This window comes from Coffea arabica, chromosome 2e (assembly GCF_036785885.1).
Source record: "Coffea arabica cultivar ET-39 chromosome 2e, Coffea Arabica ET-39 HiFi, whole genome shotgun sequence".
Lineage (NCBI taxonomy): Eukaryota > Viridiplantae > Streptophyta > Magnoliopsida > Gentianales > Rubiaceae > Coffea > Coffea arabica.
The window spans coordinates 71,619,728-71,690,554 of record NC_092313.1 but is presented as its reverse complement, the minus strand read 5'-3'; the positions used below and the strand labels follow the sequence as shown (position 1 = coordinate 71,690,554).

The following is a 70,827-nucleotide window of genomic DNA, read 5'->3' as shown; positions in this document are numbered from 1 at the left end:
GTCCTAAGGCACATGTTTATACTGGTGTAGAGAACCTCCGGTGCAAGCAAGTTCAAACAGCTTAATGAAAAGCAAAATAAGCGGAGATTAAAAACTCAGGAAATGCTCTAATGCTTAGTCTGACCAAGGTTGACAACCATTAGCCAATCTCTTCCCCCAAATTCCAATAACCATACCTATCAAAGAGTGATAAGAAAACAGCTGCTTCCCAAAGCCGTTCAAAAATTTGAAGGAAAAAAAAAAGAAAAGAAAAAACAAAAGAGCCAGCAACCAAATAAATGTCAGTAAGAACTGAGCGTGAAATGAATGACCGTGGGATATAATAGCAGCAAAAATGTACAGGAAAACATAGAATGGTATTGACAACAATACTTGCAACATGACAAGAAGACTAACATCTTGGCAAGAAACTCAGCTACTACAGGATGTAACAAGTGTAACACTGGCAAGAAATCCCAATGTCATAGACAATGATAAAAACATCTCCAGTGGCACATTAGCAACAAGCCCAAATATCAATTCTATCAGAGGACCACCACGGCAGCAGATAGAAAATAATATCATTATCATGCTATGGTGAAAAATAGTACTCTGTAAGCTACAAGATTGACATTTGCCTTCACCTTTTGCACCGTGCCAATTATGTTTATTTTACTCTAACTCCGCTGCAAATATCAAAACAAGGAAAGATAAGGCTACACAACATTCTCTCGTCTCTTTGCGCTAAAATATATGTTTACTCGTTCTTCATGTAAATGCCATATCAAAGCAGCGCAGCTATCTTAAATGGAAGAAGTTACAAAGCCACTCTTCAGATTCCTCTTGAATGCAGTCACTACAAGAATCCAACTTTTAGATTTTGCTTGATAGAGGAAAAGCATTGCATAATTTGAGGCAAATGAAATTGACATCATGGAATTGCAAAATGAGCTCCCTTTATAGGTTCTTTTGATTAAGGAAAGAAAACAGATTGATCTGCATAGTTACTAAAACTTGCTCCTAACAAACATTTTCCAACAAAACGCTGCAATTTTGTGTAATACAAGATGTAAGAAAAATTTCCAGAGAGTTAATCCACAACTTCTTCGCAAGCCAAAAATAACTAAATAAAAAAATGGCCATAATTGATCACCAAAAAAAAAGTTTGTTGTTACTGAAACTATTGATTGATCAATTACAAGAATCCTAGAAAGTTCCATGAGGAAAAAAGTGAAGCTTAGCTGAATTTACTTATGCTAGTAATATCTCGAAAGACAACCATCCAAAAACATGCAAAATATGTCTACAGTACTTCTGTAGCATTCGATAAACAGGTAAAGGAACATAATATGCATAAACAGCAGCATTACTAACATGGAGAAAAGCTTTCCAACCCTTTGACGAGTCATCATCATCACAAAGAAACTTATTACTTTTCAATAAAAACTAAACAGCCCAATGGAACAGTTAAAGAACTACATCAAAAACGAAAAATTTAACAAAACAGATGACTAAAAACTAACAAAAACATCACACAACTCCTAACTAACAGGCATACGAGATTATCAACATTTTGATGATATTAATAAACAACTATAACGATGTCAAACAAACAGCAAACCTTAAACAAAAGAAAAACTCACCAGTTGAAGAAGTACTTCACAATGCTTCTCCCCTTTCTCCTTCCTCTGCAGCAACAATGTGTTGTATGTGTATATATAATATGTATATATCTGTATATGTTTCAGAATATATTTTTCATGTCGGTTCTATCAATCAATGCTAGTAGTAAAATAATCCCAGTATGAATAAACAAATAAATATGATGTGATAGTTTAGAAAATTCTCAACATTAAAAAATACAACTTTTTTAAACCTTTTTCTTTAACCGCTGTTTTTTTTTTCCCCTTTGGAGCTGGCGTGTGTTTTCGAAGATAAACCGATATTTTTACTATTGCGTGAGTTTGTTAGTAATTAAAAATGGCTTAAAAAATGGAGTTTTTGGTTGTTGCAGTAAAAAAATCTGCAAAAACCCTAATACTGGTAAAGAGAAGAAGGCAAAGGTAAGGTGTTTGTATACTCAAAATAGCAAAAATTGTTGCAGTGTCCAGCTTCCATCTGTGTTTTTTTCTCATGTGATTTTTTTTGGAATTTTCTCTGCTTTTTGTTTTAGTCTCTTTCTCTCCCTCTCAACTCAAGAGTTCTGGCTCTCTGGGGATTTCTTGATGCGGTCAATGCTAGTTTGCGCTGGGCACGTAAGTCTACTGCTTTTGGGCACTAGGAGATATTTGGATTGATTTTTTGAGGCGGATAAGGAATGGAGTAGGAGGGAACGGGAGATATAAGATTTAGACCCTGTTTAGGATTTCGTTTTTTTTTTTTTGATAAAAAAATATTTTTGGGTGCTGAAAGTATTTTTGAAGCATTTGGTGAATATCATTTTATAAAATTAGGAGTAGAGGTTTGGTGTTAAAAGAACTTCTAGCAAAAGTCCAAATTTAATGCTTTGAAAATAGTTTTTATGTTTTAAAAAAATAAAATATTCTATTTAATCATTTTATCCTGTATTATGAACTAAATAAAGAGATAAATATATTTAAAAAAATTTAAATTATATATTATTCAATGCAATAAGTACTTATTGAACTACATTTACAAATAATATACATTAAAGCATTTAAACAATTAATAAGTACTTTTATTCAAAGTTAGTAATCCCAATAGTCATTCGTTATTTTTTGTCAACTTGTTTTCTATCCAAAAGTGAGCAGGAACGAAGGGGAAAAAATGCCAGTATTAATGAAAATTTTTTAATTTTCTAAAAAATCTATTATGTGTTTTTTAAATTATGAATAAAATGTAACTAATACATGATAATTTTCTTTCCTTTCCTTTCGTTTGTAATTGAAATATATAAGATGGATGGATTCGCGTTTTCTCTACTGTCCTTTCTTTTCTTTTTCACTAGAGTTTTCTCCTTTCCTTCCCTTCCCTTTCCTTCAATCCAAACGGTGCCTAACGGTTTGGATTTGTGTCCTCGGAGGAAATAATTGAATTTTATTGAGGGTTCTTTTGACTTTTGGTTTGAGTTTGTCTGCGTTCGATGTCGTTTGGGCTAGCTTTTGGTGACGTGGGATAGATGGAAGTCAACCGATTAAGCATTGTATAAAGGGGAAGGGGCCGGAATCTGAACTGCATAATTAATTCCTTATAAAATTGTATAAATAATTGATACTAATTTATAATTTATTTAAATAAATAGCTAAACATCACAGCTTTTATCGTGAAGTTTGTATAAACAGTTCATAATAAATTATAATTTATTTAAATAAATATTTCACCTTTCAAGATGTTTGACCAACTTCACTCACTCTGGCGATGGTGCTTAGATGGGCTATAATCACAAAATGCAACAAAATCCCATATTCTTTCATTGAAGCTTACCAAAAATATTTGTAGTTTTCTTGGTGTAAATGATTTTCCAATTGACTTGGGTCTTTTTTTGTTTTGTAATTTCACTAGAGTATAATTTCATGAGAGAAATTTTGCTTAATGCCTTTCGTATTCTGCTTAATTACATCATTGACTATAATCTACACCTCAACTTCGTTCATTTAGCACACACTCAAGTGAAATTGTCTATTCTACGTGCATTATTTGATAGGAAGTATACAATTGCTACAGCTACTCCTATTCTACACCAGGAAGAAAGAGATCCAAAAAGATCAAGGCGAATCCGATGAGCCATTACCAATCCAGATGAGTACATAGATCTAAAGAGGTTAAGAATAATTCGGTGAACCACCACCGGTTCAGAAAAGCATCTCTGCACCTGTTGAAGAAATGTTTTTAGAATGTAAGATAAGAAATTTGATTCTTCGATTTATAATAAAGTAAAATTTTAAAACTCTTTTGACAGCGAAGTTGATTATTTGATATGAAGCAAGAGCAATATAGACATATATATAGGAGCCAAAACACAAAAGATTCGTCTTCTTTTGGGTACAAAAAAAAGGCGGATTAGACAGTCGGCTGTCTTTCTCCTAAGCCTTTTTACCTTTTCAGGAGAAAGAAAGCACACGAGGGAACCTTTTATTTATGTGTTAGAATAACTAGATTGATATGACGTTTTTTTCAAGAAAGATAAGCCTCAGCTCTTAGTTTATCCGCATATGCCAAATTGGCAAAAATGGGGACAAATGACATGTTGCTCTCAAATGTTACAAAAAGGAACTTGTCATATTCGTCGACATTATAGCACAATCAAGATTGTGTTGGCATATTGCATGGCGATGGAAGACTTCTTCACCAGTCACTTCCTATAGGCCTATGGAAATGACATCCTAACAACAAGCACTTTGTCCTTCCTTCAATAGCATCTAATCAAAGTACACCAAGGCCAGATGCCCTTTTTCAGTTATCTTGGGACATTATCATTGGTATTATGGCTAAAATATTATCATTGCTACAGTACCCAGAATTGAGGGACAGCAGATGGGATATCATATCCCCCCAATTCAATAAAGTATGCACAAGAAAGGTCTTTAGACTCATTATGATGGTTTCTATCTTTGAGTAATTTGCATGTTGCATGAGGGATTTGGGATCATCTAAACATCATTAAGGATAACTGTTTGAAAGCGTGGCTGTCTTACTTACTTACTTTGATATTCAGAGGAGATAAAATGCATTATCATAGTGTTTGTACACTATAACTACACTTCATTGATGCCTAATTTGACAGCTCCTAGAGCCAACAAGATTGAAAACGCGATTGCAACAGAGAAGACAAAAGCGATGATCGATTGGCCTACCTCCAACGCAGTAATGGTGATAGAGTTATTTCATATACATTATATCAAAAAAATATTACAATATTTTTTCATAAAATTATCTCAAATAATTTACTATCTAAACACGCTGTAGAGCTCCTTCAAAACCTTACTGTTCTCCAGAACGAATTCGGAATTGGTCAAGAGGTAAAGGCAGGCACTTGAGTGCTAGACTGTATATTTTTTTATCTTCCCTATGAAAGCTCGATAATTCTCCAAAAGGGAATTTCGGTAACCACAACACAGACATTCTGAAAGTTACAATAGGATGCAGAACCCCCCAACCAAAAAAAAAAAAGAATCTTTTTTCTCTTACCAGCGTTTTGCATTAATTGGAATCTTGAACAAGGAATTTGAGGGATGGATGATACTCTAATTATCTGGGATAATGGAGATCGGGAGGCAGTTAAATTCCATAAGCTTCCCATAGAGATAAGAGTAATCTTGTTCCAAGGTCTCCAGTGATGTTCATTGTGTATTCAAAGCATCCAATTCGTGGAAAGTTTGTGGATCATGAAGGCTAGATGCAACCGAAGGAAATCGAACCCGCGAAATTTTACCTTCCACCAGCATTCTTCTTAGTTTGGAGCATTTTTTTCTAGAACTCTTGCCACACTAATAGCATATACTTCAGGACTAGGCGGAAGGAGGAAAACAAATGGAGGAACAAAGAATTCTTAAAAGGTAAATTACTCGCAGGAGAAAAATGTGCGCTGTTGGATTTGCTATTACACTAGAATATGAGAGCCAGCATTTACATATTTAAAGAGAATAAGAGAATCTGTTTTCTAGCCAAATTTAAGTTTCTGGTTACAAGACAAAGATGCTAACGGGATCTATGTAATCATTACAACAGATAACCTACAAATTACCAGTGTGATGTATCCCTTGTTTTGCAAGTATCTTCATTCTTCTGACCACAATCAAGTGCTGCAAGGAATCATGACTGACAATTGCTTTGCAAAAACCTTAAGGACAAAGCAAGATTTTATGAAAAGAATATAAGACAAAGACAGCGAACTTGCACAATCAAGAGACTATTTGCATTACCATTCTGAAGTTCTCCACCTCTTTGTCTATCTCTTCCTTGAGGTCCCCTGCTAATGGATGTAGAGTACAAGATGATTGAGGTTGGTTTCTTGCCTCACCAAGAACCTGCAATTCCAGAATGTCAAGAAAACATCAAAATATTGCCATTTCTAGTTACATTTCTCCTAAACTGCCCTGGCATAGCAGTCTACACAGAAAATTAACACAAATAGAATTAAATGCATACCCCTCCATCACTCGTGAAGAAATAGCAAGGCCCCTTAGAGCAATGACATGGGTCCTTGCTATTAGTACCCATGTCAATGAGTTAGCTTTCCTCTTAAGTGTGTAAAAGATTACATTAAGGCGCACATAGTCAACATTGGAGCATCATTGTGTCAAGTTACTATAGGTAGTATAACAAGGTGAAGCAAACAACTCAAAGAGAGACCAACTTTACAAGTAGTTTGTTCAATCAATGATATAGAGCCCGTTTATGGCTCCAAAGTACCCCCTTTTCTCACTTGCTGCTGCGTGAAAGAAAAAGTTGATCAACAAATCCTGCCCATTAAGAACCATCAACTAGAACATTTAGAAGCCTTAACACTGTAAATCTTAAACCAGGCAGAAAGATCAAGAGAGCTCCATAGCTCAAGACAACAATTTCAACATAAACTATGTGTTTATGTAGTTCACCTTTCTCTGGCCCTTTCCTCAATTTGTTTACTTTCATGACCATGATTAAAGACCTAGGTTTTCTATTTTCTTCTTCTGGTGAATTGATATACATATATAATATTAAGGTAAAAAAACAAAAAGAAACACCAATTTATCTCTTTGGTATAAATCAATCATCAAAATTCTCTATCGTCATGTCTTTTGAGAGAATAAATGCTTGAGACAGCACAAGTTGGAAAGAATGGATGTAATCAACTCCACTAAACAAAATCATGACAAGACAAACAACTGATCATCAAAAGACAAAATACATGCAGCCAGGGCTCTTCAAGAAGCCATAGAAGTATGAATGAGCTAGTTCTCCTCTCCATGGAAAAAGAATAAAAAATCTAAGCAGAATACTATGCAATAAAAAAGGGTGCCAGCCATCACATCCTGCAGTTTTTATCATTCACCCAAGAATGCTTGAATTTTAATCATCAATTAGCTGATCACCACTACTGTACTAATTCCTTCAAAGGAGCTTCACAGTCTGTGAAATGACTTTTGCTTGCATTTAGAGTAATCAGTTTGCAGCTCAAAATTTCCACCAAAGAAGCCTTATTGGATGGAAATATAAAAATCATTAGCATGCTGGGGGAATTTATGACAAAGAACCAGCATAAAACAATCAGAGCTAGGGTCTTATTCTTGAAGCTGTTTCTGAGGAGTTTTTGGCATAATTGCACTGTATATTTCTGTTAGAAGGAAAAAGTTTCCAGCACAATTTGTTGAAATGTAGTACGGACACCATTAGCAGTACCCAGCTCATCTATTACTGGAGAAGAAAATTACAGCAGTTTCATCTGAAGTCTTACGGTTTTTATTTTTAGCCCTTGGATGCATAACTGTCTGAAACCTGGGTTGATCACATTTGTTCTGAACACTCTCCGCATGACACAACATAGCAAATAGATACTATGCATTTGTCATAAGCACAATCAGTGATGAACAAAAGATGAGAATCAATTGATACTTCTATAGCTGGTAGATTTGGATAGCACACTTCCAAAACATGTAAAGCTATACCTGTACAACAACTCAAACAAAAGAAATAACAAAGTAGCGAGCAGATCTTACCAGCCTAAAACCTTCATCAGAACATGAAAATTTGAATGTTTGAATGCCTACAGACTGAAATTGCAATACAATGGCAGATAGCCGTAGTATAGCACAAAGCATTCTGAACTTAAGCTTCACCTAAGATTTAAAGTTAGAGGCTATAAGTATTAAATAGACACAATAACATCGTCATGACAGGAATTGGGATTAATTTTCCTCAGATACCTCTTCTTCAAACCCCTCCAGCAAATCAACATCAGACTTGGGAATTTTCTTTCGGTGATGCTTCACAAGTAGTCCTATTAACTGAAAGCAGATAAAAGTGCCATGAGCATGCCAAATTTAAAGAAAGGTCACAGTAGAGTTTCATTAAAGCAAAGAAAACTAACCTTAACCTCTTTGTCACTGTACCCCTGAAGATGATTACCATTCTGTATGTAAGTTCAAGCTTCTCAGAATAGGACTTAACACAGTTAAGAATAATTAAATAAAAAACGACTCCACCCAAAAGCTTGAGATTTCAACAGCTACAAGCATATTCCAAAGCATTGTCAGGATACTCAACGCTTGATAGAAGAAGGAAAGCTGAAGGTTTCAAAATGAACTTAGCCAGAGCCATTCTTCCTCTTATATCTTTTATATGGTAGCAGTGGCCATGACAATTCAATTCTATTTCCGTTAATCATGACTACATCTACATGCCTCCACCATGAATATTGAACATCATAAAGCTCTTCATAATACAACAGACTAATTTGATAAATTTTACCATCATATTTGATAGTTTTATGCATCTAATTCTTAACTATCGAGTTACTGTTCTATAGCAATCTAAAACTGCCAAGACGCTAGCAAATGAAAAGTCCAAAATAGAACTTCTAGAAGGATTACTCACAATTATGACTTGATAAGATTGCTTGTGATACCCTTTCTTGCCAGCATACAGACCAATATTGTGAAGCAAACAAGCAGCTTCAAGATATTCAAGGTCCTTGTCCTCAAAGCATACCACTAGCTGATTATCAACCTCATTCCACTTCTTTATCCCTTCAAATATGTCCTGTGACCATGATCAGCAAGCACACCACAACATACCAATTTTTTCTGTGTAACAAATGATGAATAGGATCCAGAAACAACTACTGCATTTTCTTTGTACCTTTGTTATCGCAGCACACATTACAGAAGCCTTCATCCTCTTCTTACTATTGAGCCTTGTCACCAGCCTCACCACAGATCGCCACCGCACATCTACCTCCCAATCACTAGATCTTTTACAAACCTTCCTCAACATTTCTGCAACAACACCCTCACCCAATGCAAACTCGGATACCTCCATTTCCTCAATGCCAAGCCCCTCAAATATTTCCTCCAATAAAACCGCCCCTGCTAATATAAACTCAGCCCTCTTCTTGAAAAATCCCTCCCTTCTTTTCTTCCCTTTTACTCCCAAACCCTCCACCAGCTCAATCAACTCCTCCTTATTAAATCTCCAATCCCTTTTATCAATTTCTTTAATTTCTCCTGCATTTTTCTTAGCATATCCTTTGTATACTGCCTCCTCAATTGCCTTAATTGTTCCTGATGAACCTAACACTTTATCAATCGTATACTCCTTAACTTTATCAACTAGGCCTGAATGATCTATCACACTTCTAATATGCTCCCGCATTTTCGTAATTTCTATGAACTGCTGTGTTAAAGTAACATGCCCTAATTTCAACGAAATTGCATGCAAAGTTTTCCCATTTTTACCTATGATAATTTCAGTCGACCCGCCGCCGATGTCGATAGTGAGAACTGTATCGTTAACGACCGGAATGAACTGGAGGACGCCGAAGTAAATGAGGCCAGCCTCTTCTTGACCGGAGAGCACGTCCACGTGGAGGTTAAGGTTCTGATGGAGCTTGAAGAGAAACTCGGACTGGTTGGAGGCTTCACGCACGGCGGAGGTGGCGACGAAGCGGGAATGGGAGGAGGGAATGTGGAGGAAGTGCATGATTTGCTGGAATTTGCTGAGGGCGGCGATGGCGCGGTCCACGGAGGAAGGAGAAATGACCGTGGCGGCGGTTGTAGTGGCATCGAGGCCTAAGAGGACCGGCTCCTTGTGGCGGTCGATTGGGAGAAAGCGGCCAGTGGAAGGGTCAGCTCGAACAATTAGGAGCTTGAAGGAGTTCGTGCCCATGTCCACGGCGGCGTAGAGGTCATCGGCATTGTCTTTGTTGGTGAAGGCGGCGGCGGCGGCAGAGGAGGAGGATTCTGACAGTGTTAGACCGGTCGACATTTGCTCCGGTTGCCGGCGGGAGATTCTTTTTTTTTTTTTTTTCTTTCTTATTCTTCCAAAAACAAAAATAGTTAGCCCAAGACTTTTACTAATTAAGTGCAAAGTCGTCTCACAAGTCAACTCATGCAGTTGATGACTTAAGATATTAGAGGAAAATTGTAGTTTTGGTCCTTATATTTCAATCACACCATCAAAGTAGTCCTTAACATTTCAACCTAAAAAAAAAAACAAAAAACTGACTCTCTAATTTTTTACCAAACAGGAGCTAGTTTTTTTTCTTCTTTTTTTTTTTTCTCACGAAAATAATAGAAGGTGCAGTTAACATTAGCATGAAACTAGATAAAGGGTTCTCTCATAAATGATTTTAGAAGGTTGCAAATCCTTATTATTATCAATTTGTAATAATATTATACTTCCAACGCTAACTTTTGTATTCAAATCTAATTGTGTTTTCGTCGTCGTTAATGTATTTTTAGACTATTATTGCAATATTTCTTTTGATGCGATTCATCTGAAATAAAACAGATGGTTAGAAATAAGGACAGATAATTGAGAAAACATGTTGATAATATAAACAAAAAAAAATTTTGAAAAAATTTTACAATCCAAACAGACTTAAATTTCTCAATGTATATTTATTCTCTATAATGTTTCCTCAGCCAATCTTAGGGAAGGCTTTATAGGTGGAACCGAGGAAATTAGTTAAAAGTATGTATAGACTATAGACCATTTAGTAATACTATTATGATTCGTGGATGATGAGAATAGTTTTCCAATGATTCAAAAAAAAAATTTGCATTTCTTATCAAAACAGGGTCGTTTAGATTGCTATTTTTAAGAGTTTTTATAATATATATATATAATAGTTTAATATATGTAAAATAAAAAATGATTAAAAATAAGGGAAAATCGTCCAAAACGTCCCTCATATTTTGTAAAATAACTTTTTTCGTCCATCACTTTTCAAAGTGTAATTTTATGTCCCTTACATATTCACATCGGTCAAATTTAGTCCCTAACTAGATTTCCGATCATTTTTTGGCCGGAATCCATCATGTGCAAGGCACGTGATCATTTTTGTAGGGTAAATTTGTCAAATTATATTTTACATAATCTGATCTATAGTCCTCCACATTTTATAAAATAATTTTTTTCATCCCTCACATTTCACAAAATGAATTTCTCCATCCCTCACATTTCAAAAAATGAATTTTTCATTTCTCACTAATTATGTGTGTGAATACATTTTTTTTAAACACATGTATATGTCTATTTGATTTTGCTTAATAATAATAGCATAAACATATGTATGTAATTGGGCCCAACTTGTGGGCTATCTTCTCTTTTTGTATGATTATGACTAATATTTACCAATAGAACCTTAATTTGCATATTCTTATTGTATTTTGACCGAAAATAGCTTTATTAGCCAACTTGACAATGAATGCTAGATTTTTTACTAGCTAATACTAGATGAAACCAAATGATCACGTATAATATATGATATTCGTATTGTTAATTGAAATCAAATAGACACATATATATATTTATGCTATTCGTATTATTAAGCAAAATCAAATAGACATATACATGTGTTTAAACAAAATGTATTCACACACATATTTTTTTTTTAGGGTTTCCCTCACACACATAATTAGTGAGGGATGAAAATATTCATTTTTTGAAATGTGAGGGATGGAAAAATTCATTTTGTGAAATGTGAGGGATGAAAAAATCATTTTATAAAATGTGAGTGAAGAAAATTTTGTTTTATAAAATGTGGAGGACTATAGATTAGATTATGTAAAATATAATTTGATAAATTTACCCTTTAAAAATGATCATGCGCCTTGCACGTGGTGGATTCCGGCCAAAAAATGATCGGAAACCTAGTTAGGGACTAAATTTGACCGATGTGAATATGTAAGGGATATAAAATTACACTTTTAAAAGTGAGGAACGAAAAAAGTCATTTTACAAAATGTGAGGGACGTTTTGGACGATTTTCCCTAAAAATAATATTCATCCAAAATCTAATTTTTTTTTTACGAAAAATCACCATCCAAATAAATGAAGCTCAAAGTTCAAAACAAGCCTACCAAACCATAGGTAGACAAACATTCTGACTATAGGCTTCAAGAAGAAGAAGAGAGCTTCCTCGAATTTACTACCATGTGCTAGTTAGAGACAGATTTTTCCTAGTAAACACCGTCCAAGAAAATCCCCCAAATACCGGACCGGAGTTTCCATGGTATTTCCCACTTTCCTTTTTCCTCAAGTTAATACCACACTACTAGTATTAGCAAATGACTAAAGCAAGCAGCTACTACAAAATCATGCATTCATGCCTCTTGTAATTGTCAACCAAAGCACAGCCTTGGTTAAAGAATATCCTTCTTGTGTTAACCTAAAACTTATTTGCATGTATGTGACTCCAAATTACTTCGTGCGATTGTGAATCCAAGATAACTAGCTTTTGCATAATTAAGATTAATAATATACCTTATTCTTTTATCCAAGTTTGGGAATTTTGGTGTTAACTGAAGATAATTAAATATGATGACAATTGACCAACAAAAAAAAGTTAGATGCATTGTAACTGCATTCGATGAAATTCCAGTTAAGTGTGTTTGGATAACAGATTATTAGAGATAAATTTTTCAAAAAAGATACTGCAGCACTTTTTTTATACGTTGTATGTGAGATTAAAAAAAAAAGTGATTGAAAAATATGTTTACGATGCAAATAACTAAAATTTGGCAAATAATACACCGTCCAAATTTGGTTCCTTTCTATTCCAAGTGGCTGTATACTCTCCAATACTCGTTTTTAGGCCCGAAGCTCTTAAGAAACCAAACGCAACTTGGTTAAAAACAAGGGTTGACTTGAGTAAATTGACTCGTTCCCAGAAAGTGCGCACGTGTTAGATCAAACTGATGGGCACAGGATGAGTACACCTATAAAAATGAAATAGGCTGGTAGGTAAATAAACCAATTCTAGCATTAAAGTGTGTTCGGACAGAAGATTATTTGAGATAATTTTTAAAAAAAAATATAATAGTACTTTTTTACGTGATGTGTGTGAAATAAAAAAAATTAAAAAATATATCGATAATGCAAGTAAATAAAATTTGCTAAATAATTGCTGTCCAAACTTATTATCCACAAAATTTAAACTTCTGCAAACAAAATAAATCAGACCCAATTCTTATTTTGTGCTCATAGAATAAAAGAATCCATTCTTTTCCCAGAAAAAAGGAGCTAGATTAATTTAACCTATCACTTCTAAAACTTTGAGCTTCTAGACTCTAACTAAAAGCTCGTGGGAGAGGGCAAAGGGGAGATGGGTTGGATTGTATAGAAAGAAGAAATGTAAGAGAGAGATTTTAATCCTCTTAATTCGCTATTTCTCACTTATACTTAAAAAAGAAAAAGAAAAAAAAGGGCCTCTGGAGCTCATGTGGTGCTGCTGGTGCATCCATTTGTGTGTCCCAACTAGGGGTGCAAACGAGCCGAGTCGAGTCGAATTTTGGCCTAATCGAGTCGAGCCTCCAGTTAATTTTGTGAAGCTCGAGCTCGAGTTTAAAAAATAAAATGATAATAATAATAAATTTATTTTTTTAAAAAAATTATTATTTATTTTTAAAAATAAATAAAAATAATAATTTTTTAATAAATAATAAAATATTAGAAATATATGTGTAATTTTACTATTAAAATATAAAATAAAAAATAAATATATAATTGAGCTCGCGAGTACGAGTTTAATATTTTTGAACTCGAGTTCGAGTTCGAGTTCGACTTAATTAACTCGAGATCGATATTGACCGAATACGAGCCGATTACGAGCGGCTCGATTCGTGAACACCCCTGCTCCGAGCCCTCTTATCCCACAAACAATTGTAGAACAAACGAACAAAGAAGTATAAATGTTTTTAGTTTCTCCAATGATGATGGTGACAAACTACAAACTGCCACCAAATAACTGATAATTCGAATCTTGGATTTGTCATTAAGAACTCCTCAAATCTCTCAAACGACCCAAATGGCATAGTAATAATTTATATTTGATTGTCACCAACGAAACTCGAAACTTGCCTCTGCGATCTTGCTGGGCACATATTTTATACAAAAAAAACAGACGACTTCGCAATTGACTTGAGCTAATGACTACCAAAAGTCTAAAAGGGCTTACCCCCCCTTCCCCCCATCTTCCTTCAAAGGTCGTTTTCTAGTTGAACAGTTGTTTTTACTCAACCAAAACGGGTCTTCATCTCAACTCCTAGTCTTTCTCGCCGAGTTGTATGTATTTATGAGTTTTCTCCTTTCGGTTTAGCTAAAGCTGCTGAGGAATCTTCCTGCAAGTTTCTCAGAAGATCACTCTCACAAGTCACATTATCAGAGTCTTATTCAGCAACCCGCGTTGTTTTTAATCCTTTCGTGTCTTCATTTCAATCCAAATAGATAGCGGTTTCATTCCCTTTTTGAAAATTAACCACAAACTGCAACGCGGAGGAGTGTTTTCGACTTGTACTTTGTAGTACATTTCCAAATTAACGCGGTCGGAATTTGTTGAATTTTTAAAATTTCAGATTTTCTGATGTGTTAGAAATTTTGATTATTCCACCTTTGGCAATGGGATGACCGAAAAAGAACTCGGTTATAGTACAAAGCATAGGTACAACACCACCACACACACACACTTGTGTGTGCCCGCGAGTGTGTGTAGAAATCAAAATTAGCCTATTTATGATGCAACAACATCACACATTCTAGTGTGTGCCCGCCAGTGTGTACAAATACACAACAGTCCCTGCATCAACTACACAGAAATTGTTGCTTTGTGATAGTAATGACTGCACCATGATTCATTAAAGGGTTCTTTTTGTGTTTGAGTAATATGATCAAATCTAAGCTTGACTTTTAGTATCATCGCCGCATTTTATTAATGGTAAATTGAAGCTTCTAGGCAGTTTCTTATCAATGACACACTAATTTCTGTATCTATAAATATACATTGACAGTTGGGTAGTTTCTGGTGGAAGCCAGCTTTTAGATTTCGAGGAAATAGTTGTTTAGATTGTGTTTCTTCTTAGGCTTTTGATGGTACAGAAACGATACTTCTGGGAGGGGGGTGAGGAAGGCTCTGATGTCCCTAATCGTGACTCTAAGCGCAGAAATGCCTCCATCAGGTTGGTTATTTTAGCTGTAAATGAATATTCTTTATCACCGAATTGTTCTTAACTAATTGTTCCTTTTCCAAATGCTTTGTTGTGTTTGCAGGGATATGAATAAGAGTTCTATGCAAGAACTTGTGATCAAGTTGGAACCTTTTCTTCGGAATTGTGTATGCTTTCGGCTCCTTTTGCTTATAATTCATTTATTTATTTACAGAAATCGAGTATTTTTCGATTTGTGAGTTGCTGCTATTCAATTGTAATTGGAGTATAATAGCAACAGTTCATTTTTAGTGTTTCTTCCTCTGTGAACATGAAGCTTAGCATGTCCTTAGGCTTTCAAGCTTTATTTATTTGTTAAACTGTTTGTAAAGCATATTTTTGTATTCATTGACTTTCCCTATCATACTTTTTCTGTTATATTTTTGTTTTTGAGCCTTGTAATTCCACTGACACCAATTCCCCAAAACCTTACTAATACAAATCAAAAGTGATAAAGAAAAAGGAAAAGCGTGGTCAAACATTATGTTTCACATTTGGAGATTTGCTGCTTTATAGTTGCAATTTCACCGTTCCTGAATGGATCCACTGACTTCAATCTTCAGGAATAGGTTATTAATGATGACAATTGAGGTCTTGAGTTAAAACTACATACTTGAGCTTGTGTTGATTTAGTTGTTTTATGTTCTGAGGTCCTTGTTGAGAATTTGATATAGCTTGCGGTTAAGAGTGTTAGTTACTAATCTAAAGATTTGACTGTCCCATCCAAATTCTGTGTGTGCAGTTCTTCCTTCCTGCTTCTCTTCTAGGTTAGAGTTGTTAAATAGTTGTGTGCTTTCTGATTTATTCTACCCGAGGTTTAACCAGCTATTTACCAATGTCTTATAATGTTCCCTTGTGCTTTGACAGGTAAGTCAGGAGGTACAACGTGCAATCAACTCTTATCTGAGGTTGGTTTTCGCATTCACTACTGCTTTGGCTATTTCTCTTTTCAAGACACTTTTTTTTTTTGGTGTGCTCATACATTTTTGATAGTAATAGTTTCAAATACAACTGATGTTTTTGTGGCATTAAGATGCCAGATACGGCTTTAGCTGAGCATATTCACTAACATTCATCTACTTTACGTTTACTTTTGAAGGTCTCCGCTCAATCAGATTGGTTCTTCTGAGGGATCAAGGAGCTTGCAGTTGCACTTTGATGATGAGTTACCTTCCACCCTGTTTACTGGTTGTAGGGTGGAGAAAGAGGACAGCACACTGGTTAAAGTAGTTTTGCGTGATTCTATGTCCAAGAGAGTTATAACCTCTGGACCACTTTCCTCTATAAAAGTCACTATTGTTGTGCTTGATGGTGATTTTAACAAAGATGATAAAGAAGATTGGACACAGCAGGAGTTTAACAACAGAATTATACAAGAACGAGCAGGCAAAAGGCCACTGGTGACTGGGGCTGTGGTATTATCATTGAGGGAAGGGATGGGTTATATTGAAGATGTCAGCTTTACAGACAACTCAAGCTGGATAAGGAGTGGGAAGTTTAGAGTGGGAGCAATTTCAAGTGAAGGAAGCATTAGGGAAGGAATGAGTAATGCCTTTAAAGTGAAGGATCATCGTGGCGAGTGTAAGTCTCTCTGTTCTCACAAATCTGAACTTAGAAAAAATTTGAAACATTTTTTGACTGGTTCATAACTGATAAATCTGTAATTATCCATCTACTGCCTCTGCTTGACGGTATTATCTATTGAACAATGAAATGCTTCTTAGCATTTGGCGACATAGGGATAAATCATCGTTACCTATCAGCTTGGCAAGTTATGGACAATTTTTTATGCTTCCTGCGACTCGTGGTCTTTGCTAATACTGAACTCTGAAACCACTTTTCTAAGTGGCAGCATATAGAATTTCATAGAGAATGACTAAGCCTATAAGAAAGAACATCGTCTTACCACCTATAAGAAAGAATGAAAAGGACACTGGCCTTTGGGATCGGTAAATAACATGCACTTGTTCAGCATCTATGGGTCTATTAAAAATTGGTCTACTTTCTGTTATATGTTTTAAAGTATTGTATTTTGTAAGAATTAGACTATGTGTATCTAGATCTCAGATCATGCATCAGCAGAATTTAGCGCATTTGTTAACCTTTAGTTGCCCTTATCAAGGATAAGAACACATCAACTTGGGTGGTATTCCTGCACATACATATTGTTAGGTTGCATTATGTCTCTATGTAAATCCAGTATCTGGGGATATATAATTAAACAACTTCTGCCTGTTCCCCAAAAGCGGGGCAATGTCTTTTAAATTATGGGAACAATAGAGGATTTTGTCTGAGTTTTGTTGCTTTATTTATTTATTTGGTTCAGCATACAAAAAACATCATCCACCATCATCAGACGATGAAGTTTGGCGATTGGAAAAGATTGCAAAAGATGGTGCATCTCATAAAAGGTTGACTTCCCACGGGATATGCAATGTGAAAGGCCTCTTGCAGTTGTACGTCACCAATCCTTGCTCACTGCGCAAAGTAAGTTAATTTCCTGCTTTTGCCTGTGTGTTTACTATTATATTAAAATAGTATCAGGTTTGTTTGATATTATTTTAGCTGAGTCCTATAATCCTATAAATGGCTAATGTAGATACTCGGTGGTAATAAGATCTCAAGCAAGGCATGGAACTCCATCATTGAGCATGCTAGCGCTTGTCTTTTAGACGACAATGAGCTTTATCTGTATAAGGCTGAGGATGGGACTGTTCTTGTGCTCAATTCCATTTATGACGTTGTAGGAGCAAATTTTGATGGTGGACATTACCTATCTGTAGATATGTTCAATAAATCTGAGCAGGTTTGTAATCAAATCCTAATTTATTGTCATTTCTTACTTTATTTCAATTGAGAACTGTGACGTTGCATGCAATTCTGGCACTTCTTGGTCCATATCAGTCACTTTATAATTGTTAATGATCTTTCAACCATGTGAAGTTACATATAATTGTTAATGATCTTTCAACGATGTGAAATTATGTCCAAGGAATGTAGACTGTCTTGGCAAATAATACTGTATTTCTTCATTCAGGGATTAGAAGATCCCACAGGAACTGGCAACAGCTGAAATAGCAGCACTGAGACCTAATTGCACTGTAGCTTTGAGTATTCTATGAATTGATTATTTTAACTGGGATGAAAAGAGAGAAAGAAAGAAACTCTTTTGATTTCTAGGTTTATTCAGCTCACTGGTGAACAGAATTTTTTGCTTCCTACCAAAAAAATTTTGATGATGAAAAAAATAAGAATCATACTTAAGTGTGGTAGAATGGTAATATATCTTCAAGATATACAATCCACTTCCCCACGTTCAAATCTTGCTGCAACCCTTCTACTTTCACAGCTTATTTGTTCTTTTTGCAGTGATGCTCTGATTTATCACATTTGTAGTTCATGTGCTTGTCCTGTTGAAACTGTCATCTTTGATGTTTAACCTTTTGCATTGCCCCATCTTATTGGCAGCTTTTGGTTGACAATTTGAAGCAGCATGTCTACAAAAATTTGAATTACTTGGTTCCCCTTGGTGACCAGTCATTTGTTGCACACCCATTGTTGCTGCCGAATTTGCAAACTGGCTCTTACTGCAACCCAAGCATACAGAACGTTAGTTTCCAAGTTGGACAAGGTAATAAACTGTATTACATTATTTTTCCTTCTCAAGGTAATTTGGGGAAGTATTTGATGCTTAATGTGGTACTGCAATATATTTCCTCACCACACAATAGCGTTCACTATCACTTTTAAAGTTCATTTAATTGTTCTGAAACCATTTTGTCTGAAAATTCTAAGAAATCACATGAAAATTGGCAAATTCCAACTCTGCATTTGAGTTTTGCAAATGGACACGTTTTATCTACCCTCCTGTGAATTATGAAATATCTTGATTAACCCCCTCTGGAAAGCGAAAATGAATGAAAAAGGCTGCAACCTGTGTTTTCAGTTGAATGAATAGCATACAAGCCATGCAAGTCCACGCAATTTTCATGATGGGCACGAACACTAGCATAACTGATTTCCAGAAGTGTACCTAGGTACAAAGCATTATCTTCTTTATGTTGCACTGGAACTTACTATAGGCTTTTTACAGATTACAGCCTGTAGAAACACTGGCTTCAGAAAGTTTCTGATCTCTCCTCTTAATTCATTATCATGTTATGGGCATTGTCTCTATTCGGAGGTTCATAAAATCATCTTTCCTGTAGATCAAGTGGGAATGCAGGTGAACCCTGGCCACATGGAAATTGCATCAGCACACACTTATGGGGTAGAAGACAGCAACCAGTTCAAGGTTTCTGGGGCTGGGACTTCTCATCAGATGGATGCTATCAATTCTGTTTTGAACAGTGGCTTTGGTCTTACTAATTCTTACAATGAAATTCATACTGGTGGTGGAGACAGTTGGGATTCCCCTGGTTCTTTGGGGCCATTTGGTTTGACTGATCAACTAGTCCTCAACGATAACTTTCCGGTTGAGACATCAGCATGGCAGGAGAATGGTTTTTTAATGGCACCAGGAAATCAAGCATTTGGTGTTGTTTCTTCTGGTTTTGGCATCGGTATCTCAAGTAATGGAAAGCCTAAAGCTTGTTGGTGCAAGATTAGGGCTGTCATTAAATGGAGGATGGTTAAAAGTAGCCGCCAGAAGAGTGGAAAAGCTTTCAAGCGTAGCATTCAACTCATAGCATCCAGCTCCTGAAAAGGAGCATGGTTCTCTTCAATAGGTATCTGTTCTTTATTTCTTTGTAACAAATTTAAGCAAGTCTCATGTGCATAAGACATAAATTTCTTTCTTAGTGCAAGGGTGCATCATAGGTAGGACTTTTCCTCGTCTCTTAAACTAGAGCATGAGATGACAAATCATAAACATACCTAGGCAAAGTTTGGTTAGCTGAAATGACAGCAAATTTCTTTATTAAGCTTCTTTCTTTTGTACACAGAGCTTGTATTTGGTTCCACCCCCTTAATGGAGAGGTGAATAATGTAAGGTGTGTTGTAATGTAAGTTATAAATTTCAAGTCTTGGCTTAGTCACTGGATAGCATGTTTATTGCGTCTGTATTAATTCACAGCATGGATTTTAGACCAACACTACATATTTCTCAGCAAAGAAACATGGCCAAATAGCAGAAATACCAAAACATAAATAATAATGCAGTATATTGAAGCTGTAAACCAGTTCAACAGCCTAAACAGTAGTATAATGCCCCAAATACACAAAATTTGCACATTGGCATGGACCCATTGAAATAAAAAGTCACAATATCACCTATCGGTTGCTATGTTCAGCCAGTATGGCTACTTTCTCTTCGTTCCAGTGCCTCATACTTGAGCAGCAGGAAAGAGCAAAGAAAAGTTTAAACAAGAAAGGGCAGATGGCTCAAGAATGATATCTTGCAGGCCTTAGCCTATGAAGATTTTTTTTTTCTTTCTTTATATATGTTCTAGAGGCTGGACTATTGACATATTTTTTTCGAGCATCCTCCAATCTTTCCATTGGAGGGGAGGTTCACGTCCATGGTAAGACATTCTTAATAGGCAAAAGGATTGTCCTAGGGGTGCAATTCAATCCAACAGCTTGACTCGAACTCGCAAATAACTCGGTCAACTGCTTGACTCGAACTCGGTCAATTACGAGTTTGAGTCGAGCTCGAACTACTCGATTGAGGTTTCGAGTTAAGTTCAAATATGTACATCATATATTCGAGAGTTCGTCAAGCTCTATCAAGTATTCGATGTAATATTTAATTAATGTATTATAAATAATAAAATTACCTTTTTAAGTTGATTATTTGCAATATTTACGACCCTAATCGTTTGTCGAGCTCGAGTTCGAGTAGTGCTGCTAGGTATCAAGTTCAAACTTGAGTACGACGATACTCGAACTCGACTGGACTCAATATCACCCTTAGATTGTCCTACCAAAAAACTAACTAGCATGGGTAAAATTTGTGCCACCGAAAAGTCAAAAACTTTTTGTCACAATAACAAACTTTTTGTCTTTCAAAAAGAAAAAAAGAATAGAATACAGTAAACTCCCCTACCAACATCTTTATTCCACTCCCCCCCCCCCCCCCCCCAAATTTTTTAATTTATTGATTGATTTAATCATAATCAATTAATTGAGAGGAACAAGTCTCAATAATGTGAATTTCCCTAAGAGCTTATCTTGTTTAGAACTTTAGATTAACCTCTCCTTTTGTCCGAAGACATAAAAGTACTTGCTTACACATCGGTTCAAATAAAAGTGGCTTGTTTAGAATACATTTCCATCGATTCAACCTCATCTAATCCTTAGTGGTAGCAGAAGTAGGCATTCTTTTATATTAATTAATTAAATAATTAATTTTTTTGTTTCCTTGGCTAGATCTTTTCTGAACTGAAGAAAGGGCAAGGAGGTTTAGGCAAATCTACCATCCACAAATTATGGTAGTTGAGGGAAGTTCCATCAAATTAATAAAATCAACAACTATTGGATTCAATTAGTATTTGAATGAGATTGAAAATTAAAGGGAATTAACCGTGGCATTGGACCAGAAAAAGGGCAAAATGGGATATGGAGTTGGTTAAGGGAGGATTTGCTGTATTTTATCCAAAGAAGTAAAAAAATTTTAAATATCCATCACCAATGAGTTTAGTTTTAGACTTTAGTCGGAAATAAAGCATTCCTATATCTGTTTCGTGAGACTTGTATTGACTTTTTTTTCATATGGAAAGATAAAAAGAAAAAATACATACCTTTCATTTTATAGCCACTTCATTTCCTCTTACACTGTAACTAGTGTGAATACCCGTGCTACGCACGGTGCTGATATTATTGAAAAAATAAAAATAAAATGGTGAAAAAAGGTTAAAAAATTGTACCAACACAATTAAAATGTAATATCTGTCTAACAATAGTTTAAAATATGATAGAATGTGTATATCATTCAAAAACTGCCTTTTTTCGGAAGATAGATCCTGAAAAAATAATAGAAATTTATATTAGAAAATGAATGATATATGAATAAAAATGAATGTAATTGAATGTTGTTAAAATGAAATACTTACAAATATTATGCATTCAATTTGATAATCTTGCATGAAGGTGCGAACACTCTTCACACCAATCAACTTGTAGTACGAAAGTCAAAATTAGTGATTTAATTAATTCTGTTGAATTTTGTGGAGTGCGCATTGCAAATAAAAATGCACGATCTTTGCATATATTGATTCGTTGGTTGAACAACATATCACCATTTTTCTGAGAATTAAGTACATACGAAATTCAAAATTAGTGTATTTTTTTACATAGTTTATAAATGGTATTATGAAAAATATATATATATCAAGAAATTTTACCTTCCTTTGTAATTCTCTGAGATAAGAAGCATGACAACCAAATACGAATTGTGCATATCTGTCTTGTAGATTAAGATGCATGTTACCACTGGAATCTCTGATTTATATGTTAACATTGTACCTATTTGACAAATAAAATGTTATATACAATACAGAAAAATATGTTGAAATTAAAAGTACATGAAATTAATTACCTAACAATAGTGTCGACCACGTCATTACAATGCAGACCAAAGTGACAAAGAATCAAATAATGACAATCTTTTTGTGATAAGAAACATTAATTCTTTTGGCCTAAAGTTACGAAAACTGTCATCATGATAATATCAAATATTATACGTAGTTATCGAACTCCAAGAATCTAAATTAAGTCGCAAACAATCTGAAGATGTAAATTTTCTATCGTAAGAAATTTCTCATATCAAATTCCATCATTTTTGTATTTGGAGGAAATTTGGTTCCATCAAAAGTCAAATACCAATACTTGTGCCATAGGAAAAAAGATGACATAAAAACAGTGATGGACATCTATTACTCTGAGTATAAAATAAATTTTTATACTTACTGTTGCGTAATATGTTGTTATTGAATCATAAGAAAATGAGTCTAAAACGATGATCTATTACCTAACATTTCACTTCTATTTAAAGATGAAAGACAATAACAGCAATAATCAATCGAAAATATTACATTATTGGAAATAATATTTAAAAAATAATGGAAATGCAAATGTTTAAAGAATAAACAGTACCGAAATTTCTAATTTGATGCGAACGACGTTTTAATCGGTGTAGTTGGGATTTTATCCTTTGAATTTGATGTGAGATTTCTCTTTCGTCAATGCAAAGTTGTTGAAACTTTTCGAACTGCTGTGTAGAATCATTGCGGTGTACGTTTCGTTTTCTAAACAAATGTTTCCTCCTTTACAATCCTGTGAGTTTGAAATTTAGTTGTCTTTGAAATGCTTGTAGGTGGACATGTTCCATATTAAAATTAGGTTAAGAGCTAAGATGGATACCATAAAAAAGTTGAAGGAGATAATAAGTTCTTGGGAAAAATGTAAAAAAGTTCTCTTAATTAGAGTGAGCACGCAAGAAAGTTGAATGAGGATGTTATGATTTGCAAGACTTTTAATTGGAGTGGAATTCTTAAATTGGAGGACTCTTAATTGGAGTGGGAAAGTAGGGGAAATGTAGGGAAAACATGAGCATGATTATAGGACTTTTAGGAGTGGTTATAGGATTAGTTAAGAGATAAATATTTCTTAAATTGGTGGACTATTAATTGGAGTGGAAAACGTGGGGGAAATGTGGGAAAAATGTGAGCATGATTATAGGATTTGTATTATGCTCAATAACTTGATAGTATACTCAAATCACCGGCGAGGTAAAGTTTGTCTCAATAAACTTTACACTGTCCTAATTCCTGGCAAAAAAAAAAAAATCGCTAAATAGTTCTAATTGGCATTGCAAGTTACGACAACGTGCCAGTGGCATTTAGTCCTAATTTTTTTGGGGGTCAAAATCTAGTCCTAATTGGTTCTGCTGTTTCTTGATCATGTTATATGCTTTTGAATTCTACTTAACGTGTAATAATTGATAATGGCTTATTCTATTTTTTCATGGTATTGGACAAGCGAAAATCACACCAGAAGTGTGGTAAATTTACTATAAACTCCTAATATTATCTCCCCTAATTTTTGTATACTTTTTAAAAAATTTAAACTTTTGTCAACAATAAGCTGGTCACGCAAATAAAAAAAAAAAGGGACTGGTCACACATCTCATTCTTTGCCCTAAAGAGCTCAATTTAGCAAATTTCTTAGAATAATGGTGAAAAAAATCATAACAATTGAGGAACTTGGGTTAGTTTTTTTTTTTTTTTTTGGGATCTGAAACAGCCCTATTCATTTTTAAAAACTAAATAAATTGGCTATCGTACGTTCATTAAGAAAGGAAAAACTTTTTGGTCACTGCACATGGATGTCCGGCCATCTTAAAGGGAAAAAAAAACAATTGTTCCGTTCTTGCGATTTCTTTTAGGGTTAAATATAGTAAGCCCCTTAACTTTACATTTAGTTGCATTTTACCCTCTCAACTTTACATTTAGTTGAACATTTGTGATTTTTTTGTAATGTGATTGTAATTTGCAAAGTTTATTTGTAGGGGTGGTTATAGGATTAGTTTAATGTAAAATTGTATTAAAATAGCATACGAATGAGCATTTGTCTTTAATTAAGGAGTAAAAAGGATTTAAAGTATAAATAATAAACTATAAACGGTTTATGAAGTAAATAGTGGGAAAGTTTTAAATTTTAAATTTGACTCGTGATAGGGTTGGTTATAACCCAATACTTTTTATGTATTAAAATAAATATAAAAATCTAGAAAAAAAAAAGAGAAGTTTGGAAGTCATTGAGAGGTTCTCTCCTAAAAACCCACTCTGCAATACATATAGATTAGAATAAAACTTAAAATATACTTCTTTTTTTCATTTTCAAATAAAAGGGAGGCCTTATCAATAAATAGACAAGTTTCTTAGTTTAATGATAAAAAAAAATTTATCTGACAAATGTGGTTATCGGTATGAGTCTATGACTATTCTAAATCTAACGTTGCCATACAGCTTGTCTGCAGCAATAGAGCAAAATTTTCTTTTTTTTTTAAAAAATTTTTTTGTTCATTCATTGCCACACATAAGCCGTGCAGCAATCCAGGACTAAAACATCTATTACATAGACTAAATACATATATTTCTGGGGCACCTATCTATTAAATTTTCGTACAGAGTCATTAAATTTATTTAACTTATCTATTACAGCAGCAAAATATTTTTACACCAAATCTTGTGTTTGAGAGGGGAAAAAAAAAAGAAGATGTGCATGAACAAGGCACTATTTTAAAATATTTTTTTAAGAAAAAGAAAATTTTGATTCGTTGCCTGCATTGGATTTAGAACACTCACATCGATGATCACATTTGATGGATAATTTATTATTATTATTATTGTTAAACCCAGAAACTTGACTCAATAAATTAGACTGCCCATGTGAATAAAAAGGAAATACGCTTAAAACGAAATCAAATCCATTCACCCAGGCTTGAGCCTGAACCGTGGGGCGGCGGTCCAATTGGTTTCCTTCCCGCTCCCGCCTTTTCTTTAAACCTTGACCATAACCCCGACAAAGTACAAACCCATCCAGACGGACCCTCTCAAATTAATTCCCCCCATGGGTGGCACGACCGTAAATTCAACCATGCTCAGACCCAATTCCACAACCCGCCCAGAAAATATCTTCTCCATCCCAGGAAGTCCAACATCTCTCGAACTTTCTTTCGTTTCTGATATCTCCTCTGCTCCGCAACTTTTTTGTACTCTCCCAGATATTTTCACTCCTCCATCTCTTTCCCCCGCCTTCAAGAGAATATTACCTTTTTCAGAACTTCCCCCATATATTTCTCTAGCTCTTTTTGCCACCTCTCAATCTTGTTTGTGTATCAGCTCTAGCAACCGTTCCATGGTTTAATTGGCAACTGAATTGTTGCTGTTTCTTATGCGATTTTTGGAAGCGGTTCGTAATTAGGATTCGAAAAGTTTAAGCCGGATTCCGGTATGGATAGACACGGAGGATCCAACGGATCTTGCTTCTACTCCGTTCTCGGGATCCGTAAGGATGCCTCCTTCTCCGACATTCGCTCCGCTTATCGCAAGCTCGCCATGGTACTTGCTTTTTCTTGTTTTCTTTTGGCTAAATTCTCTTAAAAATTTGTTCTTTCTTTGTTTTTTTAATTCTGGGGGGTCGGAATTCACTTCAAAATTAACCTGACTAAAAAGGTGTGAAATTTATCTGTCTGTATGTGGATGCATGTGAAGAAATGGCATCCGGATAGATGGACTAAGAATCCGAACGTCGCTGGAGAAGCTCATCGGAGGTTTCAGAAAATTCAAGAGGCATATTCAGGTTAATTTACATTGACTCTAAAAGTCTGCTAAATTTTGACGGCGCTATGTTTTTTTGTTTCTTTGATGCTGAATTGACGGCCGTTTGTTGAATTGGTGGTGGCAGTGCTCTCCGACGAGGGAAAGAGGTCAATGTACGACGCCGGATTCCTTGATCTACTCGAGGAGGACGAGGTTCGCTCCTCCCTACGAATTTTGTTATTAAAATATTCTCAGATATTTTCTCCTCCTCATTTTAAATATTTCCCAGTTGTGATTTTTTTGTTCTCGCGACGACATCGTTTCTTGTTCAGCCCTCGCATAGATCATGATTACTGATCTGCCGCTGACCTCTTGGTATGCAGGGGATGGGTGATTTCCTGCATGATTTGATGAACATGATGGATAACAACGTGGGGGCAGAGGTATGAAACTATTGATACGTGTTAAGGGTATAAAGGTAATTCTAGGTTTTTCAAGGAATCTTGCAATGTGGCTGATAAATACTTATATTTTTTCTTTTTCGGTTTTTTTTTTGTGGGGGAGTGAATAAAGGAGGAGAGTTTAGAGGATCTGCAGCGGACGTTCGTTGAGATGTTCGGTGGTGATTTGGCGAAGATGATGGAGAATGATGATCAGACGACTAGGAAGAGAACACGGGACAGTGGGTCCAGCGTAAGGGCAGCTCCAAAACGGGGCAACAGCTGTGGAACGTCATATCACTGACGGTCTGCTTCGTACCAGATCATGGCCTTTGGCATTTTGTGGTAGAAAAAAAAATTATATATATGGCCTATGATTATGTACTTAATTCTTCAATTAATAGGTGCAAATTTTGGACTAAAGGGGAACTAACTGTCAATTTGGGGGGTAGATTAGGCAAAGTTCCACAGCTAATTTGGCCCTTTTTGGACTTTTTCCGTTGTTCGGTGGTGCAAGGAGGATTGCTAATTGCTTTGGTGATTAGTTTACGTAATAGAGCTCTTTTTATTTTTTATTTAGTATTGTTTGAAGGAAGCTTTTTTTATTCAAATAAACATACATGTTTGTGGTTACACAATTAAATGACCCGAGATTAGCATTCTTTTAATGTCTATACGAGCGGTGTCTATTCGAGATTTTAGACCTTTGACATTTATTCATATTCATTCAATCATACCCTCTAAAATTATTCTCAACCTGGCATCCCGCACGACTCTTCATTCCTTCTTTGACCTTATCTTTGTGCAATTGAAAACATGCATGAAATGGCAAGCCATCACCAAGTATGTTGCTCAAATGATACAGCTTGAAAGGCAATGCAATGAATTTCAGTTCTTAAAAACCAAATTCAAATTCGTTTGGTACAGATTCCGAGTTTTAACTTCATTTGGTACATTTTTTGTGTCTGGAGTGCAAAAAAATTTGGATAGTTATTATTTGATTAAAAATTATTTATTTGCATCACAAATATAATTTTAATATATTTTTTTAATCTTTTTAATTACCTTAGCTGGGAGGAAGAAAGAATGGAAGAAGACAATAATTTATGCGTGTTAATTTGGAGGGTGTGTGTGTGTGTGTGTGTGTGTGTGTTTGTTTGTTTTTTGGGATACAATATATTGTATAAATTGATTCCCTTCCCCCATCGACGTGCCCTCGCTTAGGGATGGCAAAGGGCACCTGCCCCGCGGGGGGCTAATGGGGCGGGGGTTGGGGCGGGGACAGGGGGAATTCCCCCTCCCGCTTAAAACCCATTCCCCGCCCCGCCACCCGCTTTAAAAACATAAATATATATGTATATAATTATATTTATAATATATAATTTAATTAGTTATAAATTTATGATAATGATATTATTAGTTATATGTATTATATAATGTCTATTAGTATATATAATATAATTGATATTATTAATTATACTAATAATTATATATGTGTACTTATACAAATTATTAATTGGTTATACTAAATTTATTAATATATTTATACTAAATCCCTAATTACACTTAATACAATACATTTTTTTCTTAAAAAAAGCACAAGCACAATAATAAATTAGTGATTGTATTTGTGTCAAAAATGAAAACTTGACTACTTTAGTTATATTTATTTCATCATGTTGGATTGTATTCAAATAATTTTTATTTGATTGTTTTTATAAGTTTCAATTGTAAAATTACAATGAATAATAATTTGATGATATTTTGATATTTTAGTATTTGATTATTTGCTAAAATTTAATCATAATAAAATTATATAATAATTTTTTATTAACCCCGCGGGGGAAGCGGGGCGGGAAGGGGACGAGGTGGGAGGAGCGGGGGACGGGGGATAGGGCGGGGCCGGGGAGAGTTTGTAGGCAACCCCGCCCCGTTGCCATCTCTACCCCCGCTCCTCCACGGCCCTAGCTCTCTCTCTCACCAAATCCTAAAAAAAAAAAAAACAAAAAGATATGTGAGGACTTGAAGATATATGGTTTAAACAATCCAGGTGCCAACATGGGCTCCACAAAGGGAGGTAACTGATGCTTGGAACATAGTATTGCATTTTGGCAAAGTCTGTGTCAGAGTCGTAGGGATATGGAAGAAGGATTCCAGCAACACGCAACTTGGGAGTTGGGATATGGCAAGTTTCCATCCAAACCTTTCCTCTTTGAGCGGCTGACCACAATAAATGTTCTCAATTGATTACAAGCCCTTTTTAGGCAAAAACTTGGATGGTCTCGGTCCATATCCCCACCCGTGAACCCTGGAGCGCCAGATCTTTCCTCGTAACCAGGGTTAGCAGATTCCCTCTTCTTGTATTTTTTATTTTCCTTAGGAGGCTGAAAAAAGAGGATAAAGGACAAAAAAAACTTTTCAACCTTTCTTCAGGGTGGTAGTACCAATTGGTTGTATGGATGTTTCTCGTGGATCCCACCTTAGATTGCTCGTTTGGGCCGGTGTGTTCGATGTTTCTTCTGCGTTCGTGTTAAATTAAGTGTGCGTTTGTTTCTTTTGTCTATGGAAAAAAATTCAGGGTGGTAGTAGTTGGAGAGAGTTTTAGGTAAATTGGTTTACACAAATTGGTGTCTTTGGTTAAATCTTTTTCCTTGGATTGTGAAGAAGACTAATAAGAAGTATGAAGTTGAGGAGGATGATATTTTTAAAAAAAAATTCTCAAGAAATAAGGATCTTCATATTCGGCAACTCCAACCTAATTAGCATTTTTACAAAAATTCACCAATTATTACTACACAAATCTAAGGTTTGCTTGTGTCTTTGCTTTTGGAACGATAAATAAATCATATTTAACAAGCCATTGATAATTAATTATTGAATTATTCTTTTCATTTTTTCCTTTTGCTCTGCAAAGCTTTGGAAAACTAATAAATTACTTGTGTTATCTATAATGCTAAAATGGGCTATTTATGTTCAGTTTTTTTTTCCCTTTTTCAGGTTATGTCAATGAAGCTCAAGAAATTGGAGTGAATATGGAAGATGCACGAGGATTTTCTTGAAGACTTGGTTATGGACGAACTGAAAGTTTTGTATTTTGTAGAGTCCATTTGGATTGGTCATTTTTTCAAAAATAAGTTTTTCAAATACAATAGTACAATAATACATGAATAAAAATAATTCAAAAAATATTTTATTCATACAATATATCAAAAATTATTTATAGTAAAAATTTTTTCATATACACTGCTACAATAAAATTTAATCCAAATGGAGCCAGTCCAGGGATTGTTTTTAGCCATTCAGGTCAAGACAGCCACGCGTGGTTTTGAGAGCCGCAAGGTTCACGGGTGGGGCCATGGACTAGGTTCATCCAAGTATTTGCCCATCGTGGATATAACTCTAAAGTGGGGCAGTTCATGGACCAAGTAGTCGAGTCCATAACGCAACTATCCAAACCAATAATTAAACTACAGATTTGATTTGAAAAACCAACAGAAACCAATCCATCTCAAAGAACAAACGAAAATACCAGTTCGATTTCCTATCAGATTATATTAAAAATTAATTTCATTTTTTTCCAAACAAATAGAAAATTTTGTACAAGCTTCTTTCCATTTTTCAAATCCCTATCTTAATTCTTCTTTTGTAGATTGATTTTTCAGATAGATTTTGTTCGTGTTCTTAAATTAAACTCTCATTAGTACCTAAATTACTTAAATATAACACCAATTCAAAAATTCGCCATTTTTTTGATTTCCAAAAGACGACCAGTTAATAAATTTGGCAATTGGAACAAAAATACCTTCCAATGCTCAAATAAAGATTATAAAGAAAGGTGAACTTTTTTTTTTTATTGATTGATTTTTTAAAATTAGTCTTCTTTGTATCTTCCTCAAGCGTATATCCTTTTGAGTGATGGTGAAATTTTTTTTTTGTTAAACACCTTGAATAACAGAGTGGGCAAACACCCCACCCTTAGTCGCGTGAAATTTGAATTAGACAACGAAAAGGAGACAAAGGGTTCCCTAATTTCTGTGGATCAAAACAAAAGAAAGATAAAGTTAAAGTAATGAAAAATTCGATGATCCTTTTAGATACCATTTTTTCAATTTTTATCTCTCCCTATAGATAATAATTTAAAATTTAAATACTTTAACAATTTTAATCTAAGGGTCAATGATAATTTTTTTACCATTCAATGATGAATTTCACTTATTGACAGGATACCGAAAGAGACGTTTTTTTTTATCGTAACAATAGAATTCCTATAACCTAATCTAGGGGGAGGGGGAAGGAGACTCGATGTGAGTACAGACTCCATCGAATAAAACTAATTAAGATCGTCACATATTGTGATAAATTTTGGTGGGAGCCAAAAAGAAATGGTTGAATATCTCATAGATAATAGGCCAAATTCACCAACATTACCCGAAGGTCGCAATCGCAATCAGAGGAAAGTCTCAAGAATAGAGAAAGCATCAGTCACCTCCACCGTCCACGCAACAGGAAGCTAACTTCTTTGTAACCTGCACCTCTAAAATTCCATGAATTTATGAGTATTTTTATTTCTCCCCTTCACGTGATTCTTGAATGATAGTCACGATTTCCATATTTAAAACGAAATCTACACGTTTAATTTTGGCATAACCTAAGGAGTTGATTGGTTCAAATTCTATAATCACCGTCATTGTTTAAAAATAAATTTATTTGTTAATTTGAATTTAGTCCAGGTGGAATGGCCATACCCATATAATAAATTATGTACTTCTAGAAAAAAAAAAAATTCTAGTTCTCATTTTATTGCCTCGGTAGTTACTCAAATATACGGCCTATTTGGCAATGAGTTTTTACCCGAGTTTGTCTCTTACCCGTTTTTAAATAATTTTATCTACAATAATCACAAAAATTTTTAAAAGTTTTTAACCTACACACTTCAAAATATCCAAAACACATAAAAAAAATTTCCTTTCCTCCTTTCTTCTTCCACCTAAACCCACCACCACCCCCTGCGCGCCGGTTTGGGCGCCGCCCACCTCTTTTTTTTTTTTTTCTCATCTCCCTCTCCTCCCTTCCCCTCTTCCCCGCCACCCTCCCCCTCCCCTTCTGCCCGATCTGGTCACGAGATCAAATCGCAACCGAGAAAAAGCTAAAAAAAATTCCATGTTTGCTGTTGGTTCTTCTAGCGTCTGAGGCAGAGGTGGCAGGGGAGGGAGAGGGAAAGGGAGAAGAAGAAGAGAGGAAAGAAAAGAAAAAAGGAAGAAAGAAAGAAAGAAAAAAAGAAAAAAAAAAGTTTTCCATTTAAAAAATTTTTCTTATAATTTTTACAGTAAGGTACAGTAAAATTTTAAACAAACATCCAAAAAATTCATTTGCCAAATAGGGTTACAATTTAGAAAGGTGCTAAATTCAGGGATGTTTGTTGTTGTTCGGCTAATTTCTTAGAATATACTTAAAAAAAAATCCGTCAAATGTAGGTCTGACAAACTCATGGTACAAAACTATAGCTGCCGTGCCTAGTCAGCACGACAACAAATATTTTTTTTTAAATCGTTGTAGGCTACCGTGCTGACTGTACACGGTAGCCTGCAGCTAAATTTTTTTTTTTTTAAATCGGAGCCTGCTATCGTGCACAGTCAGCACGGTAGCAGGTAGCCTTTTGAAAAAAAAAAAAGTCAACTGTAGCAATAGAAATTTCGGTCGCCTGCTACCATGAGTTTTTTCAATACTTCCATGTTAGGATTAGCTACTAGTTAGAATTTGAAAAAAATTTATATTTTTTGGGAATTGGTTGGAATGTGTTCTTATTTATTAATAGGTATTTGGTTTATACCACTGCCAAAGCGTATAAATTCAAATTACTACTGCTAAAAGAAAGAGATTTTATCAGTATGTGATAATTTTATACATTTATTTCACTAATGTATCTTATTCAACTGGTTGGTGAGAATATTTAACTAGTTGAGAACATTATGTACTTGAGATGTGGAATTTAAATTTCCAACCATTTAAACACAATGAAGTCAGATCTCTTGCATAATAGAGCAGGGATTCGGCCATGGTAGTGCTGCCAATCCAAGAACAAGGTGCAAGAAATATTGCACGTTAAAATTTGGCCATTTCTGGCTCAAAAATTAATTTGTAAAGATGAATTGGTAATCAACTTATAAAATGTTTTTACACAATATCACCTGTGTTTCTATAGTAGATTATTTGTAGAAAATTTTAAAATAATGTTGTAGTAGTTTTCGTGATTTGATGTACGTAAAATACAAATTTGATAAAAAATAAAAAAATAATTAAAAACATGTCAATAATACAATCAAAAAATATGTTTAAAATAATGAAGTTCAGGTTTGTTTGGATTGCGAATTATTTTCAAAATTTTATTTGTTTGCATCATTAACATATTTTTAATCTCCTTTTTATCTCACATATATCACATTAAAAAAGTGTTAAAGTATTTTGTTTTCAAAAAATTATCCCAAATAATCTACTATCCAAACACATTCAATGTAAAAAATTTTGATTATTGTTCATTATCCATTTATTTCTTTAGTGTGTATTCTGTTGTATTTGTTGCATTAAAATCACCTTTTCACATAATTGTAAGTGTTTCAATCATTTGATTTCAGTCACAATAATTGCATAGCCTCTGATTTAAGCCATTCCAGCAAAAGAACGGTGATTTTTAAATGGCTGACCCTGACTGTCCCTCCAAAGTGAGAGTTTCTCTCTCTAGATAAGAGTGCGAGTCTCTCAGTCTTGAGAGTTTCAAACTTTTTCAAAATCCTTCAAAATTTTCGCAAACACACACACACAATCCCAAGATCTAGACATTCCTCAGAACTTTAATGTTGTGATGAAGTTAAGAAGAGCGAACTAATTAGAGTGCAACAACAAAAGTCGTGCTTGTTGAGGTAATCTTGTCCCCCAGCTAGTGGAAAACTCACACCTCAGTGATAGCTACATTGTCGGAAATTCTACATGCAAGAGTGATCTTAATTAGTCTGGACCGAGGAAACAGACTCCATGGAAGACGTAAGGACGCTGGCAAGTATCTTCATAGCCATTAATTCCACTGTCTTTTTTTGCGGTTTTCATATCTGTTAAAGGGTTTGGGGTTTGCCCTATTCAACCTCATTTAAAAAAAAAAAAAGCAAAAAGCTTAAATATCTTCTTAAAAAATAGGAAAATTTTCAAAAACAGGGAGGGAGGTTTTTCTTCTGTGTTGAGAGTTCTTGCCTGTCTGAGTTGGTCTCTTTTTTGTTTTTGGCTCTTGGTTGACTTGTCCTGGTCTCAGTAGTGATGGTAGGAGCCTTAGAATCTGTATAGACCTTATGGCGGAGGAACTGGCAGATGCGATCAGAAAGTTTGCTCTCTCAGAGAAAGAACTGGAAAGTACAGACTTAGGAGGCGAAGAGATAGACAGAGGTATACAAGAATGTCAGTTAAGTTTAGTGGGGAGAATTAAAGGTGAGAAAGTGGTTAACTTTGTCGGAGTAAAGAACTTCGTGAACTCAGCTTGGGGGTACCCAAGGAATCTGAGGATCATAGAACTGGGTCCAAATATGTTTCAGTTTTATATCCCAAGTAGGGAGGGCAGAGATAGGATAGTAGGAGGAGGACCTTAGGTCATGGACAACCAAATTCTAGTAATGAAACACTGGTTTGAAGGTATAGAGGATGATACAGCTGCCTTTGACTTGGCACCTTTGTGGGTGCAAGTCTGGAATCTTCCTATGCACTGGATAACAAAAGAAACGGGGTGAAAAATTGGTGCAGTGTTTCATGAAGTAAAGGATGCTCTAGTATCTCAAGTAGGAGGGAAGGAAGGTAGACACTTAAAGCTTTTGGTGGTGCTAGATACCTCTCTACCTCTACTCAGGGGAACAACTGTTAAAGTTAATGGAGTTTTGAAATGGTTGAACTTCAGATATGAGCGATGTCCAGACTTTTCCTACAAATGTGGTGTAGTTGGACATGGAGACATGCAAGACAATTATACAGATAAGTAAATGAAAGCAGGAACATCAGTATGGTCCGTGGTTGAGAGCCAATACAGGAAAAGCATCACCCCAAAAGGAACAACAAAGCAAGTTCAACTCTGAGAAGAATCATTGGGGCTTTAAAGATGGAGAGATGGTACTTTTAAATCCCAAGGCAAAGGTGAATCTGGAACATAGACATAAGGACTTTACGTCAAGGAGAAAGGAAGATCTTAGGAAGTGTAATGATGAGAAACAGACAGATAAGGAAAGGCCCAAAGAGGTAGATGCTAATGAGGTACAGAAGCCAAGAGATGAGGTGAGTTGCAATGATATGAGAATGCAAAGTTCAACTTCAAATAACAACAATAGCCAGAAGGTAAGCTGTATCAGAGAAGTTACAGAACCCCTGCTTGGGAGAAAAAGTAACTGTGTTTTGGAAGCAGGAATAGCAAGTTTCTCAGAGAGGATGGAGAAAGTGGATCGTTTAAGGGTGAAGTGGAAAGAACTGGACTTGAGCAAATAGCACAGGAGCTTATGCAAGTAACGGTAGTAGAGGAAGAATCTGGTAGTCCGGAAACAACACTAATGCAAATTGATCCAGGAAGTTCTGAATTAGGAACAAAGGCTGTTCAGAAACATAACAGGAAGATGAAGAAACAATTGAGATCTCCTAAAATTTCTAGACAGCCACTGAGAGAATTGAGCAGGAATAGGAATCTGACACCTCAACAAGGGAAAAGGAAACTTAACTTGGTGGATGAGGATATGGTGAAAGTGCAGGTGAATGAGATTGTCCCTAAGAGGAATAAAATGGATTCTGGGGAAGGGAATCTGAGTGAGAATTATGAGGGGGAAGGGGCCAACCTTAACCGGCCCCTCAAGCTACAATGAAGGTCTTGGTGTGGAACTATCAAGGAGAAGGGAGCCCCTTGACAGTTTTTCAGTTGAGGGAGGCAAAGAACCTCCTCTCCCCAAACATGGTCTTCTTGAGTGAGACCAAAAACAGGTTCAGTTATATGAAAAAGGTTCAAAATATTCTGAGGTATGATGAAAGTGTAATTGTGGAAGCTATGGATAAGAAAAAAGGCATGGCCTTGTTTTGGAATCATGATATACATGTTAGGAAGGTTGTTACAACTACTATTACTATAAAGGCTCTAGTTATAGATCCGGACACCCAAGTTGAGTGGTGATTTATTGGTGTTTACATGAGTTGTGATGCTAATATCAGGAAACAACAATGGAAAGTCTTGAATGTGAGACAGCAATTGTGGGGGGATAAATGGCTTCTAGCGGGTGATTTCAATGATATACTCTCTAATGAAGAGAAGTGGGGTGGAAGAGTAAGAGAAAAGAGAAGTTTCAAGGATTTTAACAGTTTTGTAGAAAATAATAGACTGGTGGATCTTGGATTTATTGGTAACCCCTGAACATGGAGCAACAATTGGGAAGATGAGGGAGAGATAAGGCAAAGACTGGACAGAGGTTTGAGCACCATAGAATGGGGCCAAAATTTTGACAAGGCTAAATGTGAACATGTGGAAACTCTTGGATCAGACCATAGCATGCTGCTTATAGACAATTGGCCAAGAATAGAGAAAAGAAAATCAAGATTTTTCTTTGATAAGAGATGGCTCAAAAGGACAGAAATCAATCAAATAGTTGAGCAAGTTTGGAACCAAACAGTAGAAGGAAATAAGATGTATAGGATCACAAAACAGGTAGCTAACTATAGAGTGACTCTCCTCAAATGGAAAAACAATTTCACAGGAAACTATTTGCTAAGAATCAACCAAGTGAAGCAACAGATTAAGAAGATTAAGGACTCGAAGGATGCAAGCTCTAAGGATAAGATTGCAGAATTGAAGAATCAGTTGAAAGTGGCATATTCAGAAGATGAGCAGTATTGGGCTCAGAAAGCAAAGATCGATTGGCTGAGAGAAGGGGACAAGAACATCAAATTTTTCCATGCATGTGTGAAGGGAGGAGAAGGAAAAATAGAATGCTCAACATTCAAAGGGAGGATGGAACCTTGACAAAAAATGAGGAGGAGCTGGGAAAGGAAGTAGCTGACTACTATAGAGTTCTATTCTCTAGTTCTGGTAGTGAGGGTCTTGCAGAGATTCTAAGTGGTATACCTCTAACAATCACTACTGAGATGAATGAAAAGCTAACTAAAGAGGTGAGTGAAATGGAGATCAAATCTGCTCTCTTTTTCATGAATCCAAATAAGGCACCAGGTCAAGATGGTATGACTCCCTTGTTCTTTCAAAAATTTTGGCATGTTGTTAAACCAGATTTAATTGCTGCCATTAGGTATTTTTTCCAAACAAGCAACATGCCTAAGTCTTGGAATCATACTGTCATTTCTCTTATCCCAAAAATACAGAATCCTACTAACTTGAAGAGTTATAGGCCAATTAATCTTTGTAACGTAGTGTACAAAGTGATTTAAAAAATATTGGCCAATAGACTCAAGAAAGTTTAAGCCTATGCATTAGTAAAAATCAGGCAGCCTTTATCCCAGGCAGGAAAATTCTTAATAATGTCATTTTGTCCCATGAATATTTGCATTATATGAAAAATAAGAAACAAGGACAGAATGATTTTATGGCTGTGAAGTTGGACATGTCAAAGGCCTACGACAGAGTGGAGTGAAAATTCCTGGATTCCATGATGGACAAGATGGGCTACTGCACAGTCTGGAGGGAATGGATATGGAGCTGCCTCTCCTCAGTGACATACTCTTTCAATATAAATGGTGTACCAAAGGAGTTTGTAATACCAGAAAGGGGAATAAGACAAGGTGATCCACTGTCGCCTTATCATTTCCTTTTATGTTCAGAAGGTTTCTCCAATTTATTGAAGCAGGCTGAAGATGAAAAAAAGATTTCAGGGATGAAGATAAGTAGGAATGGACCAAGCTTGACTCATTTATTTTTTGCTGACGACTCATTGATCTTCTGTAAAGCTGATAGAGATGAAGCCAATGAACTCTGTCAAATTCTTAGGAAGTATGAGAAGGGATCAGGCCAATCTATAAATCTGGAAAAGTTCTCAGTGTTTTTCAGTAGCAATGTGAGCCATCAGAGTAAAGGGGAAGTAAGACAAAGCCTAGGCACAATTCAGGTGGCTACTTAAGGGAAATATTTGGGGCTACCTATGGTGATAACAAGATCCAAACAGCAAGTTTTTGGCTACATTAAGGACAGCATCAGCAGAAGAATGAATAGCTGGAAAAACAAGTTGCTTAGCCAAGGAGGGAAGGAAGTATTATTGAAGGCAGTCTCCATGACAATGCCAGTTTACATAATGTCCTGCTTTAAACTCCCTAACAAACTGTGTAAAGAAGTGACCTCCATTTTTGCTAATTACTGGTGGGGAGAAACTGAAGGAAGAAATAAGATGCATTGGTGTTCATGGGGGAGATTGGCTAGAGAGAAAAAAGAGGGAGGCTTGGGTTTCAGAGATTTGCAGAATTTCAACAAAGCCTTGCTGGCTAAACAGGTTTGGAGGGTGATTTCCAAACCCAATCTCTTAGTCAGCAGGGTCTTGAGGGCCAAGTATTTTCATAGGGACTCAATCTTTAAGTGTAAAGTCCCTAAGTATGCTTCTTGGATCTGGCAAAGCCTGATGAATGTGAGGGATTTTGTGCGAAATGGAACTAGAAAGAAGATAGGTAATGACAAGGCAACAAATATTTGGGAGGATAATTGGATCTCTGGAAATAAGGATAGAAAAGTCACCACTGTGATGCCTCAGAGTTGCAATATCAGAAGAGTAGACGAGTTGATCAGTGGATTTAGATGGAGGAAACCCTTAGTGTTTAGGATTTTCAACAGGAAGGACGCGAAAGAAATCCTTGATATTCCTATCAGTATTGCAGGAAGGGATGACAGCAATTACTGGTTACATAGTGGCAGTGGTACCTACACGGTCAACTCAGGATACAAAGCTCTATGCAAGGAAACAACTCAACACAAGGGAAGAAGAGATAATGAGGCAGAAACAAGCTCAGCAAACTCCAATGAAAAGCAATGGAAGTGGTTGTGGAAGCTAAAGGTCAAAAGCAAGATAAAACACTTCATTTGGAGAAGTCTAAATGGTCTTTTACCAGTTAATGACCTGGTGTTCAAAAGAATACACCAGGGGGATCCAATCTGTGATGGCTGTGGAGAGCAGGAAGAGACAATTGAACATTTGTTTTTTCAATGTAGCAGAGCCCAAGAGGTGTGGAAGATGGCTCCAATTCAGTGGGATGGATTAACGGAACAGACAACGAATATATTAGTTTGATGGACTACTATGCTGGAAGCAACAAATAGGATATAAGGAAGGGAACATGTAGAGCTAACTGTGAATATCCTTTGGCAAATCTGGAAAAGAAGAAATGAATGGAAGTTCAATGCCAAACGAAGGCATCCTTGGGAAACAATTGAAAAGGCCCAACAAGAATGGCAAGAGTAAGCATCAGCTTGGAGGGAGGAGAAAACGACCCCTGCGGAAGCTGAAAGATGTAGAGAGATTGTAGAAACAGATGAGGTTGGAAGAGATGAAATGCAGATCAGAATATCAATTCATGTGCAAGAACAAACCAATAGAGTTGGTACTGGGATTATAGCAACTAATTTCAACTATCAGTTAGTGTCTGCTTGGGCACTAACTGATAGGTACGTAGGGAACCAATTGCAGACTAGTACAGAAGTTGTGAAGATGGCCATCATAAAGGCCAGACAACAGCAATGGCAGAAAATTACAGTCCATCTCCTCAGCCCTCAGCTGTTGAAAATGATAACGAATGGGTTGGCCAAGGATATCAAAATGGCAACTTTGACTGATGATATTAATAGCCTCAGAGCCTTATTCCAGAAATGCTCATTTTGTTTAGATAGAAAATTAGATTCTAGATGTGATTGGATTAGTGATTATGCTTTAGGCATATCTCAAGATGAGGAATGGATCAATCATCAGTATGTCTAACACTTTTTGTATAGAACTAGTTGAGTTTTTGCTCATATAAGTGTATATTTTTGTCAATCAATACAAAATCTACCGTTGTAGAAAAAAAAAAGACTCTGACTGTCAGCAAAAGAAATTTCGGTCGCCCACAGCGACCTTTTTTTTTTTTTTTTTTTTTTTGTCAAAAGGCTGAGCACGGTAGCAGGCTGCGATTTAAAAAAAAAAAAAAAAAATTTGGCTGCAGGCTACCGTGCACAGTCAGCACAGGAGCCTGCAATGATTTAAAAAAAATATTTGCTGTCGTGCTGACTAGGCACGGCTGTTATAGTTTTGTACCATGGGTTTGTCAGACCTATATTTGATGGACTTTTTTTTTAGATATATTCTAAGAAATTAGCCTTGTTGTTCTAGGCTTTTTAGTTTGGATAATATTATTTGCACACCCACTATCCCATTTTTATTTTGATGAAACTATATTACCCCCTCGCTAATTTCTTCTCCTTGTTTATGAGTTAATTTTACTATATTTTCTCTTATGTTCTAAAACCAATTAATTATTCCATTGCACATTATAATAGCTAATTTAAAATTATCACTAATATGTATTATGTAGTTTTCTACAAAACTTCACGAAATTATATGATGCCAAAAATCAATCTAACTATGTAATATGAATAGATTCCGACTTCAAGTCTAAAAAAATAAATAAAAAAAAATCCGAAGCTTCAAATATGACCAAAATTTGAGTATAACTACAATGTCTCATAAATAGAACACTAATACTTCAAAAAGTCAACTAAGAATAGCTCACATAGCTATCATAAAGGGAGTGAAACTTTCTAATATATTTCAACAAAAGTATAATAGCATCTAGTATCCAAATGATGCAATGGGACCTGAATTATACTCATCAAAATCTACAAAATTGAAATTAACATAAGAATATAAAAAATAAATTAAAAAAGTTATGTAAATTTAGAAAAAGAGAGGCAAAAGTTAAATTTTTTTTTTTATCTTTTGGACACGTACGACAATTGTGCCCAACTTCCTTGCATGTGAACACAAGATCGGATAGGAAAAGAAATTAGGACAGAGGTAATATGGTCTTATCAAGATAAAAATAGGGTAGTGGGAGTGTCAATAACATAAGGGGAGTGCAAATAACATTATCCTTTAGTTTTTATCCATTTTTTGTTTTCTTCTTGTTCTTTAAAGAATTGCTTGACCATCAACATTATTCTCTGCGATTTCCAATCAGATAACAATTGGTATGCTTGCTTGTCCGTTAATTTACAGGCAACAAGAATTAAACTTGTATATGAATGTATGATCATTGGCAAAATTATGTAGAGGGTAGTGTTATTACTTATTATTGTGGTAACTATCGTCCAAGGGAAACAATTACGTTCTATTGTAGTAGTTCTACTTGAGATTAAGGACAGTTCAGCTCTTGGGAAAGCCAAGTCTTTGTTTAGTCTTCAGATTGGTAGATCCTCCACATGTATCAGCCTGGAATACCCTTCATTTTTTTGAGAATTAATGAATGCATAAACATGTATTGCTTTTTGTTGGCTCAACAAAATATACGTAGCTGAAACATAAATAATTCGATGCCCCTTGTTGAGAAAATTTTAACTCACACATTTTAAACAACCAAATAAATTCGAGGCACAATATTAATGAAGGGAAATAAGTGGTGAAAAGGAACGAATGACAAGGAAATATGAAGCCTTTAATTTGGGAGGCAAAATGATAGCCCTGTTTGGCACTTGAGTTTTTTTGCCAAGTTTGTCTGCTACAAGTTTTTAAAAAACTTTAGATACGGTAATTTCAAAAAACTTCTCAAAGTTTTTAAACTATACACTTCAAAATATTCAAAAATTTACACACTTCAAAAAATTTTTTAAAAACTTTTATAGTAAGTTACAATAAAGTTTTAGACAAACACCCAAAAAACTCACTTACCAAATAAGGCCGATATTTTCTATTAATACAAAATCCTCACATTACAATGAAGCAGCACTGCATGTATATATAGTGGTCATCGACAAAACTCGGCTTTATATAGCCGAATAACTTACTAAGCTAGCAAATCCGAATTTGATCCTAATAACTATGACTATGACTATGACTAGCGGCCTATTAAGCTAGCAGAGCTGACCGATTTATGACTAATAATACTAATATAACTAATTATCAGCCAACTAACCAAAAACCAAGAAGAAAAACAATGAAACAAGAAATCCTAACTATCTTCCATAAAGTCCAGTGTTGGAGTTTTTGTCGGGCTTAGTGCTGGTGTTATTTTGATCGCTATGGTTTATACACCTATTCAAGTTGACGAAGGATTCATGCCAGGAGGTGATCCAATGGCCTAGGCTGCAAATCAAGCTGTCCGCGGATTCAAGTGTTATTCTAGCCATCGGTGTTAGCAATTCTTTCAATTGCTTTGTGAGATTCAACTTGCTCTTGAATAGTTTGAATTAAAGGTTGGAGTAAGGATGTAATCGAACCGAGTTTCTCGCTAGCAGCTTGGTCAAAAGGTTGACTCGCACTCAGTTTTGATCGAGTGCGAGTCGAGTACGAGTAGCTCGATAATTATTCAAGCCAAGTTCGAGTATTATTTTTTCAAACTCGATTTCTCGTCGAGTCTTATCAAGCACAAAGTAATTAATTAAAATTTATATATTTAGTTATTATAATTTTACTCTTTTAAGCTTGAGAGTTGTATAAATTATCAGAATTACTTTTTTAGTCGAGTCAAGTACTCGAGTTTGATCATACTCGCAAAAAAATCGAGCATAATCGAATGGATGTTGAGTTTTCGAACCATTTTTTGAGTTCGAGTTTGAGTTCCATTTCTACTGCTCGTTCAAGCTCGATCTCGAACAATACCTCTCTACTGTCGAGTCGAGCTCAAATATAACGGTACTGGCGCTTGACTCGACTTGATTACATCCCTAGATTGGAGTGATTTCTTGAGCTTCTTAGCACAGGCTCTAGTCACCGGTCAAATTGGAACTTGAACTAGATCATCACTCAACTCTTGGACAGCCTCGATGTCTGCATCACTTGACAACTAGAAAACGTTCACCGCCTAGGTGAATAAGAAAACAACAAAATTGATAATTAAACTTGGAACTATAATGACAACTAATAGCCTTGCAACTCAATTTAACCAATTAAATAGCTTGGTTTGAAATTTTGCTAAGACTTCTTTTTATTGATCTTCCAAGCAAAAGGTTATACCATCAACAATTTATTTAAGCAGATCGTTTACCATAAATAATTCATCTTTTTTTTAAAAATTTAGGTTTTTGGTTGATTTTGTTGGGGAAAAAAATGTTTTTAGCATGTGAGTTTCCAATACCAAAATCACCCATATAAGTAAATCCCACACTGGATTAACATAATGACGATATGATGAATTACTCTTGACGAACTTTACAACGCGACTAAAGAAGCACTAAGCTTTTTGTCTTTCGATCGCCAGAAAACTTCTCTAGTGTACAGGCCAAGCATGAATATTGGTTTCTCCATTCCAGCTGTAAGATGTAGATCATAACGATGAGAAAAAAAGGACAAGCAAGATTAGATGACGGAAAGGATGGATTTCTTATAAATTCTGGTGCATGGAAGATCAGAATAGTATCAGAGTAAGTTCAATAAAGAAATTTGATCAATGGAGGGATTAATCTTCAAAGTCTTACGATCTTTCCTAGTGTTTACCTGGTTTCTTGTGCCGTTTCACGCAAGCCTAGTAGTATCAGCGAAGAGGTCCACATACATTGTTCATATGGACAAATCAGCCATGCCTAAGGCTTTCTCTAGCCACCACATGTGGTATTCTTCCACTGTTGATGCTGTAAAATCTGTCTCATTTGACAGTCTTCGAAATGGACCAAAATTTGTCTACTCCTATGATAATGTCTTGCATGGTTTCAGCGCATTGTTGTCCGAAGATGAGCTAGAAGCTCTGAAGAAATCACCAGGATTTCTTTCAGCTTATACTGACAAGCTTGTCACAATGGACACCACTCACACCTATAATTTTCTCTCTCTGAACCCCACAAATGGGCTTTGGCCGGCTGCAGACTTCGGCAAAGATGTGATTGTAGGGGTCATTGATAGCGGTGTTTGGCCTGAAAGTCCGAGCTACAAGGACGATGGAATGACACCTATTCCTTCCAAGTGGAAGGGAACATGCGAGGCTGGACAGGATTTCAATTCTTCATTGTGCAACTTAAAGCTAATTGGTGCAAGATACTTCAATAAGGGTCTTGTAGCTGCAAATCCGAAGATCGTTATTAGCATGAATTCTACCAGGGATTTTTTGGGACATGGCACGCATACTTCCTCCACGGTAGCTGGAAATTATGTTGACGATGCCTCATTTTTCGGCTATGCGTCAGGGACGGCCAGAGGAATCGCCCCTCGAGCTAGAGTGGCCATGTACAAGGTTTCTTGGCCGGAAGGAGGCTATACTTCTGATCTAATTGCTGGTATAGATCAAGCTGTTGCGGATGGGGTTGATGTGATATCAATATCTATGGGCCTAAATTTCATCCCTTTATATGAAGACCCTGTAGCAATAGCTTCATTTGGTGCAATGGAGAAGGGCGTTATGTTCTCTTGTTCAGCTGGAAATAATGGTCCATCTCTTGGGACGTTACATAATGGAATTCCATGGACCATGACAGTTGCAGCAGGTACTGTTGATCGTTTCCTTGCAGGGACAGTAACTTTGGGGAATGGAATGACTATCACAGGGTGGACTACTTTTCCTGCCAGAGCTGTAGTTGAAGATTTACCTCTTATCTACAACCCAACAATAGCTGGTTGTAATTCAAGTGACTTGCTATCTAGTGCTCATGGAATTGTCATTTGTGACAATTTCAATGCTTTCTACAATCACGAAAATATTTCCAGGTCAACTGTCCCTGCTACCATCTTTTTCTCTGATGATCCAGAGATTACAGAATCTACCACTTTTCCTGATCCGGGAGTCATTATCAGCACAAAATATCTAGAAGATGTGATTAAGTATGCCTTAAATGGTGTCAAGCCCACTGCCAGCATCACATTTCAACAAACTATCTTAGGAACAAACCCTGCACCAGTTGTTGCCGACTATAGCTCAAGAGGCCCTGCACCAAGTTACCCAAACATCTTAAAACCTGATGTTATGGCACCAGGGACGTTAGTGTTAGCCGCATGGGTTCCAACAAGTACTGTAGCAACCATTGGGGACAAAATTCGCTTGTCAAGTGATTTCTCTCTTGCAACCGGCACATCAATGGCTTGCCCCCATGCCTCTGGCGTTGCCGCACTTCTCAAAGGTGCGCATCCCGAATGGAGTCCAGCAGCTATTCGATCTGCCATCATGACCACGGCAAACACCCTTGACAATACTCAGAGTCCGATCAAAGACATGGGATTCAACTATGACATAGCGTCACCTCTAGCCATGGGGGCAGGACATATTAATCCAAATGCAGCGCTGGATCCAGGGCTCATATACGATGCTACAGCTCAAGATTACATAAGTCTTTTGTGCACCATGAATCTCACTCGGAGCCAAATTGCATCTATTGTAAGATCAACTGACTACAGTTGCCTCAACGCTTCCTCTGATTTGAATTATCCATCCTTCATTGCATTGTACAACAATGGAAGTACAGAGGTGTTGAATAAGATATTTGAGAGGACTGTTACAAATGTTGGGGATGGTCCTGCAACATACAAGGCCATTGTGACAGCTCCAAGGGGTTCCGTTGTTGAAGTGAATCCACAGACATTAGCTTTTCAGGAGAAATATGACAGGCAAACCTATTCACTGACCATAAGATACACAAGTGACAACACTGCAAAGGTTAGTTTTGGTTCAATTACATGGTCAGACTTTGGAGGGAAACACGTTGTCAGAAGTCCAATTGTGGTGTCACCAATAACCACTGTTTGGGCTTGATAATGTCATTCCATTTTAATTTTGTTGAATTCCTGAATAGGGCTTCTTCCTTTTTTTTTTTTCCTTTAATTTCATCATGAATAAGAATTTTTTCCTTAGTAGGGGAAGGAGTGGGATTTAAGAAGTACCGTGAATAAGAATTGTTGAATGGTAACTAGTTTAATTGCTGTGTTCAAGGTAATTTAAGATCTTTGAGTTTAAGGCTGACTCATTAATTACTACTATGAAACTTGTAAAGTAATTTTTTTTTTTGAGTCAATCGTCATTTATCTGCCTTACACTTACTTTAGCCTGTTCTAGAGAGAGGGCCCAACTAGACCTACAGGAGAATCGACGAGAACTGAACCATCATCGGACCAAACGGATGCATTACGCACCAGTATAGTTTTAGAGGAAGCCACTTAAAGTGGCAAGTAACGGGAGATAAAGTTTGAACTCCTAACCTCTCATCTCATCAAACCTTAAAGATTTTGGTGATGGCTAACAGCGACTTGTAAAGTAACTTAAAAGTACTTCAACCTCTGAAAATGTATAATATGAAATAGAATCTTAAAAAGGAAATAGCAAAAATAACCCCAGTCCCAGATTATTCTGTGAAATCTCCATCTTAAATAAAAAATGCTGCTACTCCAAACATTTTATCCAGCAAGAAAATTTGATCTGAGGGCCTGAGGTACTTAATCTTCTCTTGGTTGTTTTACAAACAGGGCAATTCTGGCCATCTCTATAATTAAGCCCAGCTAGATTACAACAGCAAAGGTTGACCGATGAACTCAACTTTGTTCATTAATCCCCCGGCCTTTCCTGTGTCCAATCTTACATATCCTGGCCAGGCCCATTTAGTTCAGATGTATTTGGGCAAATTATTGATTTAGCCTTTAGAGGGTCTCTCTAGCAATTCAATACAAAATCCCCGTCCAACACCACCCCGGCCCAAAAAAAAAAAAAAAGAATCTACAAAATAATAAACATACATTAAAAGAACATTTTATATTTTATTGGAGCTTTCAGGAGTTAAAAAGTGAAATTTACTAGGGGAAGGTTGGATTGAGTTGTTTGGTAAAGTGGGAGATTTGACCTTGGTTCAAAACCTTTCAATTACCAAAAAAATAAAAAAATGTCTTTAAACAAAAAGTGAAATCTAGTAGTTGTGGATTTTGGAAAGTCAATTAGAGGCGTGATGTGTTACAAGAACCTTAGATCACGCCTTCATGACTGATCTACCATTGGCATAAACAATTAACATCGGTTTATTTTGATTTCTTTGCTTAATTTGTAAGCAACGAACGGATTGTTTTGATTTCTTCGTTAATTTGTAAGAAACAAACTTTTATCTGTTTCTCCCCTCCTCCAACTTCTCTCTTTTTTCTCATCTTCTTAGAAGGTCTTTCTCTTCACAAGCAGAAGGCCTTTTTCTTTAGGAGTGAGACCACCATGAACTTCCTCCCATAGATTTCATTTTATTATATTTTTCAATAAAATCTCTTCAAAGTTTTCTTAGTGAGAATCCTTTGTTTCTCCTAGGCATTTGTAGTGAGAATTTTCTGTTTTTTCTAAAACTTCTTAGTGAGAATTTTCTATTTTTATCCTCATTTTGTTGTTTGATTCGAATTTACTTCAAATCTAGTTATCAAATTTGAAATTTTTTTAGATATTGGATCTATTTCAACAGATTTCATCAGTGTTTAAATCGTTCATAATTAATAGATTTGGCAATTGTAACATGCACAGAAGGGAGTTTGCACCAGGCAATTTTGTAAGAAACAGGTCCAAAATAATATTATATGCTTAAAATCACTTGTTTTCTCAAGAAGTACGAGGACATATATAGTTTTATGTTATAACACCATTTTGGCCCTTAAATGGGTGATCATACTACATATTGCACCTTGAAAGTTTATTTCGAAAGATTTGTATTCGCACCCTAACATATAGAGGTGCTCTGAATTGGATAAATGGCTAACATCTCTGAGTTTTGGATGGAAAATGCCGCCTTCATCCGGAAAAGCACCTTTTTCCTTTGGGTCACGGACTATGCCAATACACACACACACACACACACTTATATATATATATATATATTTATTTATTTATTTATATATAAAGGTTTATTATGCTTTATAACGAAATTCTGTTTTTGGCTTTTGATCTTTTACTGAAAGCAAATTACAAATAAATATGAAGCTATTTACAACTCCCCCTAGTTTGCATTTCCAATGGATGTTAATTGTGCCAATTTGTTTTTTTTTTAAACTGCATTTTGAATTTTATGAACTTGACACCTCTCTATTTGTTTAGGGACATTGAAAGGTAACATATTCGGCCGGTATTGGCAGAGTATTATTGATAATAGAGTTATTTTCTTGGACAGATTAATGATGGTTAAGAAGTCAATGTCATTATGGTTGTTTTTTTTTTTTTTTAAATATCATTTTCATATCTATGTGTAATGTGAATGGAGTAAATGAATGATACAATAACATACATCCAAACGTTCAACCCAATGAATAGCTTGAGGGTCTGTTTGGTTATTCTATTTTTCACTTGTTTTAGAAACTGGGGGTGTCAATTGGGTTTTTTGAGTCAGACTTTGATAAGTCCAAATTCGACTCATAAATTATATGAATTTTTTGACTTTGACCTTTCAGGTTTTAGACTCAAATTAAAAAGTTCAAACATAACTTACACTATTATATGAGTTTCGAACTCAAATTGGACTCGGCCAAAGCTAACAATTAAATATATAATTATATATAATATATAATATATAATTATAAATTACTATAAATTTATATATAAATTATTAACATTTTATGTCATAATATGTGTATGCATATGTGCACGCGCGCACACACACACGCATTCTCTCTCTCTCATATACAGGTCGAGTCTCAATCTAATTTGAGATTAACATGATCTAAGTTCAACTTACATTTAGTTCGGACTTATTATTTAGGCCCAAATTCGACTGGGCACAATTAAATTTTAGGTTAGTAATTTTTTTTGGTCAAACGGGTTGACCTCAAACTGGTCCACCCCCTTGACAATCCTATTAAAAACACAAAATTTGTCTAAAACACCATCTACACTAACATTATAAAATAACCATTAGTTTTACAAAACACAAAAAATACATTAAATAAGATACCGTTGACAAAGATGGGCACCTCTAGCCTCTAGTGGGTGGTAGAGGTTGTGGTGAGAGGGAGAGGGGGGGGGGGGGGAGGAGAGCTTTGTGAAAGTAAGGTATTTTAAATAAATATTAACATTTTTTAAACAACTATTGCAATAGCTTATAGTAAAGTTTTAACTTGTTGGCACAATTAACTTCAACATATTGCAAAATTTTCAATCTTATGATCTCGGGCTTAGTGGAAGAAAAGAAATTGTTCCTTCATATAACATGATATGGAAATATTTTTCCCCTAAAACAAATTTGTTACTAATTAATTTTCCCACTAGGAACTTACCACTAATAATCTACTTCACCATATAAATATCTCAAAAAAAAAAATTTTTTATCAAGGACGGCCATTTGTTTTTTCTTGGGTAAAATTTCCTGTTTCTAATATATTACTAGGAGCTGGAGGAAGTATAATATATGGCAAAACGAGTTGAAAGCTGTATTCCAAACATTGCGAGAAAAATCTGCATGTCGCAGTTGAGGACTAATAACTTTTTCACTATCATTGCATATAAGCTTCTAGTTCTAGGTCATGCTCTAGTTGATTTGCCTTCACTGTAAATACGTCTAAAGTGCAATAGCATCATAGAAGAGTTTGGTGCAGGAAATGGACGGATTTAAAGGTGTTCGTACCTTTCTCCTCCAATTTAGTGTGGTTTCTACTGCCATTTCATGCATGCCAGTCTAGCTTTAGCAGAGAGGTCAGCATATATTATTCACATGGACAAATCAGTCATGCCCAGGGCACTTGACTGGTACTCATCCATTCTTGACTCTATCAAATCTGCCTCATTAGTCAGTACAGCTACTCTTCAAAATGAAGCACGTTTACTCTACTCATACAAAAAAGCCCTAAATGGTTTCAGTGCATTATTGTCTTCAAATGACCTAGAATCTCTTAAAGCCTGGATTTCTTTCAGCTTATCCTGACAAACTTGTTACCATGGGCAAAACCCGCACCTCTGATTTCCTATATTTGAATCCAGTAACCGGACAATGGCCGGCTTCAAACTTTGGCAAAGATGTGATTGTTGGGGTGGTTGATTCCGGTGTTTGGCCAGAAAGTCCAAGCTACAAGGACGATGGAATGACACCGACTCCTTCCAAGTGGAAAGGAACGTGTGAGGATGGAGGAGGACTCGTACTTTATCCATGGTTGCTGGAAATTATGTTCCTGATGCCTCATTTTTAAGCTATGACTAGGGATTGCACATCGAGCTAGATTGGCCATGTATAAGGTTGGATGGAAAGAGGGAATTTATGCATCCGATGTTGTTGCTGGCTTGGACCAAGCCGTTCCTGATGGTGTTGACATCATATCACTATCTATGGACCTACACGTGTGGCCTCTACATGAAGATCCTATACCTATAGCTTCATTTGGTGCAATGGAGATGGGGGTTTTAGTTTCTTGTGCAGCCGGAAATAGGGGTCCAAGTCTTGGAAAATTATACAACGGCTTCCCATGGACAATGACCATTGCACCAGGTACAGTCGACCGCTGGTTTGCAGGAACATTGATCTAATGGCACCGGCCGGGCACACTGATCTTAGCCTCATGGCTTCCGAATAGTCCTGTAGCCACAATTGGTAGCAAATTTAACTTGTCAAATGACTTTCGTCTTGTAAGTGGTACATCTATGGCTTGTCCCCATGCTTCTGCCATTGCTGCACTCCTTAGAGGTGCACACCCTGAGTGGAGTCCTGCAGCTATTCGATCTGCCATGATGATCACAGCCGATGCCCTTGACAATACTCGCACTCCAATCAAAGACATGGGATATGGCTATGATATTGCTACACCTCTTGCCATGGGGGAGCAGGACATGTTAATCCCAACAAAGCATTGGATCCAGGTCTCATATATGATGCTACCCCACAAGATTACACAAATCTTTTGTGCTCTATGAATTTGACTCATAGTCAAATTTCATTTCATCAATCACAAGATCAACTAGCTACAATTGCTCAAACCCTTCATCTGACTAAATTTATCCATCCTTTATTGCTTTCTACGACGAGGGTAGTATGAAATTGTTAGCTAAGACTCTTAGGAGGACACTTACAAATGTTGGAAGTGGTGCTAGAAAATATAAGGCCGTGGTGACAGCTCCAAGAGGTTCCATTGTTGATGTCAATCCACAGAATATTAGCTTTTCAAGAGGCAAATGATAAACAAAGCTACTCCCTCACCATACAATACACAGTGACAATAATGGGATGGTTAGTTTTGGCTCATTGACATGAACTGAGGTGGGAAGCAATCACACTGTGAGGAGCCCTATTGTAGTCTCTCCATATGTCCAATGGACTTATACTGATTCCGGGGAGGGTTAAGTACACTTATTTTGTCAGAATTTCAAACTGATTCCAGGATTAAGTACACTTATTTTGTCAGAATTTCAGTAATACGGTACTGAAAGGAAAAGGATGCTGCTGTCATGCAAGAACAGGCTTGTTCAACTATATTCTCATTGCAATATAATGGGAACCAAAAAAAGAGGAAAAGAAAGAACAATCGAATGCTCCCTGGCATTTTCGTTTTGTATATCTGAATGTTTAATTAGCTAGTCATTCAGATTGCAGTTCTACTTCTTGTGAAAGTTTTCTTATGAAGTATTATTTGTTTCATCAAACAATACAAGCGATATTTACTCTCCTTCATGCATAGAAGCTTGGAACATTTCATTATAGCCTTTCTTTTTCAACTACCAATTACCCTTCACTGGTATGCTGCTTCTCAGGTGCTTTGCTCACTTCTCCATTTCACTTTCTGGTATGTCACAAATGTCAGTTCATTTCACTTTGCCCTTTTTTCTCAGATTTTTGTTTTTTTTTTTAATCTTGTTTTATTTGGGAGGCCATGCATTTTGCTCAAATTGATTGTATATATGCTTTTCTTGCACTCTTTTTGTTTACTTAAGGTCACGGATATTCATGTTCATGGATCCAATTCTTGATCCACTGCCAATTATAATGGATGATGAATTCCTATAGTGTTTTCTTACTAGTTTGATAATAAATTAAAGAAATAATTCTGCAATTTTCAGCCTCCAAGCCAAAAGGATCACCACAGAGGCCGTCCGTGCAAAATCTTTTATATTTGTTTTACTTTTGCCTAATTGAAATCCAAAGCTTTTTATTTGGACTATGCAGGTTTAAAATATTATGCAAATTATTTTATCCAAAAAAAAAAAATCTTTGTATCATTAAAATTCATGCTATTAACAAATAATCTTATGCAGTGTTACTATATATGGAGAGTCCCGCTGCAAAAAAAGTAGTATGTACATAATTTGTACTCTTTTTTTTTTTTTTTTTTTACATAATTTGTACTCTTCTCTTCTCATAAAAATATTTTTTAAAAAATGTAGTGTCCATGAGTTGAAAAACGATTGAGCCAAATCGTCCCCTCCCTAGAAAAGTATACTAACAAGGAAGTAGAAAAGATAACAAGGGAAATTAACCAGCTTTTGGTTTCATATTTGCTCTGCGAATTTTGAGTCATATATGTTGGATAAATGGCTACAACAATGTTAACACTATCTGCTTGAGTCGTGCGTAGCACTGTCCTAAGAAACTATTTCATGAAATTGAAATGTTTCCCCAAGATTAAACAAGCCTTCTTCTTTTTATTGCGAACAAGAAAGACAAACTTTCTTCTTGTTGCAAACTAGAAGGACCAGAACTAGCAAATTAAAACCAGGAAGATATCAACTAACAAAAAATAAAAGAGAGAGAGAGAGAGGGATAGAGCAGCTATCAAAAGATATTAACTGAAGCTGCTGGGGTGATTTTCTGAGGAAGGAATGGATCCTATTTATAGACTTCAGAATGTGTTGCAACCCTTCTCACTTCCGATGTGGGACAAAGACTGCAACTCTTCTCACTTCTCAATGTGGGACAGAGAAAATAATACTTCTCATTTTTCGATGTGGGACAAAGAATATTTTTGAAATACTATATATTTTACAACAATCTCCTTCCTATTTCAAAAAATTATTTGGATAAAAAGAAGAATGTTAAAAGTACTCTGCTGGATTTGGTTGAAATGTAATTAGTTTGGTGTCTTTTAGACTATGAACCAAACATAGATTGATAAAACATGATCTACAAAATTATTGGTGAAATATAAATTTCTATGAACCAATAACTCTTGATGTATGACAGAGATTTTATCAATCACATTGCAACCCATAATTTGCTGTTAACGCGATTTTGCGCTTTTAGGCCGTGCGCCTGCCTGGTTATTTCATGAGAGCTCTAAAGATTTGACCAATGAATCTTATAGGAGCGGCCCCACTCCACTCTCATATAGGTGAATTCATCAAGTGTATATTGCTTTAACTACACCTCCCTAATGGGATATGAATTCATTAAGAGTTTTAACTCATCCTCACAATTACTCAAAGCACTTATCTCTAGAGGGACTTAAATTTGAAGTGCTTTACTATCAATATTGACTTGTTATTACCCATATGAACCTACTTCATGGGATCACCAATCACATAGGTTGGGTTACCGTCTCTATTGACAACTTGTTGGTCGAAGTCCCATTTCTTTCGTAGTTTGAAGAATCAATTTTCTTCCCACGGGTTTAGTCAGAGGATCGGCCAAATTCAACTCTGACTTTACATAATCAATGGAAATAATTCCATCTCTAAGCAGCTGCTTTACGACATCATGTCTCAATCTCATGTGTCGACTTTTACAATTATACGATTTATTTTTAGCTATGGCAATCGCTGCTTGACTGTCACAATGTATGGACACAGGAGGCAACAAATCCTTAGTTGAAGGAATATTAGCTAAGAAATTTCTCAACCACTCGGCCTCAGTCCCTGTCAGTTCCAGAGCTACAAACTCTGACTCCATTGTTGATCTAGCAATGATTGTCTGTCTAGCAGATTTCCATGCTATTGCACCACCACCAAGGGTGAACACATAACCACTAGTGGATTTCGTATCATTTGAATCAGAGATCCAATTAGCATCACTGTAACCCTCTAATACAGTGGAAAATCCACTATACAGGATACCAAAATTCATGGTACCTCTCAAATATTTCATCAGTCTGACTAATGCAAACCAATGCTCACGGTTGGGATTATGAGTATATCTACTCAGTCGACATACAGCATAAGCTATATCAGGTCTAGTGAAATTCATCAGATGCATCAGACTCCCAATAATCTGAGCATATTTAGACTGAGCAATTGGGTCACCATTATTTTTCTTTAATTGAGTGTTAGCATCATAAGGAGTACTCACAGGTGTCACATCATAATTTTCAAACTTCCTAAGAAGTCTCTCTGTATAATGTTCTTGAAACAACATTATACCATCACCTTTCCTTATGATTTTAACACCCAATATTATTTTGGCTTCACCCAAATCTTTCATATCAAAATTAGAAAACAAAAAAATATTTAGTACTATTTACAATATCTAGACTAGTACCAAATATAAGCATGTCATCCACATATAAACTGATTATCACATATTGATCATTTATAATTTTGACATATACACATTTATCCACTTCTACAGACGAAAATCCATCTTTCATCAATACTTGATCAAATTTCTCATGCCACTGTTTAGGAGCTTGTTTTAGACCATAAAGAGATTTAATTAGTTTGCAAACCTTATTTTCTTGTCCAGGTATAATACATCCCTCAGGTTGAAACATATAAATTTCTTCTTCTAAATCACCATTTAAAAAGGCTGTTTTGACATCCATTTGATGAATAACAAGTTTATGGATAGAAACTAAAGCAAATAAAACTCGAATAGACGCAATTCTAGTTACTGGTGCAAATGTATCAAAATAATCAATATTTTGTTTTTGAGAAAATCCTTTTGCTACTAAACGAGCTTTGTACTTTTCTATAGAGCCATCAGAGTTATATTTTCTTTTAAAAATCCACTTGCAACCAATAGGTTTTGCACCAGGAGGTAAGTCTACCAAAATCCAAGTTTTATTTGACAAGATAGAATCAATTTCAGATTTAATTGCTTCTTTCCAAAATTTACACTCAGGAGAAGAAATAGCATCGCAGTATGTTAAAGGATCATTATCAACAAGAAAGGTTTGGAAATCATTTCCAAATGAAAATTCTTTTCTTGGCCTTTTGCTCCTTCTTAATTCCTCAATTGGAATAATTTCCTTATTTATTTCAACAGGTGCATGAGAAATTTTACTAGATAGTGGAAAAATATGTTCAAAAAATTCAGCATTCTTTGTCTCAATAATTGTATTACAATCAAGTATATCACTTCTTAACACAAGAAATCTATATGCAGCACTATGTTCAGCATATCCAATAAACATACAATCAGAAGTTTTAGAACCTATTTTCCTTTTCTTAGGTTCAGGCAACAAGACTTTAGCAAGACACCCCCAAACTTTTAAATATTTCAAATTTGGTTTATAATTTTTCCATAACTCATAAGGTGTTTTGCCAGTCTTTTTATGTGGGATTCTATTTTGTAAGTGACATGCAGATAATATAGCTTCTCCCCATAAATTATCTGGATCATGAGAACTAATTAACATAGAGTTCATCATTTCTTTTAACGTTCTATTTTTCCTTTCAGCTACTCCATTAGATTCTGGTGAATAAGGTGGAGTTATTTCATGTATTATGCCTTCCTGTTCACAAAGGTTATCTAAAGTTAAATATTCTTCACCCCTATCTGATCTAATTCTTTTTATCCTTTTATTAAGTTGATTTTCTACTTCAGACTTATAGGATAAAAAGGCATTATAAGTATCATCTTTATTTCTAAGTAAATAAACTTTGGTATATCTAGAATAGTCATCTATAAATGTGACATAATACCTTTTCCCACCTCTAGTCATTGTTTGTTTTAAATCACCTAAATCAGTATGAATTAAATTTAATAATTCAGTTTCTCTATGGACAGTTATACAACTTTTCTTTGTTATTTTAGCTTCTGCACATATTTCACATTTGTCCATATTATCATTAATACCAGAAATTAGACCACATGATTGCATTTTCTTTATATAACCAATATTAACATGTCCCAATCTAGCATGTCATAAAGAAATGGAATCAACAATATAAGCAGAAGAAGATGCATTTTCATTGATCACATTGGAAATATTAAGTACAAAAAGTCCCTGATTACAATAGCCCTTGCCCACAAATACATTATTTTTTGTCATTATAATCTTTTCAGATTCGAATGACACTTTCACCCCAACTTTTCCAAGCAAAGCCACAGAAACAAGATTTGCCCGAATATTTGGAACATGCAGCACATCATTAAGAGCCAAAGTATTTCCTGAAGTGAGTTTCAATAGTACTTTGCCCTTACCCAGAACTTTAGCAGTTCGTGAGTCTGCAAGGTAGACTATTTTTTCATCATCCCCTATTGAAGTATAGGAGGAAAACGCTTCTCAATTTGCACATATGTGCCGAGTAGCCCCAGAGTCTACCACCCATTCTTTAACATTAGCTGCAATGTTCACTTGAGAGATGACTGCAGCAATTATTTCATCTCCTTCGGTTAAATTAACCTTAGGAGGATTACCATTTGCTTTGTCACCTTTATTGTATCTATACAGGGCAGCATAATGTTCTGATTTTCTACAATAATGGCAATTGCCTTTCTTTTTCTTAAAGTTGGGAATATTAGGCTTGTAATTGGATTTTTTTTTTTTTGATCTATTATACTGGGACTTATTGACTTGCATATAGCTACAATACACGTCAAATAATTCATTTAAGAGTGTTTGTAAAATAGTATGCCTACATACCTTATTGGCATATTGCCACGATTCTTGTATTTTGACATCTGTGGTTGAAGCAGGTTGGGACTCCGTTAGTGCATAGACCACTCCATGGATGTCGAGTAGTGAGTGTACTCGTTCTTGCCACCTTTTGAAATTTTCATTGGCAAAGACTTCAACTCTGGAGATATCCGGAAAAGGCTTGGCGAATGGTAGTGCAACTGCAACGGCCGCGGATGAAGGTTGTGGGGTGTTAACACTGTCAGATGCCAAATAGTTTCTTAGATTATTGGATAAATGGCTACAACAATGTTAACACTATCTGCTTGAGTCGTGCGTAGCACTATCCTAAGAAACTATTTCATGAAATTGAAATGTTTCTCCAGGATTAAACAAGCCTTCTTCTTTTTATTGCGAACAAGAAAGACAAACTTTCTTCTTGTTGCAAACTAGAAGGACCAGAACTAGCAAATTAAAACCAGCAGATATATATATATATATATATAAAAGATGATAACAGAATTATCAGGAAGATATCAACTAACAAAAAATAAAAGAGAGAGAGAGAGAGGGATAGAGCAGCTATCAAAAGATATTAACTGAAGCTGCTGGGGTGATTTTCTGAGGAAGGAATGGATCCTATTTATAGACTTCAGAATGGGTTGCAACCCTTCTCACTTCCGATGTGGGACAAAGACTGCAACTCTTCTCACTTCTCAATGTGGGACAGAGAAAATAATACTTCTCATTTTTCGATGTGGGACAAAGAATATTTTTGAAATACTATATATTTTACAACAATATATGCGGAACAGAGTAAATGAATAATACGAGGAATTAATACGAGGTGCTTTCCTGCTTAGATTTCTGGATTTCCCTTTCTGCTCAGAATAGTTTTCTAGTGCGGCTAAATAGACTACAGGACAGAAGCTAAAAGTAACTTGTCTGATCAGCTAAACTAACTCATAATAGGTATATAGAAAATTGAGAAAGACAAGCAAATGAAGAACTTTGCTAACATATACTGAGAATTTCACTATTGCAATTGAAGTAGTTTTTAATAATAGAAAACACAAATAGAAATTAAAATAAGGGTTATTATCACTTTACCCCCTTAAACTATATCACTACTATCAATTTACTCTCTAACGTTATCTTTTAGTCACTTTACCCCCATAAGTAATTCAACTCAACATATTAAGAAATTTTGGACAAAAATATCCTTTTATTTTATAGCATTATTACATTGTTATTATCGCTTTATTAAATTTGGATTATAGTGATACAATCACTTTAGTTCCTAATATTATTTTCTAGGCATTTTACCTCATCATTAATCTAACGAGTATGGTCAAAAAATTTTAAATATATTTACCCTTTTTATATATAATTAAAAATAAAAAATTGGAATGGTTATTCTTCCTTTTTTTTTTTCATTTTAAGCGATTGAAAAACATAAAAATAAAAGGATTTTCTCAAATTTCTTTTTTTCACACTTATTAATACTAGGAAAAGAAAAAGAGATAGGAAAGAAGGAGACAAAAATTAGACTTTACAAAAAAAGAAAATAAAGAAAAGTCTAACATTATCGTATTACTTTAAGGTTGTCGGGATTAGAATTGGAATTTGGTGGTAAACAAAAAAGTGAAATAATTTAAAATAATAAAAGTATTTAATTCTTTCTTATTTGTAATTTTTAAAAAAAAGAATTGAGCTCTCTCTCTCTCCCTCTCCCTCTCCATCTTTCTATTTTTTTTTCAATAATAATAAGATTGCCAAGAATAAAGAAATTAATACTTTGACTTTTTTCTTGATACTAAAAAGGAGAAGAGTCACTCTAAATTTTTTATTATTTTTATTATGCAAGGAGGAGGGTATTTTCTTTTAAAATTTTTTAACTTGCTAAGTTGGTTTAATGGTAGGATAAATTGCCTAAAAAATAACTCTAAGGGGTAAATTGATAATGAGACTATATTTTATGGGGATAAAGTGATAATAATTTTAAGGGTTAAACATGTCTTTTCACTTTAATTAACAAACTCCGTTTAGTTTGACCGTTAGTCTTGAGGCTAAAGTGACTAAAAAATAATGTTAAGGGGGAAATTGATAGTAGCACTAAACGTTAAGGGGGTAAAGTGATAATAACCCTTAAAAAAATAGTAACTACAATTCAAGATAAAAGAAGAAACATATAGAAATAAAAGAAAAGAAAAAAGATAAATCCACCGTCTTTGCTAACGAAATTCCAATTATGAAAATGAATAGCCAGCTAGAAATAATTTAGGCATGGTGGATTATTTACATCCCATCATTAACATAAATACCACTAAAAAGAATACAAAGCATTCATATTCAAAGAATACACATCTACTTAATTGAAAAAAGGTACATTTCACTTCATTTTGAACAATTTATCAAAAAAACTAACAAAATCGACACACATAACATCAAAGATGTTAGCAATAGAGCAATGCAAACAACACCTGAGCAAAGATATATAAATTTTACTTAGCATGAAAATTCAGGTCACTCAAATCTTTTTTTTTAAAAAAAAAAAAACTTATATTCAATTATTGAATAATTGATCCATTCTAATAGTCTATTACAAGTTGTTTGTCTTGTAAGAAAAAATAAATATATTAAAGTTGAGATTGGGGCTCGCTACTTCAAGTTAGTTCCCTAATCCAGTTCTTAGCACAAAATGGTGGGAAGATGTGCTCGATTATGCCTCAAATGGTGTCAATCCTTCTGCTAGCATAAAGATTTCAACAAACCATTTGGGGAACAAAGCCTGCACCGGTAGTGGCTGATTACAGTGCAAGAGGCCCTCCATCTTAGTTAGGCAACATTTTGAAGCCTGATCTGATGGCACCAGGAACCCTTAGCTTAGGTGCATGGCTTTCCAAATATTCCAGCAGCAAGAATTGGTACAAAAATTGGCTTGTCAAGTGATTATATATTCTTAATGTTCAAAGAGTGGCTGCTCCACATGTTTCTGACGCTGCAGCACTTCTTAAAGGTGCACATCCGAAATGGAGTCCTGCAGCCATTCGATCTGCAATGATTACCACAGCCGACGTCCTTGACAAAACTCAAAATCCCATCAAGGACATGGACTGCAGTCTTGATTTTGCTTCATCTCTAGCCATGGGAGCTGGACAAGTGAATCCAAATAAGGCATTGGACCCTGGTCTTACATATGATGCTACCCCATAAGATCACATAATCTTCTGTGCTCCATGAGTCTCATTCATAGCCAAATTACAACCATCACAAGGTTAACAAACCATAATGCTAACAAATCCTTCGTCTGATCTGAATTAGTCGTCCTTCATTGCATTGTACAATAATGAAAGTATAGGTACGTTAGCCAAGACATTGGATATAGTGCTTCAACTTATAATGCATGCAATAGTGACAGCTCCAAGTGGTTCTGTTGTTGAAGTAAACCAGCAGATTCTGAGTTTTAAAGGGGTATATGAGAAGAAAAGTTATAGCCTAACCATCCGCGATGCAGGCGACAAAAATGGGAGGGCTACTTTTGGTTCGATTCGATGGGTTGATGCTGAAGGCAGATACTTTGTGAGGAGTCCAGTTGTCGTGTCCCCAACAGTCAATGCTTCAGCATGATGAGCATACCCTGATTTCAAGAAACTTCTTTTTCCCTGTCAAGTTCCTATATGGAACACAGAATCCTTCGATTCTATGAACCTGATTAAGTAAGTCTGAATACCATCTTTAAATCCATTGAATAAGTGTGAGAATGCTTTGGCTATTTTCTGTTCCCCTCAAAAAGTTTCTGAATGCCTGATTTCTCCAAACAAGTTTCTAGGTTCTGACCTTGCTCATTCCAACCCATAGTGATACAAAAACTCTGAAACCAGTATACATATAGATTTTACCTCAGGCGCCTTCATCCTTACACAACGCATTCATTATTAATTCTTCTTTTCAAGAGTTCTACTGAACTCGTTGAATCAATGCTGAAACTGACTAATCACCTGATCCTAATCCCTAATATGACACTCAGTTAGACAACTTAGAAGACTTTTTTCCAAAGTACATTAAATATCTACCAAATAATTACAATTTACAACGATTCTTTTGTACTGACATGTCAAATAGTCAAAGACAAAAATTATTCAATTCAGATAGAATGATTCACCTTACATAGCACAATGAACAATGACAATACGGCATAAATCAGTGGAAGCCAGTTTCATCAACTCCAAAAACCAATGGATTCACCTTTCCTTATTTTATTTTTTTTTGACCTTTTTCCTTGGAAGTTTGAGAAATATTCGGGGCAAACGCTGGTTTCCACCTTTAAGTTGTTCAATGATTATTGATTAGCGATTACCTGTTAGATTGATCCATGCAAAAGGACAAGAAAGAGAAAATCTGTGTACAGAAGTCTGTCAAATTCATATTATCGTAGCCTAAAAATTGTCATTGCCATTGAAACAAGAGGTTAACACTTGCGATAATAGTAGTAGTATTGTGTGTTCATTGCAAAATATAAGCAAAAAGTCGTCTTATTAATGAATTCCTAGAAGAATTCGTCCTTCCTGTACGATTGTTATCAACCAAAAGCTCCAAGATTTACATTGACTTAATTAATGCAGGTTTTCTATGAAGTCAGAGGGGTGATTTTTACACTTGTATTAAATTTTTAGACAGATAAGATTAATTAAGGAAAGTATATTACATGCAAGTAATGGAGTATAGTAATTATTAATATGTGTGTGTATATATATTTACACGACAGTATACATGAAATTTAAGTGTGTTAACGAGTGCATGCTCGACACTTGTATTAAAAAAAAAAAAAAAAAAAACCCTTGTATTAATAATCATTTGCTCTCCTTGGTACGTACTTCCCCCTTCCTTAATCCTTACTAAGGATGCATTTGGAAATGTTACCCACTTTATTGCACATGCAGCTCAACTTCTACTTCCAGATCTCAATTAGGAAAGACGAATCTACATGTTAGGGCATGAACAGTTGCTATTGGTCAAGAAAATTGATGGTGTAAATTACACATACATCCAATACTCCAAAGCCCCCACCTCCCAAAAAAAAAAAAAAATAGCAATCCAACAATTAAATTGAAATCCAAAATTTAAATAGTATAAAATTTTCTTACAAGTAAAATTGAAACTTAAATGCCAATAATTACTTTCCCATTTTGCGTTATCCCCTACCCTTGATCCCTCCCAAGAATAAAAAAAATGAAAAACAAAAAGAAATCCATGGTTTGACTCTTGCTTGTTTAAATAATAATAGTAATGAATATTGTGATGTTTTAACCCAATTTTAAAAGATGGATCCTCCAACGTTCACATACGGGTTTCCCACATCTTCAAATTCAAATTTCTGACCCATAATCGTAAATACCTCCTGATCCATGCCCTTTTCCCATACACGACCCCTCTCCTCAGTCGTCGTAAACCCTATTTAAATCCCCTTTTCATCTCTCTCTCGTCTTTCAAATTTCTATCCACTATCCCAAAACCCAGATTTTTGCCAGAATTAGGGTTTCGTCCAATTAAGTTACTCAAACGATGTCGTTGAGACCAGGCTCCAGAGCTGAACTCCGTCGCGGCCGCTACAAAGTGGCGGTGGACGCCGAAGAAGGCCGCCGGAGGAGGGAAGACAACATGGTCGAGATTCGAAAGAACCGCAGAGAAGAAAGCTTGCAGAAGAAGCGCCGCGAAGGCCTGCAAAATGCATTTGTTGTTCAATCGGATACCTCTTCTGTCGAAAAAAAGGTGTAAATAAATTAAAATTTCGATTTTGTTTCTTTAAAGTTGTTGCGGATGGTTTTAACTAGGGTTGTGATCGAATTCAAATTTGCGATTGTGTTGTTTATGGGCTGGATATCCGCAATATTTTTAGTTTCGTTGTGTTTGAATAGGGCTAGGGCTTGCATTTCAGCCTTTTTCGGCAACGGGAGATTTCGGAAAGCTTAAATAATTTAACCATCAGACCATAGTTCGAATTTTATAAAGAATAAACTTTGATGGAAATTTTGAAACTTGATGGGCTTGTTTTACTTCAACAAGTAGTTGTCATAGCTTTTTTGTTCGAATTTGTTGTGTTTAAAGCTTTTAATTGCATATGTTGATTATAGGTGTGAATTTTTTTTTTTCGCTTCTATGCGTTTGATTAAGTTTTGTTACTTTGAACTTTTTTATATTGAATTGGAAAATATGTTGAGCATGTAACTCTAATGCCTGGAATGGTTATGGGTTTTGGTTGCAGCTAGAAAATCTACAAGCAATGGTTGCTGGTGTTTGGACAGATGATGGCAGTCTACAACTTGAGGCAACCACTCAATTCAGGAAATTGCTTTCCATAGGTTTGGATGCTTCTTTAGACTATTGCTATCATCATTTTTTGTTCCATATTTGATTCCTATGTTCCGGTGTTGATGTTAATGCTTATACCAGAACGAAGTCCGCCAATTCAGGAAGTGATTCAAGCTGGCGTTGTCCCTCGCTTTGTTCAGTTTCTTATGAGGGAGGATTTTCCCCAACTTCAGGTTCAAGATCGTTATTCCCCGTTCTGTATACACGGTGAAGATTAGATTAGTTTGGTGTTACATATAAATATTTTCTTCCATCCTTTGCAAATTTGTAGTTTGAGGCAGCTTGGGCTCTCACAAACATTGCTTCTGGGACATCTGAGCACACTAAGGTTGTAATAGACCATGGGGCTGTTCCCATATTTGTACAGCTTCTTAGTTCTCCCAGCGATGATGTCCGCGAACAGGTATATCTTTTACAAATGATGAAATTTCCTCTTCTGGTGTTTGTAATCAAGTTCAATGCCTTGCATTATTTTCTGGATTTTGAGTGTTGCATGATATAATTGAATTTTGTTGTTATTTATATTTTATTTCTTATTTTTCTTTGAACTACATTTAGGCTGTATGGGCTCTGGGAAATGTGGCTGGTGATTCCCCAAAATGCCGTGATCTTGTTCTTGGTCATGGAGCTCTGGGTCCTTTGCTGGCTCAGCTAAATGAGCATGCAAAACTATCAATGTTGCGAAATGCCACCTGGACATTATCTAATTTCTGCAGAGGCAAACCTCAGCCTTCATTTGATCAGGTAGTTCATTCACCTTGAATGTTTGTTCATCTCACAGCTCTTTCAATTCTACATGATAACGTGCATGCTTAGCTCTTTCAAAGCTAATTTTGTCTTTAGTGGATGCAGAGTAGGCTGCATGTCCCCCATAAGAAATTGTTTTGACACTCCCCTTGTCCATGTTGCTACATTCTTGTTTTATGACACATTAAGTAGTTGTCACCTATTACAACTTATAAAGTTGATGAGATTATTACTACTCCCGTTATTCCTACGAAATACCATCTTTTTTTAGAGGAAATAACCATGTCTTAGGTATAATGTACGTAAGGGCGCATATTTTGTGATACTAAAAGCACAATTTGCAGACAAGACCAGCTCTTCCAGTTCTTCAGCAGCTTGTGCATTCAAGTGATGAAGAAGTTTTGACTGATGCGTGTTGGGCACTCTCCTATCTTTCTGATGGGACAAATGATAAAATCCAAGCCGTCATAGATTCTGGAGTATGCCCTCGATTGGTAGAGTTATTGCTGTGAGTATCTTGTGCTCGTATTGTAAGTTCCCTTTTGAATATGTTTTCTGTGTAAAAAATATAACATTTTGGCATCTCAGGCATCCTTCTCCATCAGTGCTGGTCCCTGCTCTTCGAACAGTTGGAAACATTGTAACTGGAGATGATATGCAGACTCAGGTATCAACTAAAAGAATCTTAAGTACTTTCCTTTCTCTCTTATTACGTTTGCATATTGGTTTTTCTGCTTTTTGGGTTTTGGTCTCTGGTTTCTGGGGGATTGTGGGTTGCGGAGTATGTTGCACATAATAGTTTTCTACTTTCAAGTGAAGCTTACAGGGCAGGTCCATGCATGAAGCTCTGTTGCATAATCAATATTCACTAGTCAGAGTATCAATTAAGCTAGTCCTGTGTTCTCTTGTACCTGAATATTCACATATTTGGTTTAATGAGATGTCAAAAATTTAGCCGCTTTATATTTATGCACTTAACATATTCTTAATGACATCATAAATCAGTGAAATTATCTCCTTTTCTTGGACTGAGCCATATTTTCTATTTTTTATACAATATCTGAATAATGATTCTGGTTGCTATATTGTCATTGAGTGCTGCTGCTATGCTTCTGCCTTTTTAACTGGCATAAGTGGCATTACCAATTAAGGCTTTTCAACTGTGATAATGATGTTTTCTAATTTGGTAGGTTGTGAACTGTTGTTGGTGTCAACTTGCATGCAATTGGCTAAAATATTTATTCATTACAATTTTCCTTGCACATTTTCAGTGCATTCTTAATCATCAAGCACTAGGCCGCCTTCTGAACCTCTTGGCTGGTAATTATAAGAAGAGCATTAAGAAGGAAGCTTGCTGGACCATTTCTAACATTACTGCAGGCAACAGGGATCAAATACAGGTTAGCAGGCATTCATATATATATATATATATATATATATATTGAACATCACGGGTCTGTTGATAGTACAATTCTTACAGGAGATTGAATGAATGTTTGTTTGCTTTTTTTTTTTAATATGTGGATGCTATGTAACTTACATTTCTGTAGGCTGTTATTGAATCTGGTATCATCAGTCCGCTCATAGATTTGCTTCAGAATGGGGAGTTTGAAATTAAAAAGGAGGCTGCGTGGGCCATCTCAAATGCTACCTCTGGTGGCAGTCATGAACAAATTAAGTACGACGTAGCTCTGGAATTTCTGTTTGCTGTTTTAGCTTGTGATTGTATATTTCCAGATATGGATTCATATTCATTTATGTTTTGCGCCAGGTACCTTGTGAGTCAAGCATGTATCAAGCCTTTGTGTGACCTTCTTGTTTGTCCTGATCCAAGAATTGTCTCAGTATGTCTGGAAGGGCTTGAAAACATCTTGAAGGTTGGAGAAGCTGAGAAGAATTTGGGAATAACAGGAGATGTGAATCTCTATGCTCAAATGATTGATGATGCTGAAGGGTTGGAGAAAATCGAGAACCTTCAGAGTCATGACAACAATGACATTTATGAGAAGGCAGTGAAGATTCTTGAGACATACTGGCTAGAGGAAGATGATGACACAATGCCTCCTGGTGATGCATCTCAGCAGAGTTTCCAGCTTGGAGGGTCACAGATCTCAGTGCCTTCTGGGGGATTCAACTTCAACTGAAGGTTTCTGTCCCTCCCATGTTTAAAATGTTTTTGCATCTATTTGTTATACAGTTAAATACAAAGAGAAAAGTTATCGAGTTGATAGGATGTTGTGGTTCATAACTAAATGACAAACTTGTGACAATTTTATGTGTAGATGCCAGGAGTGTTCCTGCTCGTTTCTTGTCTGATAGTAGTTGCAGGAAGGTGCTGGGTATTTGGAACACCAAAAGTAGCTTCGGTCAGACAGCATAAGCGTTATTCCAAGAATTTTTTTGGAGATTGGGCTTCTAGCTAGCTACCCAAGCTCATTGCGTCAAGGTTGAATACCCTGAAAATTTTCTTCTCGGGCTTTCTTAATTTCTTTCTTTTCTCTTGTCCATTTTAGCGTGTGCTGGGTTATTTTGGCCCTCCCAAAACCTAGCTTGTACTTAACGGGGGTATTGTTTTTCCCTTGGTTTAGTGACACTACTGCTTCTCCCTATTCCAAGAGCTTCTAGTGTCATTATTTAACTTCCAAGAGCATTGATTTTCTTTTTTCTTTTTCTTTTTTTTTTGAAGATGATTGAAAAGATGTGAATGCCAAAAGCGCTGAAATCCTTATTAGAAAATTTGTCTTGTATAATTGATCTCCAATTCTCTGTCATTGTGGCTGCTGACTTCATTAACCCGGGACCCAGAAAAAGAAAAATCCAATCACGCTCATTCTGACCTGTGGAATACATACTCCTGTTAGAGAGCAAACGGGACTGGTGATTTTTTGCTTATTGTTCTCAGAGGATTAATAGAGCTTGGGTTCTTCACAGCTTGTTTTGTGAAGGATGAATTAGACAAGTTCTAGATGTTCTTCCAAGCTCCTCCTCCTACATTAACCAATCTATCATATAGGGCTGTTTCAGATGATCTTCTTCTATAACAGTTATCGGACGACCAGACATTTAGCTCTGTTGTCATACATTGGCAAAAGCATAAAATGGGGTTCTAATGCCGACATGCCAAAAGTATAATTTGTTTGTCAACAAATTATTTGTAATTTTGTACGTATTGGCAGAAGGCATACCGGAAGTGCAGGCCAAACTATTCTTCCGAACTTCTCCCACTAATTCTTGTCGCCCTTTTCCGACTGGCAAAACAGGAACACAATAAAAGGTGACTTGAGTAGGTTGGGTTGTAAAATGTCCTCATGTTGTGTGTATACCCTTCAGGGTTTTAGGGGCATTTTGTCTCTCTGCAAATTCCAAATCCATGTATTGACTCCTTTTCACATGTATTCATTATTGTGTATCATATCTTTCTTGTTTTTATTTTCTTTTATCCTGATTAGTTGAAGCATCCTTCCAACAATTTCTCTGAGAAAAGACTATGGCAACCGTGTAACGGGTTGCCATAAGCTACTACTTGTTACAGAATATGTATATTACCTTGTCATACATATTTGTATTACCAAATGTATGATTGCTCAGTCTTTATTTATTTATTTATTTTTTTGTCAACAGGAAGATTGTCCAGTTACGATCTCCAGGTGCAGGAAATGAGGGAAAGTGAGGGAAGGAGTTTATGTTGAGTTATTAATTTGGATTGTAGAGGCACAAGGTAAGTAGTAATACTTAGGGTGCGTTTGATAAAATTGAAATTTAAAAATTGAAATATGAAATATGTCACTTATTTTTTCAGAGCAAGTTTTGATTAGGAAATTTAGTGCTATTTATATTATTCAAATATTCTATTTTTTGTTATCAAATGCATTTGAATATGTTAAAATTTAAGTGATGAATTGGATTATCAAACAGGTCTTAATCGAATTTTACAACACAATTATATCTCTACAAGATCAGGTCTATCTAAGTTTTTTTTCCTAGATTTGGTGGTTGAGACAGAAAAGAAACTAAAAAGTTTTAATAATTGATGAGGCAAATTGCAACTTAATTAATTTAATCATTTTAGATTGTCTAGACGCCATAATTTACTCGGATTTGGCCTTTCCATGGCGAATGATGACGCTCACTGACACAGTTGAAAGTGGAAGAACGGACGTGGAAAGGCCTGTTTTAGAATTCTGACACGCTATAATGAGTCAATTACTCCACCAGACTACCTGAATCAATTCTAAAAAGCAACAACTAAGCTTTGGATCCGTGGCTACCAAGGAGGATTAATCTCTTTTAGATCATAAATTCGAACTTCACTTTCACTTGTATTGAAAAAAAATTTAAAAACAGTGTTAAAGTACTTTTGATTTAGTTAAATTTGTATGCTTACTAATCCCTTACATAAGTTTTTTAGATTACTTTCCATAGATATCTATAGAGCAAAATAGATTAAATTATAGAAATGATATCGTCGTGGCAAAACACAAATTTTCTACTATACGATCTTAAATAATTTGAGTGGTTATATACAACCCAAATTTTGAAGCTTCATGGAATACTCTTTACTAATAATAATGTATAAGTGAATAAAAATAGGGAATTAGAATACAATTAAATCCTAAATACTTATTTATTTTATAGATTATATGTTATAATTGGAAAATACATATCTACTTTATTTGATCAAGGACTTTTTTAAAGGCGTTCTGTACACATTTAGACATTTTTTCAGATTAATTTTACAGGTTATTATTATTTTACCCTCTTAACGTTTGGTGCAACTGTCAATTTTCCTCTTAACGTTATCTTTTAGTCACTTTACCCCCAAACTAACGTTATCTTTTGTGAACATTTTTTTAATTACTTTTTCTTATATCACATATATCAATTCACTATAATACATTTTTCTACTAAAATTTCAAAAAAATAGTAATCTAAACGTACTCAAGTGACGCTTCAACGAAGAAGTGCATAGAGACTTGCCAGTTAAAAACTTTGACTAATTCATACACAAAATCATATTTTCGCTGTCTATCATGTGAAATTATTTTGTTAACCTAAGCAAAAATAAATAAGTAGTCCATCCTTTTCCAATAAACAGGAGTAATAAAAAAATTATTCTAACACATACCAAGATAATTACTAAAAAATTAGTCACATTATAGGCACTTGTATTCCTCAGCCGTAGAATTGCTAAGTATCCCCCACTGGTGCATGCAAGCCGACACGTGGGTCACGCGCCCCACTTTGGCTCATTCCGACCAATTTTATAACAATTCTTTGGCGGGCTACAGTGTAATCAAAATCTGATTTCAAGCCTATTTTCGTCATTTCACTCCAACTTCTAGGGTTTATCCGTCTGCGGTGGCCCGGTTCGACCAGCCAAGCATGTCGGTTCCCCACTATCTTTCCTTGTCGGTCTTTTATATTCCCCCCTTCCGCCACTTACTCTTCCTCGACCTTTTCATTTTACTGCTACTTCTTTCATTCTTTTCAAGAAAATGAGATGATTTGATCATAAGCAACTTTGTTTTCTCAGGATTTTTCTGTTTGCTACCTTAAACTTGGCTACATATACCTTAAGTTGCACATTTTTTTTTTTGGTTACACAACCTTAGAATTTGTGCAAAAGGGCATCATGGATCCAAACAAAAAGGTGGATTAATGGGATGAATTTCTTCATCGATCATTAACCATCTTGCATTTGTTTTGTTTATCCCTTTTTGCCATATTTTGACTGGTGATCTTGTCTTTCATTATTTAGGTAGAGGAAGAAATCTTGCCTCCTCAAGAAATGATCACAAGAACTGTGGACGAGAAATGCTGTGTTGATTGCAAGACTACCAAGACACCGTTATGGAGAAGTGGCCCTGCTGGACCTAAGGTAAAAGAATTGTTAAACTTTTTCAGTGATTATTTGTGGGTTTCTTGTTCTAGTAAACGGGTTGTTCTTAATTTTTCTCCTTTTCCTTTTGGGGGGGATATATGGTATAGTCACTATGCAATGCTTGTGGAATCAGACATAGAAAGAAAAGGGCAGCCACTGGCACAAGTCCGGCCACATCCACAGCCACAGTGGGTTTGGACAAGGAGGAAGAGAAGATCAAGAAAGAAAAACATGAAGAAACTATAGCAAAGAAGAAAAGAAGGGCTAATATTAGAGATGGGAAATGTGGTAAGCTAAGCGTGGGATGGAGGCAGAGATTTAGGGCTTTTGGTCAAGGGGTTGTGTTGTATCAGAGGCAGAGGTCTCCAGTATTGAGGAAGAGGCAAAGTATCCATCATAGGAAGTTGGGAGAGGTTGAGCAGGCTGCTGTGCTTTTGATGGCTTTGTCTTGTGGTTCTGTTTTTGCTTGATGTGGAAAGGCAAAATCTTGAGGAGTAAAAGGGGTTCAGAACATATTCTAACCCCAATTGTACCTTTGTTCGTATGTTTGTTTGTTTGCCCTTTTTCTTCTTTTTTTTTTTTTAATTTTTAGTTTGGACTTCAATTAGGACTTTGTCTATGATTAGGGCCTTTACTAGTGGATGGTTAAGAATGTTGGCCTTTACCAAGAAAGACTTACAATTCTTGGTTCTTTTTTGGCTGGTATTTGTACATAGCTAAAGGAAATGTACATATAATGATGTTTTGATGATAAAGAATTGATGTTTCTTTATTGTCCATCCATAACCATAAAGCTTCAATATGCCCTCTTTTGTTTTTGGACGTTGTTGATGGTCATTGCCAAATCTTTCTATTTTTAACAGTCCAAAGGTTGTCATCAATTTCATTTGAACTGATTAACAATCCTGCTTTCTTCTGATTTTTAGTACTAGTACTTTTTTTTTTCTAAGAAAATGTAATGTGTCTTTTAATTTTGCATCAAATTAGAAAACTAAGTAATTTGTTCTGATTTTTTTTTTCCGACAATGATAACAATTGTATAACTTATTTTATCCTAATTTACAGCGAGGAGGAGTCTAAGGAGGATTGTGTATTAGGGAGGTTAGTATGTATGCAGATTTGACTAGACCAAGGAGACGT

At 35.5% G+C, this 70,827-nt stretch overlaps 7 protein-coding genes across 15 annotated transcripts in view; 5 read left to right on the top strand and 2 right to left on the bottom strand.

The window, feature by feature from the left end:
- LOC113732938 (uncharacterized) overlaps positions 1-2,298 on the bottom strand; it is a 12,228-nt gene extending 9,930 nt beyond the window's left edge. For 2 of the 4 annotated variants that reach the window (XR_011840949.1, XM_072080938.1), the window contains exon 1: positions 1,623-2,298. The gene's annotated coding sequence lies outside the window, so the exon portion shown is untranslated. Of the gene's footprint in view, positions 1-623; positions 836-1,622 lie in introns of all 4 variants that reach the window. The other 2 variants (XM_072080935.1, XM_027258996.2) reach the window with 2 other exon arrangements.
- Positions 2,299-5,509: 3,211 nt separating this feature from the next.
- LOC113732936 (uncharacterized) lies at positions 5,510-9,980 on the bottom strand. Of its 3 annotated transcripts, none has more exons than XM_027258993.2 (7): positions 8,779-9,980; positions 8,515-8,679; positions 8,009-8,050; positions 7,845-7,925; positions 7,638-7,757; positions 5,862-5,966; positions 5,510-5,779 (listed from the first exon to the last, which is right to left on the bottom strand). In XM_027258993.2, the coding sequence occupies exons 1-7, from the start codon at positions 9,901-9,903 to the stop codon at positions 5,735-5,737; spliced, it is 1,683 nt and encodes a 560-aa protein (XP_027114794.1). In that variant the 5' UTR covers positions 9,904-9,980; the 3' UTR covers positions 5,510-5,734. The 3 variants fall into 3 exon arrangements, with proteins under 3 accessions (XP_027114794.1, XP_027114795.1, XP_027114796.1); XM_027258994.2 differs by having other exon boundaries at positions 8,009-8,032; XM_027258995.2 differs by lacking the exon at positions 7,638-7,757.
- A 4,114-nt stretch (positions 9,981-14,094) lies between these two features.
- LOC113732935 (calmodulin-binding protein 60 B) lies at positions 14,095-20,158 on the top strand. Of its 4 annotated transcripts, XR_003458908.2 has the most exons (9): positions 14,095-15,095; positions 15,187-15,250; positions 15,990-16,030; positions 16,222-16,703; positions 17,449-17,609; positions 17,722-17,928; positions 18,591-18,753; positions 19,069-19,159; positions 19,331-19,460. XR_003458908.2 is itself a non-coding variant. In XM_027258992.2 (8 exons), exons 1-8 carry the CDS (start codon positions 15,007-15,009, stop codon positions 19,227-19,229), a joined length of 1,221 nt encoding a protein of 406 aa, XP_027114793.2. In that variant the 5' UTR covers positions 14,095-15,006; the 3' UTR covers positions 19,230-19,473. The 4 variants fall into 4 exon arrangements, 3 of the variants coding, with proteins under 3 accessions (XP_027114793.2, XP_071937035.1, XP_027114792.2); XM_027258992.2 differs by lacking the exon at positions 19,069-19,159 and having other exon boundaries at positions 19,216-19,473; XM_072080934.1 differs by having other exon boundaries at positions 19,069-19,473.
- A 5,588-nt stretch (positions 20,159-25,746) lies between these two features.
- On the top strand, positions 25,747-27,472 carry LOC113732934 (uncharacterized). The gene is made up of 5 exons (XM_027258990.2): positions 25,747-26,185; positions 26,339-26,426; positions 26,532-26,599; positions 26,770-26,829; positions 26,960-27,472. The coding sequence occupies exons 1-5, from the start codon at positions 26,078-26,080 to the stop codon at positions 27,128-27,130; spliced, it is 495 nt and encodes a 164-aa protein (XP_027114791.1). The 5' UTR covers positions 25,747-26,077; the 3' UTR covers positions 27,131-27,472.
- A 15,967-nt stretch (positions 27,473-43,439) lies between these two features.
- On the top strand, positions 43,440-45,917 carry LOC113729445 (subtilisin-like protease SBT3). The gene has a single exon (XM_027253739.2). It carries the CDS (start codon positions 43,456-43,458, stop codon positions 45,739-45,741), a length of 2,286 nt encoding a protein of 761 aa, XP_027109540.1. The 5' UTR covers positions 43,440-43,455; the 3' UTR covers positions 45,742-45,917.
- A 16,238-nt stretch (positions 45,918-62,155) lies between these two features.
- LOC113732933 (importin subunit alpha-2) lies at positions 62,156-66,542 on the top strand. The gene is made up of 11 exons (XM_027258989.2): positions 62,156-62,459; positions 62,953-63,049; positions 63,141-63,232; positions 63,331-63,462; positions 63,618-63,803; positions 64,151-64,314; positions 64,395-64,473; positions 65,078-65,206; positions 65,357-65,484; positions 65,578-65,952; positions 66,089-66,542. Exons 1-10 carry the CDS (start codon positions 62,253-62,255, stop codon positions 65,948-65,950), a joined length of 1,587 nt encoding a protein of 528 aa, XP_027114790.1. The 5' UTR covers positions 62,156-62,252; the 3' UTR covers positions 65,951-65,952; positions 66,089-66,542.
- A 2,678-nt stretch (positions 66,543-69,220) lies between these two features.
- On the top strand, positions 69,221-70,459 carry LOC113732932 (GATA transcription factor 15). Its single transcript, XM_027258988.2, has 3 exons — positions 69,221-69,456; positions 69,565-69,684; positions 69,795-70,459. The coding sequence occupies exons 1-3, from the start codon at positions 69,439-69,441 to the stop codon at positions 70,155-70,157; spliced, it is 501 nt and encodes a 166-aa protein (XP_027114789.1). The 5' UTR covers positions 69,221-69,438; the 3' UTR covers positions 70,158-70,459.
- The last annotated feature ends 368 nt before the right edge of the window (positions 70,460-70,827 follow it).

Excerpts from the sequence above, each read along its gene's own strand:
- LOC113729445 (XM_027253739.2), top strand. The coding sequence starts at position 43,456 with ATGGAGGGATTAATCTTCAAAGTCTTACGATCTTTCCTAGTGTTTACC.
- LOC113732934 (XM_027258990.2), top strand. The coding sequence starts at position 26,078 with ATGGATAGACACGGAGGATCCAACGGATCTTGCTTCTACTCCGTTCTC. Across the intron at positions 26,186-26,338 it reads CTTATCGCAAGCTCGCCATG|AAATGGCATCCGGATAGATG; the intron begins GTACTTGCTTTT and ends ATGCATGTGAAG. Across the intron at positions 26,830-26,959 it reads ATAACAACGTGGGGGCAGAG|GAGGAGAGTTTAGAGGATCT; the intron begins GTATGAAACTAT and ends GAGTGAATAAAG.
- LOC113732933 (XM_027258989.2), top strand. The coding sequence starts at position 62,253 with ATGTCGTTGAGACCAGGCTCCAGAGCTGAACTCCGTCGCGGCCGCTAC. Across the intron at positions 64,474-65,077 it reads GAGATGATATGCAGACTCAG|TGCATTCTTAATCATCAAGC; the intron begins GTATCAACTAAA and ends GCACATTTTCAG. Across the intron at positions 65,207-65,356 it reads GCAACAGGGATCAAATACAG|GCTGTTATTGAATCTGGTAT; the intron begins GTTAGCAGGCAT and ends ACATTTCTGTAG.
- LOC113732935 (XM_027258991.2), top strand. The coding sequence starts at position 15,007 with ATGGTACAGAAACGATACTTCTGGGAGGGGGGTGAGGAAGGCTCTGAT. Across the intron at positions 16,704-17,448 it reads GAAGGATCATCGTGGCGAGT|CATACAAAAAACATCATCCA; the intron begins GTAAGTCTCTCT and ends TATTTGGTTCAG. Across the intron at positions 18,754-19,330 it reads TAGTTTCCAAGTTGGACAAG|ATCAAGTGGGAATGCAGGTG; the intron begins GTAATAAACTGT and ends TCTTTCCTGTAG.
- LOC113732932 (XM_027258988.2), top strand. Across the intron at positions 69,685-69,794 it reads GTGGCCCTGCTGGACCTAAG|TCACTATGCAATGCTTGTGG; the intron begins GTAAAAGAATTG and ends TATATGGTATAG.
- LOC113732936 (XM_027258993.2), bottom strand. The coding sequence starts at position 9,903 with ATGTCGACCGGTCTAACACTGTCAGAATCCTCCTCCTCTGCCGCCGCC. Across the intron at positions 8,680-8,778 it reads TGTGTGCTGCGATAACAAAG|GACATATTTGAAGGGATAAA; the intron begins GTACAAAGAAAA and ends TCATGGTCACAG. Across the intron at positions 7,926-8,008 it reads ACAGTGACAAAGAGGTTAAG|TTAATAGGACTACTTGTGAA; the intron begins GTTAGTTTTCTT and ends ATCTGCTTTCAG.